This window comes from Neophocaena asiaeorientalis, unplaced genomic scaffold (assembly GCF_003031525.2).
Source record: "Neophocaena asiaeorientalis asiaeorientalis breed wild unplaced genomic scaffold, Neophocaena_asiaeorientalis_V1.1 scaffold1019, whole genome shotgun sequence".
Lineage (NCBI taxonomy): Eukaryota > Metazoa > Chordata > Mammalia > Artiodactyla > Phocoenidae > Neophocaena > Neophocaena asiaeorientalis.
Window position 1 is genome coordinate 452686 of NW_020173382.1, and position 72089 is coordinate 524774.

At 36.4% G+C, this 72089-nt stretch overlaps 1 protein-coding gene and 1 non-coding gene across 3 annotated transcripts; both read right to left on the bottom strand.

Annotated features, from left to right (window-relative positions):
* Positions 1 to 4594: 4594 nt before the first annotated feature.
* PHF6 (PHD finger protein 6) lies at positions 4595 to 52663 on the bottom strand. Of its 2 annotated transcripts, XM_024746579.1 has the most exons (11): positions 52506 to 52663; positions 48389 to 48572; positions 48051 to 48152; positions 34605 to 34738; positions 34295 to 34338; positions 20499 to 20665; positions 20186 to 20329; positions 18718 to 18822; positions 16100 to 16233; positions 8070 to 8199; positions 6849 to 7741 (listed from the first exon to the last, which is right to left on the bottom strand). In XM_024746579.1, exons 2-10 carry the CDS (start codon positions 48524 to 48526, stop codon positions 8070 to 8072), a joined length of 1098 nt encoding a protein of 365 aa, XP_024602347.1. In that variant the 5' UTR covers positions 48527 to 48572; positions 52506 to 52663; the 3' UTR covers positions 6849 to 7741. The 2 variants fall into 2 exon arrangements, with proteins under 2 accessions (XP_024602348.1, XP_024602347.1); XM_024746580.1 differs by lacking the exon at positions 48051 to 48152 and having other exon boundaries at positions 4595 to 8199; positions 52506 to 52650.
* LOC112400700 (U6 spliceosomal RNA) lies at positions 34057 to 34163 on the bottom strand. The gene has a single exon (XR_003003453.1). It is a non-coding gene; the product is annotated as a U6 spliceosomal RNA (small nuclear RNA).
* Positions 52664 to 72089: the final 19426 nt, after the last annotated feature.

Below are 72089 nucleotides of genomic sequence, written 5' to 3' on the forward strand. Positions count from 1 at the left end.
ATCAAAGTAGATGAACTGTAGCACTATCAGGACAACTTGGTTTGAGACTCATGCTTGAGCAGCCAGCAGATTGAGTAAAAATGTCCAGGAGAATAGCACAGAGTCTCATTTGAGACTCAGCATGGAGCTTCAGCGGGTGGAGCAGACTGTGGGTAGGGACTGGAACTCATCAGCAGAACACACAGGTGACAGCTGGAGCAGTAGACTGTGGTGACAAGCGAGAACAGTACAAGAGGGCAAAGACCAGGACACCATGGAACACTTAGATCAGGGTAGGGAAAAGAGTCAGGAAAGGACTGGTCTCGAAGGGGTGGTATAGATCATGGAAATTAAGGTAAGAGAGTTTCCAGGAGGGCATCAAAGGAAAAAAAGAATAAAGATATGAATGTTCTAAATGTTTTGTGTCAATCTTTCTAGGAAGTGGCCTACAAATAGTTGGCTGCATTTCCAAGTTTCATGGAATGGAGTGACCTCAGTTATTAAATGCAGTAAAGGCTACCTAAATCTCCTATCTTGCCTCTTTCCCAGGGAGAAAGAAAACCTGTCAAGTCTTTTCCCTAAGCGACATACGTTTTCCTTAACCCCTCTTCCTGTACCCCCACCCCCAGCATACTGGATAGCTGCCCTAGGCTGTTTGGGCACATGGGATGAGCTGAAATGCTTAAGAACAGCTCTTCTAAGGGAGGTCCGGAAAGACTGTTGTATTTGAGGATAATGCCAAAATTCCAGCTCTCTGATCTGCAAACTTTCAGACACTGCTTATCTTTTGTGCTTGCTCTCTGACCAAGAACATATGAGACCAGGGTCCAAGAATTATTGCTTCCTGGTAATACTAAATCAATACTAAATATAGAACATAAGCCTATTGGGCTTAAGGGTCAGGAACATTTGAAAATAAGCCTTTGTGTTAAGTTGTATGGCTAACCTCTGAAGTGAAAGTAACACGAGTCTCCATGATTGCTGCAGTTCAAAGTTACAGAAAGAACTCTCTAGTGTAGTCATCCTGTTCTGTCACCCCTCCTTAAAGACTTAATTATTTTATAAGCATATAAAAAAAAGGGGGGGGAAGGAAACATGACCAAAGGTCAGGTTATTGGTAAAATACTTAAAAATTACTTTTGTAATATTATACATCTGACTTAAATCTTTTTAAGTAAAATAGTTGTTTGGCTAATGTCATAAATACCCAGTTAGCACAAAATGTGATTTTGAGAATTAGAAAAAAACTAACGGCATCATACGGCATCAATTCATCCTGACTACATTCAATTTATTCTTTATTTAGGAACTTTCTTGATAACCAAATATTCATGTTATTTTTACTCTTACTTCTTACTTTATCTTCAGACATGCAGGTAACTAACTGTTGCTTGAAATTCTTAAATGAAAAAAACAATTTTCTAGCAAATAAGCTAAAAGCATGATATGAATATCAAGTCAATTTTTCTAGTTAGTCTTAGATTTTATTCATACAAGGACAAAACAACTAGTTGAAAAGGTCAAGTGATTCTATCTTATTTTTACATAATTGACCAGTTGTTGGAGTCATGATTTGGGGAGTTAAGAACCATCACGACAGATAAAGGTCATAGGAATTCTTCAACAAAACAGTACACAACCCCTTCAAGTACACTAAACTGAGCCATATTCGACCCTGGACACAAAGAGAAGCAGATCCATCTGGCAACAATGAACAGCTATGAGCAAGCTGTTACTTTTCAGAAAGCAGAAGGAAGGAAAATGATTCACCAATTACTACTGTTAATAATACATACAAAACAAAACCTTTTGACTTAATCCTTTCACAAATGAAATATAGTGTCCAGTTTCCCGAAGATAATTCATATTCCACTTTGAGATATAGTCTATCTGGTCTTTACAGCAAAATCAAAACCCCGTAGAATTTTCTGTAGAGCATGTATGGTTTTATTTTATTTTTTAAAAAAGGTACCACACCTCTTTTCATTAAAAAGCACTTCTTTGGAGTAGCAGAGCAAGGAAGCTTAATCCCTACAGGTGGACTTTTAAATTGGTACCAATTTTCTGGATGACAATTTTTATCAAAACTCTAAATGTACATGCCCTTTACTTAGCAGTTCCACTTCTGGAAATTTAGCCTAAGAAATTACTTGCTTAAGGACATGAAGATGCACGTGAGACTGGACAGAACCATACCCTACAATGCCATGGAGCCGCTAAACGGCATGTGAGAAATCTAGTTGCGCTGACACCTTGTGATGTTGTTCAAGTGAAAAAGACAAGGTGCAGAACTGTAGGTACAGCATGAGCCTATTTATGCTAAAAAAAAAGCGCGTCTAAGTTATATCTGTACACAGGCATTTGGCAGAATACACATCAAATACTGGGGAGTAGGCTTGTGGAACGGGGGGGATTCTCACGTTTTGCTTGATATATCTTATATTTTAATTTTGTACAATGACTACATATATTTTTAATTGAGGTAAAGTTCACATAACATAAAATTCACCTTTTTTTTTTTGGCCGTGCCGTGTGGCACGCAGTGGAAGCGCAGAGCCTTAACCACTGGACCACCAGGCAATTCCCTAAAATTCACCCTTTTAAAGCATATAATCTGTGGTTTTTAGTATAGTCACAAAGTTATATAACCATCACCACTATCTAATTTTCATCACCCCCCAAAGAAATTCCATGCCAGTTACTCTCATCCTACCCTCCCCCCCAGCTCCTGGCACCCACTAAACTGCATTCTGTCTCTTATGAATCTGCCTCTTCTGGACATTTCATATAAATGGAATCCTACAATATGTGGCACTTTGTGCTGCCTTCTTAGCCCCTTCTTAGCTAGCTTCATCCAGGCTGTAGCATGTATCAGTACTTCATTTCTTTTTATGGGTATATATATGACTTTTATACATAAAAAAATCTGGTGGTGGGGTGGTGGTGGTGGGATGAATTGGGAAATTGGGATTGACATGTATACATTAATATGTATAAAATAGATAACTAATGAGAACCTGCTGTATAAAAAATAAAATAAAATTCAAAAAAATCTGTAAATAGCTGTGATTTTAAAGCTACTCAAACAGAAAAACCTTACCCTTTTGTACAAATGACTTTGTAGAAACTCAACAGTCTAAATCCAATGTCCACATTAAAGTACAGTTTATTCTATCTCCCTGCTCCTAACACTCCCTTGAATATCTACTCTCTCACGTTCCATTTAAAAGGTTGCCCTTCATTCACACAGCAGATCTAGTTAGCTCTTTGCCCAGCTGTACCTTCCCTATCTCCCCACTGCTACCCTCACCCCCAACATAAAAACACATTTATAGCCTATAGAGGTATAGGCAAAGGTAGAATTTGGATGTTTATGGATCTGCTATCTTTTGACGAAGACCCAGGTCTGGTTGACTAACTTCAGTACACTGACCACACGGAGAACACGTCTGCTACAGTTAACAAGGTAAAATACTGTCATTACCTTTCATCGTAACTGGTATTTTATAGCTTTCATCTTCTGAAGAAAAATCAAGAATGCACCTTTGCCTTGTCCTTAATGTCCCAGTTACCTCATTATCTGAACAAGGCAAAATTATGTAACACTGGTTGATACATAAAGCAGCACTGTCTCAGGGACTGGGATTTTCCCTTAAAAACATGGACTGGCCATTTGCTGGCCATAGAATTTTTGTAGGAAATTCTAGCATGTTTATGCTTTGGAATGATCATCAGCAATTGCTGATGACTGCAGCTGAAAAAAGAAAACAAACAAAAAACACACCAACCCCAAACCCCAGCTGTCAACAGTTTCAATTAGGTAAAGAAAACCACATAATTCTCTTTATAATTTTATGGGGCAATTAAAATGAAACTAAGTAATGGATTTTCAACACACACACACACACACACACACACACACACACACACACACACACTTGCCAAGCATGTGTGTAGCAGTTGCAATAAAGCACACTCTCCTATAGTTCCAGCATTAATCAGAACCTCTTACTTGATTTCTTTTTCCTTTTGAGTAGGAATGCAGGAACGCAGGTTAGGAATTGTATGTATGGAATGAGCAAATTCTACCAATTAAAACTTTGATTTCTGCCCTGGATAGGACCATCTCAATACATGAGCACTACTGCTAGAAGTAAGCTGTCCAGAGTAAAGGGAGTACATTTAAATCTTTAAGGTGGAATCCCTTTATGACAAGGATATTCATCCTGCACCCTTATTAGCAAGCAGATAAATTGTACTACGAGTTTTGGTTTATTTTTAAAATCACCTTCTAACTAGGTTCCAGAGGACCCGATTTGAGTTGTAGGTATCTTTATCATGGAATGATAGAAGAACCAAGATGGAATGCGGTTCTATCATACTTTTGAAAGATTGCTGATTCTCTCCCTGATAAAGCCTTATGTGTGAAACTTCGAACTAAACTCAAATTCACATTTTTCTCTCTCATACTTGTTTAACGACAAATTTATTAAACAAACTAGGTATTTCACCTTGAAATAAAAGCAAGACTAAAAGGAACACAGTACTATTGCTGTTACAAATAAGCTTCATCATACCCTTGCACAAAAAAGACATAAATACGAACATGAAAGTCATAACTCATTTATTGAATGAATAGTATATGCAAGAATACCAATAAAAGGAAACTAATACTACAAACTACAATTCTGAAAATAAAGCCAATATAACAGGAACAAAATATACATAACATGAGAGGAATGTTTGATTTTGACCCATAATGCATTCCTTATCTTTACAATTAACCTAAATGTCTGTTAGAACAAAACTGTATACCTTGGTCTAACTTTAGTGCTTTTTAAAAAAGCAACAACATTCTAGAACACTTTTCTTTTGCTTTGAGATATTTGAGTCACACATTTGTTCAAGTACATAGATTCTGATTCAACAGTAGATCTACATATCTTGTTATTCTCTTAATATCTTGAGTAGCATGTACTCCTGAGCAAGTACTATCTGAAATTCTAAAATGGATGATCCTTGAAATAAAATGTATTTCAGTTGTGGGTATTTAATAAACTGAGATGAAAGTAAAACTCACCCCTCCCATCCCCCCTCCCCCCAGGAACAAAGAGCTCTTATTAAAGTATAGAAACTCAAGTCTATCTTTCTACTCTAAAGAACATTTCTTACTAACATTTCTGGTAAGGCAATAAATGCTCCAGAATAATCTTCAATATACGCTTGCAAAGATTACACTGTTTAATATCGATAACGAAAACAAAACAAAAAAGGGAAAAAAAAAGGAGAAAAGAAAAGACGCTTCAAAATTTCAAGCTAAAATACGCATAAAAGACAGTCATGGCAGTATTTTTTGAAATGATGTAAATGTTATATACTTATCAAATAATTTCATGCTTATTAAAACTACAGTTAAGGACTTAGGAGATGAACGGTAAGTACACTGCTGAGGTCCATTTTTCTAAATAGTCATACCACGATGTAATTACTACCCAGAAGATGATGATGCTACTTGGGAACATAAGTACTGTACAATTTTTACATTGTAAGGCACTTTTACTCAGCATGTGACGAAAACATGGATAGAGAATCAAAATATTAGAGGTTTACAACCAAAGGTGATTTTTCATGTGACTTCAATTTACATTTCAATTTTTAATGAAAGACTATTTAGCCAATCACACCACAGTGAGAAAAATAGGTAGCCAGCCACTTATCTAGCCAACCAAATGGTAAAGTGCTATTCTGGTTGCTAGTGGCAGAGAAAGGGTTGAAGAAACCCATACAAAGTCATACAGTTTATTACATAACAAATCCATTAACTGACAGCTATTGTATTTGAAGTCCATTACATGATTATTGACTGGCCATTATTACCCCCGGCACCTTCCATTTTTCCTAAAAACATCATTACAGTAGTTGTCCAAAAATGAAGGTGCTCTATTATTCCATGGGTAAGTCTATGGCACACAATGTAAAAATGATCTAGACACAGTGATTCAAAGATTTAAAATAATGGGTTTCAAGCTGCTGTAGGGAAATAAAGTACAGATCCTTTGGGAAAAGTCACATAGCTTGGTAAACAAACATCTAGATCTGTCGTTGCACTTCAAGTCATGGTGAATTTTGAAAATTCATCACATACACACACAAAAAATCCAATGGTATATTTAGAGCAAAAGGAGAAAAACATATAGGGCAATCCACTACTAAAGCTAGTTTCCTTCTAAAAATAATAAAAGATGGTTAAAATAAAGCAATCATCGAGTCCCTTGATTTAAGTAAATGTGTGAATACACACTTGACAAATGTGACTTTAAGGGACTAGCAGTTAAAAAAAATCAGTCATTAAGCACAGTGTAATTTTCCACCTGTTACATTTTTAAAATGCTTTTCCATAAGCTGCAGAATATCTCAATGTACAGTCAAGTTAACATGTTATTTCTTGTTGGCTAATTTGCTTTAATGTGGTAGGTTAACTAATAATTCAGAAATCAGAATCCCTACCCTTGATATTGAGGTGCTATGGTAATATTCGGCAGAACACAACTAAAATTTTTTGGTTTTGCCATAAAGAAATATATAAATGTGCTTCAGCAGGTAAGTGGAAGAAAATATCACTAGCTAGAAATGCCAGTGTGAAAATCCTTTCTAAAAAGCTGGGTTCTTAGGCTTTGAGGAACAATTCAGATGATCAATAAAACAACACTGAACCCTACCAGGAGAAAAATAGGACACAGAATCCTATTTTATAGATAAGCAAAGCAATGAATGAAAACATTAAAAATATTAAATAAAGTTTCTAAAATAGTGGTCACAAAATTAAAAATAAATACTGCTTTATGCAAAGACTGTTTTTTTTTTTTTTTACTTCTACAGCACATGAGATCTCCTTACATACTTTGGGCCAATATATGAAGTGTTCCACAACAACACGGCACTTGAGAGGAACGGGTTTCAGACATGGTGGCTAAAGTCCTTAGTAAGTGGTAACCCTTTAAAGGTTAAAGAGGCTTAATTTGCTGTTGCCAAATGTTAGTTTAAACTTGAAAGGATCCAATCATTTTGCTAGAAGCTCTTTGTATGACATGAAAAGAGAAGAGGGTTACTGTCAAGAGAATTTTGCCGTAAGCACTGGAGCTCAGAGCTTATAATCAATCACCAGTTGCCTGAGTCCATGCTGGTCAGTGAGAACAACTTTAACAGGAACCAAATGAAAAGCTTTAGCACACTTCTTGGAAGAGATTTTTAGCATGTGCTGTCGAAGCCAAGAGAAAAAGAAGGTTCTCTTCATTTCTCGCCTCCATTACTTGAGTGCGGAAAAAAAAATCATAAATTCCCATGTGCTGCCACCAGAGGCGTGTTTGCACTGTAAAGTGAAATTTGCTTATGCTTTCCCTTGAGTATGAATCCACTAAACAAACTTAGACACTCTAAACAGTAGAACTTTGTTCAGTCCAGAAATATAGCTTACTTCATTTCAATGTCTGCTTTAACTGTTGACACTATACACAGGGTTAATAGTGTTTCAATTGCTTCCCAGAAACTGCAAACTACAGCTACGTAATATCAACATGTCAAACTCTGCCATCTAGTGAAGGCTCATAAAACAAACAAGATGTTTTTAGGCAGTTCAATGAAGGATCTAAGAGTTGGGCAGTAAAAAGTTACAAACCCTTTTTGATTTTAGAAAACAGTGAAAAAAGAATAGTAGTTATGGATGTCTTATTCATTCCCAGTTTTCTAACTCTGTCCCATGAACCTGTTTAAAAGATGATAAAAAAATGTAAAATATGATGCTTGAGGGGAACACAATAATATAATGTTATTGAGGAGCAAGAATATCTTATTGGTTTGACATTACAACTACATTTATTGATAAAGTGGATAGCTTGTGTTTATTATTACAAAATCAGCTAGTTAAAAGAAAAAAACTATGCAAGCCTACACATCCTCAGCATTCTAGTAACATGCTTAACTAAACATAATAGCATTAAAAAAAATCATACTGCACATTGTTACCTCAATACGTATTTATCAGTGTGTATACTGTATCCTGACAACAGAGCCAATATAATTAACTTTCATACCTAGTTTCCATTAAGTTGCTGCTGAGTTAGTTGTTGCTGATCAATTTCTACTTTTCCCCGGCTTTTACTCTCTCGTTCCTCATCTTCTTCATCTCTCTCATCATTTCCACTATGATTTTTACAATATAGTCTACAATGATGAAAGATAAAAATCTCAAAATGTTTTGTCATTGTTGATGAGAATATATTTATGTCATTAGTGGATGAGGTCCATGCCCATTTAAAATCTGAGTTTCCTCATCCACACTAAAAAAACACCCCACAATTAGCTATAGGTCCATTTCTGTCTAAAAGATAGAAAGGAAAGCACTCTATCAATGAAATAATAAAAGTTCGTCTGAAATAAAACCACATATGTCCAAATATAAGGCAATTCCTCACTTTGCCCAATGAGATTAAAAAAAGTTCTTGGCCAACATGAAAATATCAACTTTTAGGTATATATATGAAATAATGAAATTCTATAATGTTTCATATACATAATTTCAAAGCACATTTTAGGAAATAATATAAATTGTATATATGCTGCTGCTTTCTGCTCACATTTCATGAAACAATTTTACTCAAACTCCTCAAGTACCTTTTCATCATTAGTGTCCTGGCCTTTACTAGAACACCTTTATGAGTCACCTAACAGTTTTCCAGGTACTGCATTTAGCTCTGTTTCTCATGATGTAGACTGGCTCCTTTAATTTCTTTTTTTTCCCATGACACTGACCTTCTGGGAAGAGTCAGACCATATGCCTCGTCAACTACACCACATTTTGGATTTATCTAACTGTGGTAATGTTTTTGTTTTGGTTTGGTTTTTAAGAGTCTTTTTTACAGTTTTTTTTTTTCCATTTTTTGGCCGCTCTGCACAGCTTGTGGGATCTTAGTTCTCTGACCAGGGACTGAACCCAGGCCACGGCAGCGGAAGCACCGAGTCCTAACCACTGGACCGCCAGGGAAGTCCCTGTGGTAATGTTTTATTTGGTTTTCTCTCACCCTTTATTTCCTGTAAACTAGAAACAAGGTCTAAGGGCTTAGTTAAGTTTAGGTTCAACTTTCCTGTTAGTCCAGGATACTTTGTAGGTAATCCTGCATACCTCAGGATGCATGTAATTTCAGAATGTCCTGCTATGAGTGTGCTGTTTTCACTTGCTTAAGGTGGTAGAAACGGCCAGATTTCTCTATCGTAAGGGTAAGTATTCCCTCTTTGAAATTAACAAACCATCTCTGGAGGGATACTTTGACATTCCGACAACCTTTTACTTGGGTATATACACTATATACTTGAAATTCATTGTTTTTAATGAAAATGGCAATGCAGGTGATTTTGAACAAAGGTTTAGGCCACTTTACTGTATATACGTCAACATATTTTTTATAGTTAAATACGCCTACAATAATCAAAGAAGGGTGGGAGCTGATCTGAGCTCAGTTTTAGGTCAATTATACACAAGATGACAAGATGAAACAATGCTTAGAAAATGTTCAGTGGATGCCCTCTTGTGGTCAGCAATGGATAGAAGATGATCACAGGAATTCATCTGCCACAAATGGTGTAAGACTAGGTTTAACATGAAAAGTTTCTAACAAGTGAGTAGAATAAATGGCAGGGGTGGGGCTGGGGGGGCAGCAATAACAACTGACTTCTGACCTAGTTTTGCTCATCATTTTTTATTCTTAAAACATTTTCAAAGAACTATGGAGAATTTCTACTCTTCAAACGCTGCATGTTAGGAATCACTTTTTAAATCATGAGTTCAAATATCAAATATCACTTCTATATAGTGCACCTGTGAAGTAGCTTCCCCCAAATATAACCTGAATCTAATTAAGCCTTTGAGCCAACTTATAAATTACAGGATATACAGAGGGGTAGAGAAATGAGGTAAATGACATCAGGAAAACGCAAATTGATAAATCTAGAATATGGGACTTTTACAGGACAACTTATCAGGGTTCCTTAACAGGTAGAAGGAAAAGGCAAGGGTGGAGTGGGGACTGCTCTATATTGAGAGAGACTTAAGAGACATCCATTAAATGCAATGTAAGGACCTTGCATGTATTGAGGTTTGAACAAATCAAGTCTAAAAAGACATCTTCAAGACAATTGGGGAAATGCCAAAGTGAACCGGGTATAAGATGATACTAAGAATTTACTGTTAATTTTATAAGATGTGATGATAGCATAGTGATATTAAAGTATGTAAGGATAAAATGACAAGAGATCTGGGATTCTGCTTTAACATACCTCAGAAAGAAAAAAAATGTAGATGAAACAACCGTGGCAATAAGTTGGTACCTGCTGAGACTGGGGTTGTTATACTCTTCTATTTTTGTGGGCTTTTAGAAATTTTTATAACAGAGTTTTATCTAAAAGGATGAGCCCTTTCTTGTTAGAACAAATTTTAATCTTTTTATCGGATTATTTTTCACTCAAGGACTATTTCCCATAGGCCTATTACGTGTCTTTCACCAGTCTGGACACCAAGGCCGCAGGTGCTGACCAGTCAAACAAGACCTCTGCTGTCACAGAACTTACTGTTTTATGGTGGGAGGCTGACATTTTAGAAAAATACATATTTAAATAGCTTAGAAATACAATAAAGACAATAAAACAGGATAAACAGATCACTATATAATCTTCCCTCGCCTTTTTAATATGAATATATTCAGGATCCAGAAAGGGCTGGTAAAGAAAGAAAGCAAGTCACATGTAGGAGGGAAGGAAGCCACTTCATTCAGAAATATTCCTCCTTGCATTTCCTTTCATTTGTCCATTCTTCTCTCCCCAAACTGCCTGCTTACGGACTCATTTGAACTCCATGGTCTCTATGAAAAAATCTGGAATCCACTTCTAAGCAGATTTAAGAAACAAATTTCAATGTGAAAAAGTAAAAAGAGCATTTCAAATCATCATGGATCCCAGTTCAAATACTTTTGTTTAGAAATGATCACTGCAACATGGTTTTCTAACAGCTAAAAAATAAAAGCCATCTAAATGTCTAAAAAGAGAACTGATTAAACAAACTAATACACCCATACACTGGAATACTATGCAACCATTAAAATGGTGATGTACAACTGTTCAACGTCACAGAAAAAAAATGCCTCTACTAAAGATATAGTAAGTGGAAAACAGGTTATAAAAGAGTATATATAAGAAAGTTTTGTTTTTATAAATATACACATATACACAATCACACAAATGTCTAGAAGAAAATATTCCAAAAGATTTAAAGTTATTATCTCTGGTGGTAGAATTAAAGTTGACATTTAGTTTTATTTTTCTTATCTACATTTTCCATTTTTTCCTGAAATGAAAACGGATAACTATTGTGAAAATATCTAAATAAAGTTAAAATATAAACACAATAATTCTCCACATATCTAATTCTAAACATTTTAAATGGGCCTGTTATTTTAAAATATTATTGGCTACTTTTAAAAATAATGGATTGCTCATGAACCATATAAAGGAGAATATAAAATTGCCTCTTCTCCACCCCTGTGCAACGAATGAGAGATGACAACTATTAAGTTTGCTGACTACGCTCCCAGAAAATTTTCTATGTATAAAAAACATACACATATCTTGTACATGTGTGTACACATGTACTTTTTATATGCTAAAATAGACTTATGCAACTTTTCCCCCTGACTCAATCACTGAAATAACCTCTCCACAACTCTACACATGGGTCTACTTTATTCTTTAATTTCTGCATAGTATTCCACTAGATGCATGTATGTACTAAAATTTATTTACTAAATCTCCTGATAGAATTCTGATTTGATTTTCTTTCTTTCCTTCTTTCTTTCTCTCTCCCCTTCCTTCCTTCCTTCCTCCCTCCCTCCCTTCCTTCCTTTCTCTCTTTCTCCCTCCCTCCCTCCCTCCCTCCCTCTCTCTCTCTTTCTTTCTTTGCTATTGTAGGTGAAAAGTTAAAAATCTTTTCCCATTCCACATGAGAATTTCACCTTTGGTTAACTCTTTAGCTCTCTTCCTCTAGCAACTTAACAAAAATTAGTGTGTCAACTATTTTACTAAGCTATGTTACCCCCCCAGTTGGTAGACTGTACCTGGACTGGGAAAAATATGCATATTCTGATAAGAAGTCTTATCTTTGGTCCTCTTTCAGTGTGGTGTAACCTGAAAATTATCTATGCCTATATGACTGTATTGTTAAGAGGTGCTGACTCCAATGGGGTATGAGGCTTTTCCCCAATGTGGATCATATCTTATTGGACCTGAGCTGTACTGCTACAATGACTGCTGCAAGGACTCTCAGAGAAGACGAATATTTGATGCCACCCTGCTGGCAAGCTGCAGTTCTTGTCTATATTCTTCCTGAGTAGACTGATGCCATCTGGGGTAATCTTGTCAGTTTGAAGTATAGCTGAGTCTAAGAAGATGCCCTAGTGGGTGTTGCCATTATCACTAACGATAATGCAATGACACTTCTTGCACATACATCTCTACACTGTTGTCTGCTCAATCCCTACAAGCACACTAGTAGCAAAAGATATATATTATTTTAAGGTTTTCATCTCCAATAATAAATTGCTCTCCTAAAAAGTTGTACCAATTTATTATATTCAACCTTAACATGGAATAAGAATGCTTGTGTCTCAAAAACCTAGCTAACAGTAGATAGTCTAAATCCTATTCATCTTTGCCAAAATTGGTAAGATCTTGTTTTAATTTGCATTTGATTCATTACTAATAAGGTTGAACAGTTTTTCATGTGCTTATAACCCATGGCTATTTCTTCTATAAACTGCCTGTTCACGTCCTTTACCCATTTTTTAAACTGGGTTGTGTTTTTCGTAATGATTTGGAGGTCTCTTTAGGTAGTCTAATTTTAATGTAGTCAAATAAAAGTTCTGAGTTCCCTATCATGCTTAGAAAGGCCACCTATACTCAAGATTGTTTTCTTTTCTTTTTCTTTGTTTTTAAATTTTTATTGGAGTATAGTTAACTTACAATGTCGTGTTACTTTCAGGTGTACAGCAAAGTGAACCAGTGATTCTTTTCCCATATAGGTTATTAGAGAATATTGAGTATAGTTCCCTGGGTCAAGACTGTTTTCTAAATGGAGAGCCAACTGTATAGATATCAGGTACTGAATTAATCCATTCTGTCTCCACATATATAAAATGCTACCATAATTATTTATAAGATTCCAACAAAGACACGGATCTATCTTCTGTGATCTTCTGTGATCTATCTTCTGTGATACTGTTTTAATTGCTATATGATTGGCTTTGATATCTAACAGGGGATTTCTCCTCTCAATTGCATTAAAAATTTTCTTGGCTTCATGTGATATACTAGTTGGCTACCCCAATATCTATCCCCCACCACCCTCCATAGTACTAAACCACATTTTGTTTGGGTAGCAATGTGTCCACTAAGAGTATACTTCCCAGCCTCCTTTGGACATATGACTAAATTCTGGCAAATGAGATGCTGAGCAGAAGCATGTATGGAACTTCCAGGAAGGCTGATTAAAGCCTGACTCAGCTGGAGCAACAGCTACTTTGTCCTTCCATCTTCCTTTGCCCTTGCTTCCTCCTGCTTCCTATGGAAGGAAGCCCAAGGAGGAGACAGCAGAAAGGCGCTAATGGGGGCCGATGATAACACTGAGAAGCTGCCTACCACATCTGCACTGCTTTCCTCTGGACGTCTTTTAGGGGAGAAACAAACTTCTATCTTGTTTAAGCTTCTATTTCTTTTCCTGTTATATAAGGTAACAATCATTACTAATAGACAATAATACCACATTTACTTTTTTAGATAAAACTCAAAAAGTTGGATTTCATTAAAATTGTATTAAGTATATAGATTAATTTGGGGAGAATAGGTATCTTTCAAAGTTGAGTCTATCAAGGAACATAATATATTTCGTCATTCATTGGGGTCCTATGTAAAATGCTATTTTTTAAGAAAGGTTCACCATTGGTGTATGTGTATGCACACGTGTGTGTGTGTGTGTGTGTGTGTGTGTGGTGGGATAGACATTTTTCCTTTACATTTTCTAAGTAGTTATTACTGGAATTGTTTTTAAAAATTCATCTCATATTCAGCAGCCTTACTGAGCTCTTATAAGTTTTAATAAATTCAGAGTTGATTTCTTTGGATTTTCTTGGTAGACAGTAATGTCAATAATATTGACAATTTTATTTTTCTCCTTCACAACATTTACTATACATTTTTCTTCCTTTTCTCATTGCACAGGCTTAACCCTCAAGAAAAAGAGTGAAAGTAATGTTGGCAGTTGGCACCTTTGTCTTGTTCCTGATCTGAATGAAAGTGTATTGATATAGTGGCTCTCAATTAGAGATGAACCTGAGAATCACCTGCGGAGTCATCAAAATACACGGTTTGGGCCTCAACCCACTGAATTTAAATCTGAGGGTAGGACCTAGGCATGAACATTTCTAAAGAGGGCCATATCCACCTCCAGGCGATTCTGAGGCTCAGCTCTGGCTAAGAACCATGGTCCATTTACTTTAACACTAAATAAGCTGTTTGCCGTTTTTGTCTCTCCTAACACTCTATTAAGACTCCTAGCTTACCACCAAGAGCACTCTTGCTACCTTACTTTAAAATTCAGAAATGGATGTTGAATGGTATCAAATGTCTTTCCACTATCCACTAGGATTTTTCTTTATTAATTGTAACAGGTCACATTTATATATTTCCTAATTTTGAATAATCTTTAAATTGTTAGACTACAGCCCTGGATTTGATTTTCTAATATTTTATTTCAGATTTTGGTACATATATTTATAAAAGTTAAGACTTGTCTCTAGTTTTAAAATTTTTGTTGTTAAATGCTGTCTTTGTTAGGTTTGGTGTCACAGCTATGCACGTGTTACAGAATGAACCAAGAAGTTTTCCATTTTTTGCTATGTGCTGGACGTCTCTAAATAACATTGGAATTATCTGTTCCTTCAAGGCTTGATAGAACTCGCTTGAAAAACACGTGCCTTTATTATTAAGCGAAGTTTGGCCAATTTTATAATACAGCATTAGCACCTCACGCAATCACCCAAATGACTTGGTGACTGCTTACGCAAACTGCTTTGTCCATGGAATAGGAGACCCTGAGTCACTGGCTTATTGCACGCTGGGAATGTGAGAGCAAGGAAGTGCTTTACAACTTGCAAAGGCAAACCAAATAAATATTCAGGGATCTCTACCAACTTATTCTCCATTCGATTAAACAAAGGGAACCATTGTAGATTCACATTGATAACACTAGCCCAACGCAGCACTGGTAAGTGGAGGCCCATAAAAAAGAGGGTAACATGTAATCCCAAATCTCCAAACCTTATTCTTTCATCAGTCTTCCAAGTGTATCTTTTCAACTTCTGCCTTCACAACTATATCCTATTCTAAGTTACCCACAATTCTCACCTGGACCCTCAGCAGTAGCCTCCTACCACCCACACCCCCTCATTTGCTCCCTTGTTTCTCTCCCATCTTAGGGCCTTGCACACGCTGTTCTCTCTGCCTAGAACGCCTTCCCAATGCCCACATTCATTTCGCCCTTCATATCTCTGCTCAAGCACTATTTTCTTAAGGAAATTCCCAAACACTCCCCCACTACAGACTAGTAGGTTAGCTCCTCCTTGTTACATGCTGTCACAGCGCTTTGTAACATCTTTTACAGCACTTACGAAGTTTATGATTGTATATTTATGTGACCATTTAATTGATATATCTCTCTCCCACTAGACTGTAAGCTTTCATGAGGACACTGTCTCTGTCTGTTTTGATCACTATTGTATGCCCAGCTCCTAGCACAATGCCTGGCACACAGGAAGCATAAAAATACTGATTGAATGAATGCTAATCCAGGGATGTGTAGGCAGAGGAAAATGTCAACTGCAGTACTCATTTCTTATACAGAGTCCTTAGTATTCTACACTTGGCTAAACACCACCTAAGAAGAGTGAGCAAGTAAACTAATGTCATCTATTTAAGGGCAGTTACTTACTGACAAGTTTAGGAAAATGGACAATTGTTCTCTTACTTGTAAATTCCTCGTGACATATTTTCAATGTATTTAGCTTTGTCTTGTACTCCACAGTGGTAATGGTAAGTCTTAACACAGGCTTTTATTTCACATCCAATGGTAGCACCGGGCTGACTGCAAAGTGTACATTTCTGTTTAAGGGAAGAGAAAGAATAATCATAAGCAGTATTTCAAAGTTTATGCAATCTTATTTCTTCTATTTTAGCTATTTCAGCCAAACAGTCCACGTTACAAAGAAAACAGCCAGTTTTTCTATTGAAAAAGAGTGCACTGAACTTATTGTATAGCATATGTATTAAATAACACTGCAATTTAAATCAAACTTTGATAGACTTTCTAATATGTAGTCACCCCTGATGTTTCCATTATTTAACCACTAACCATCAGAGAGCTGACATCGAAACATAAAGGGAACACTCCTTAATACTGCCAAACACACACACAAAAATATATTCTATATTTTAGTGGTTGGCTTCTTTTTCTCCCTGAGATCAGTTCCTTTCCTATTATGACTGGGGGGAAGAATGAGAAGATTCTCAGAGAGGGATTGCTACCAAGTAGGCAAAAGGGCAGAAACAGACTAAAGGGGCTGACATCTTTTTAAGACTTAAGGTGATTGTTGGAAGAAGGGTTTCATAGTCAAAGAAGTTTGAGAAATGCTAGTTTTCAACAGATTACTTGATTGCAGAACTTCTGACAGCCTTCCTCCAGGAAGGAGGGTATAGTAAACAGTTCCCGAGTTTATTGAACTCCAGATGCCCTTTTAACTTTGGAGCAGTGGGAGAGCATCCCGATGGACTGACTTCCTTTGGAGCACACTTGGGGAAATGCTAGGTTAGTGTTGACACTAAGATTCAACAGTGCAGAGGTAAATAAGTTGATCAAGAGAATGTGAATTGTTATCCTAGTCACCTATTTGACTTTAGCTGTATGACACAACATTGTGCTACATACGATGAAGTGATTTTTTTCCTCTTTATTTTTTCTTTAGTACTCCACATTCTGTTTTAAAGGAGTTTCATTTTTAGAAGAGTAATCAAAGTATCAAAAAACTGAACTGGATTTAAATGGAACAACTGACATCAATAATCTTTATACCTTCAAAAATGCAGTTCCACAAAGAAAAAGTCATTTCTTATGGATTCAGACAAAGATCAACAATGCCTGAAACCGCCAGATGAAAGATCGAAGGGGAGCTTCACAACGGAGGGATCAACTCACCACCTGAATCCAAGGTCAGACATTATGACTTGTCTGATGTGATAAAATATGGATGATATAGTCCCACCTGTGAAGTGTTCTTACCCCCCAAAATGTTGAAAATGAATCTAATCAAGCTTTACATCTAACTTCCACTTTAAAAGAAAATCTGGCGGATAGAGGGACAAGTTAAATAGCATTGTGAAAAAGCAAACAGACAAATAAAACATGTGGGATATTCTACAGGACAATTAATTTGTTTTCTTCAACATGTCAATGGCATACAACAAAACAAAAACAGAAACAACAAAGACAGGGAGGAGGGAGTGCCCTAGATTACTTAAGGGAAATATAACAACCAAATGTAATATGTGAACCTCCTCTGATTCACACAAACCAACTTTAAAAAGATAGTTTTGATACAATTGGGGAAATACGAACTAGGTATTAAATAACACTGAAGACTCATTGTTAATTTATAAGGTGTAATGACATTGTGGTTAGGTAAGAAAATGTCCAACTTTTAAGAGATACATACTGAAATATGTAGAGGTGAAATGATATGAAGTCTCAGCTCTGCTTTAAAATACTTCAAGCAACAAGAATAAAAGGCATAGATGAAACGAGTGCCGCAAATTCTTGATAACTGATGAGTCAAGGTGATGGATAGACGTGTGTTACTAGTCTTTCTAATTTTGATGTTTGAAATTTTTCACAATAAAAAATTTTTTAAATAAAGTCATTTCTTGAGATAACTGCTGTCTTAAAGAAAAGATTCTGCATTCCAATGACATTTTATAATATTCACAGACTGTAAAGGAGTAAGTCATCAAATAAAGATGCCATTATTTCTTAAAGCTATTTATTAGTAATTCAGTATGTTTAAAAACATGAGACTTAGGCACATTTTATAAAGGAAATTTTAAAGCTACGATAAACATATTAAAAGACATAACTATGTATGTGAACTTTAACTGAACAGAAGGCTCTGAAAAAAAATCTCCTTTTATTTAAAAAAAAAAAGAATGAATAACAACATGGGGAGATTCTCAATGTTCTATTGGGGTCATGGAATTTTTCTTTAAGCGAACTTAAACAATTTAACATTTTAAACTTAAGAAGGTGTGTCATGTTCACATCTTCATTTATTTTACTAAAAGACTCTCAAATACCCTGAAGTATAAATCTCAGTATAATTGTCTTAGGTAATGAAGTTACATAGAAAGAAGAATAACTTTCAGTAACATCAGCATCCTTTATTATATTACAAATAAGTCAAATATATACTTCACTTTAACATATGAACTACTTTATATTAAATTTTTTGATGACTGGATAAATTTGAGATGTGTTCTAAATTTAAAGCACAAAGTCAGAAGAGTAATGTTGCATAGCATAAACATAAAAGCACAGACCATTCTTTTTCCTCGCTTAATCTCCTGAAGTACAGTTTTAATATCAAAATCTCCAAATTCTGCTCTTGATGTTGTTGTGAGCTGGACTGTGCCAGAAGAAAATAACTAGAAAAGAAAAATGCAGGAACATTTAATATTCAGAATCCTTGTGAGAAAAAGATTAAACAACTTAAGAACAAATATGTTACATTATTTTAATATCCTGAGAAAGATGACTTTTCCTTAATAATCAAGTACTGACTCAAATATTTTTTAATCTATTCACGTCTGATTAAAATATAACCCAAAATAAGGACAATGGAATAAAACTAAGGTTGCCAGTGTGGAGCCAAGATTAAATGCTTCATTTAACAAGGAGAGTTCAGCAGTGTCACCCTGTCATCTCAACTATTTTACATTTCCACAGTTTCAAAAATAGTTTAAAATGACAAATTTCCATCATAGATGCAGATGAGAATCACCTAGAGATTTTTTTTTCAAACTAGACATGTTTGGGATCTACTCCAAGGGTACATATTATGGAAAAAGCTCCCCAGGTAAATTTGATATGCATCTCTGGTTAAGAACCTCTGATATTAATAATATAATCTAAAAAAAATTTTTTTTGGCCATGCCATGTGGCTTGTGGGATCTTAGTTCCCCGACCAGGAATTGAACCCGGGCCCTTGGCAGTGAGAGCGTGGACTCCTAACCACTGGACCGCCAGGGGATTCCCTAAATAATATAATTTTTTAAAACCTAATCATAAATGGGATGAGTAATTCAATACAATCTAGTTCAAAAATGTTTACATATGCTATATGTCAGACCTGGATCTAAGGATGCAAAGATAAGATATAGTTCTTACCCTCAAGGAATTTAAGAGTCTATTAGCGGAAAGAGGCTCATAAATGAATAACTGCAATATAATATATGAAGTGCAATAAGAAAGACTTTTACGAGGTTATAGTGGAGGCCAAACATAGCTTCCAAGAAAAGTTTATAAAGCTGAAATTTTTAGTTATGAAATCATTAATTATGGATTATCTGGAACATAGTAACTATACTTAGGATTACTTTAAATCGCACTAAATCATAAAGGCTATATTTTTTTAAATCTAGAGTTTATGAAGATTTGGGATTACAGAACTTCCCGTTATAAAATAAATAAGTCATGGGGATATAATGTACAGCATAGGAAACAGAGTCAATAATATTGTAATAACTTTGTACGGTGACAGATGGTAAGTAGTCTTATCGTGGTGATCATTTTGTAATGTATAAAAATATCGAATCACTATGTTGTATACCTGAAACTAATATAATATTGTAAGTCAATTATACTTTTAAAAAAAGATTTGAGATTATAGGATACACTATTCATAATTCTAAAACACTAATGCTGGGGAGGAAAGTTCTATATTTGGTTACTAGCTAAATGCTTTTCCAAAACTTGGGTTTAAAGGCACATAAAAAGAACCATACTTACCATGCACTTATAATGTGCAGCTGCCTTCTTGGCATTAAATATATGCAGTTTTCCTCTTGCTTCATTTTCTTCCTCCCCTACATGACAAAATCCACATTTAGGCCTGGTGTCACTAGGGCTGCTTCTGTGTGGAGACCTATCTCTCTGCAAATGTAAAAGAAAATGAAAACCTTGAAAAAAAATCCATGAAAATATGCTATCAGTACCTCAAGCTTAGTTAACACTTCAAATGATTAACTTTACCTATCAACACAGTTCAGATGAAATATTCATGGTGCAACAAAAAGTAAGAATCCAACATTTTTCTACTTACATAGGAACTACTCTCCATTTCATCTGTTCCATGGGAGGATGTGGACCTGGTATCTTCCGACAGTCCTTTAAAATTAGTTTTTCGTGGCCTTCCTTTGCGACTTTTCTTTTTACTTTTAGGTGATGAGGGCTCCAGTTCATGTTCATTAAAACTTTCTTCTAGATCAGCTGCTTAAAAATGAACAAAAGCTTTACATGGACCAATCTTAAAATGAGCATTAGTTCATGGGTCCTTAGAACCTATGTTTCTCTTTAGAATAAAATCACCTCAAGATATGGGGAGAACTGATCTGTGGTATGTTTGATATAGTGGCCTAACATTTCATATAAATGCAACAAAAATGAAATACAAAGAAATAGTTTTACTATAATAACTGTAAACTTAATTATTTCCATCAAAGTTATAATTCTATGAAAATGAGTTTTGTGATCTTAACTGTGCACATAATTCAATAAACATTTCCAAACTCTAATAAGGGAATTTTTTAGAATTAGATCTTGTATAATTTTTTTTTTACCATAGGTTTCAAAGAGTTTTACCTCACACTGTTGGTGAAATCAGAACAATTACCCAGAAAATAAACTTGCTATAACTTGGAAAGCTAAATGAAAATAAAGTAGGTGTATCTGTGCTGTCCAATATAGTAGCCACTGGCAACATGTGGCTTTTAAAAATTTAAGTCATTTATAATTAAATGAAATTAGGGCTTCCCTGGTGGCACAGTGGTTGAGAGTCTGCCTGCCGATGCAGGGGACATGGGTTCGTGCCCTGGTCCGGGAAGATCCCATATGCCGCGGAGCGGCTGGGCCCGTGAGGCATGGCTGCTGAGCCTGCACGTCCAGAGCCTGTGCTCCGCAACGGGAGAGGCCACAACAGTGAGAGGCCCCCGTACCGCAAAAAAAAAAAAATTAAACCTTCAGTTTCTCAGTCACACTGACCACATTTCACGTGTTTATTAGTCACATGTGGCAAGCTGAGTCTCTACTGGACATCACAGATATATAATGTTTCTATCATAACAGACAAGTTCTATTGTACAGCACTGCTCTAGATAGCTCTTTAAACTATCATGAAAATCAAAAGATCAAATTCACCAAGGAAGATATCTACAAATGAACTAACCAATTGATCAAGTAATTAAACAAATATTAAGTATAAAAGGAATTTCTAACATAAGTGGTAGAAAAGCTATGGTGCAGGTTGTCTGTGTATACGTTAATGGATTAAACAAAATTTATGGAGAAGTTTTAGAACTGTGCTTCCCAGTAATTTGAAAAGTATTTCTACCATTAATAGAGGTGCTTCATTCAGTTATTCACTAAAAATATTTATTGAGGGCCTACTGTATATAAGACAATGTACTTAGTGTTCAAAAAGGTATAAAAATCAAATATTCACTTGTCTTAGTGTCAAACTATAGAAAGTTTTAGGCATAGTTCTAATACCTACATTGTTTTCTCTTTTACCATAAATTATCGACTATAATTCCACGGACTAATTTCTTCCATGAGAAAGCATATCAACTCCTCTTCTCAGATGCTGATCTTTCCTAATAAATACTTTAAAGGGTTTTTTCCTAAGCAATAAAAGCACATTCATTATGATAAGGAAAGGGTAATTTAATCAGTATATTTGAATATATAAACTCTAAGAACTGAGAGCATTAGACCATTTGCAAAACAGTTAATAAAAATTTATATCAATGTAACTTCACCTAACTATGGTAGGATTTAAGGGAAGAAAGGGGGGGGAAGGTAAAAGTGGATAGTGTTTTATAGGCAATAAGACAAATTCATGTGAATAACTCTCCCTGTGAAGACAGACAAGTCAATTAAAGATAATTCTGATCTTAACACTATAGCAAATTTCACATCAGAACACACCACCTACTTTAAACATTCAATCTGACAATTTTTAAGACACAGAATTTCATTAAAGCTATTAGAATTACTTGCATGTGCCAAAAATTAAAATGAAAAATCATAACCAAATGTTCCAATCATCCTGATATATATTACAGCATATATATGATATACATAATATTCTGTTATTTACAATGAAAACAAATAATCACTAGCACTATAATAACACTACATTGTTAAACACCTATAAAGAAATTACTTAACTGATTCCATTATCAGGCCAACATGGCTAGTTTTCCAGATGGCGTATTTGTCTGTCCTAAACATGGAATCGTTCAGTATAAAATTTTAGGGGACTTTACCAGCAATAGTAAAAAAAAAAAATAAAAAAAAAGTGATAAAATTAGAAGGCAAACAAACTGGAAGAATATCTGCTGTACTTATGACAAAAGATTAGTACCTTTATGATCTGATAAGCTCATAAAAGATTAAGACCCCAACAGAAAAATGGGTGAACCGTATGATCAAATAATTCGTAGAACATAAGTAGTTAAATATACTTTTAGGGACTTCCCTGGTGGCACAGTGGTTAAGAATCCCCCTGCCAATGCAGGGGACATGGGTTCAATCCCTGGTCCAGGAAGATCCCACATGCCGCGGAGCAACTAAGCCTGTGAGCCATAACTACTGAGCCTGCGCCCTAGAGCCTGTGAGCCACAACTACGGAGCCCACGTGCTGCAACTACTGAGGCCCACGTGTCTAGAGCCCATGCTCTGCAACAAGAGAAGCCACCGCAATGAGAAGCCTGCGCACCGCAACGAAGAGTAGCCCCCGCTCGCCGCAACTAGAGAAAGCCCGCGCACAGCAACAAAGACCCAACACAGCCAAAGTAAACTTTAAAATAAATAAATAAATACACTTTTAGAAAATTTGATGTCTCTAAGTCAAAGAAGTGTAAATTAAGTGATACACCATTTTCACCTATCAAAACAGCAGTCTTTAAGTAGTTGTAAAAAACTTCAATAAACCCAACAAAAAATGTGTTAGAAATACAAATATAAAAGAAGCCCCACAAAAATGTTGAGATAAGCCATGCTTCTGGATGAATAGGATCAACAGAATTGAAAGTTGATTCTACAGTTTTCTAGAAGAGTAAATATATAATACGCAAGACTATCTTTTTAAAAAAAAGATATCAAAATATACCATAAAGCAACAGTAGTTAAAACACTGGCATAGGAATAGACACATGTCAGCAGAAGAGAAAGCCAGGTTGAAAAGAGACCCACATGCATATGGGAAATCAGAGTATGATAATGGTAGCATTTCAAATGAGTGGGGGAGAGACATAATGGCACAACTGGGTACCCATTTTCTAAAAATTCAGATTCCTTTTCTCATACTATATGAAAAAATTAGAGATGGATCCAAAAAATCTAATAAAATAACAAACCAGAAATGTAACAGAAGAAAATGGAAGAGATTTTTTTTTTTATAATCTTGGGGTTAGGACACCTAAGAAGCCATTTAGTGGCAGGGAATTAATATCTATATTTTACAGACAGCACTTCAAATCAATTTTAAAAAGACAAACCTTGAAAGAAAAACGTGCAAAGGATAGGACTGACAATTCACAGAAGAAATATAAATGACTGAAAAAACATGGGCAGAAGTACAACCTTACTAATTACAAGAGAAATGGAAATTAAATGAGATAAACAGATTCGTAAAAATTATAAGACTGATAATATCCAGCACAGTTGTAGGGAACTGGACACTCTCATACACTGTTGGTACATGTGACAGTACTGATTCCCAAATGTTAAATGCACAGAGTCTCTCCTGGCATCCCCATTTCTAGGACTTTATCCTATAGAATCACTTGTATAAGTACATAAGCACATACGTATAAGGAAGATCAATGCAGTTTTATTCCTATTTCACATAAAAAATAAATATAACTGATTTTTATTAAGAGAAATCCTTAAATAAACTATGGTTCTATTTATTCTATGGGATGTAACACAACTGTTAAAAAGAATGAGGTTGATCTGTATGCACAGAGAAGGGTGTCTGATATATCACAGAATGAGAAAAACAAGTTGCGTAACATTATCTATGTATACTCTGATGCCATTGTATTACAAATAGTGAGCATATGCATATATATGTAAGATTGTACGTATGTAAGAAAGGTTCTAGGAAGATTTACAAACTGTTAGTAGTAGGAACTCTACTACTACTGAGAGTGTGATTTGGGGGGTGAAGAGAGGGCTTTCTGAATTACTTTTATAGTACTTTTGTACTATTTTAATTTTTTTTAACAATGGGCTATGTACTACGATTGTATTTAAAAGAATTTATAACATCCAGTGTGGTGAAAGGAGGGGGTAAAGTCAGCTACTGCTGACGGGAATATAACCTAGCACAATCTTTCTAGAAAGTAATATGGCAATGCATATTGAGAACCTTAAAAAGATTAAACCCTTTGACCCAGTGATTTTATTTTTGGGAATTTATCCTAGAAAATATTTGAAAATTACTTGCACATGAAAATGTGAGTATGAAGCTAGTCACAGCACCTTTGTTTAAATTTTTCATGGTTACTTATTATTTTTCCAATTCAAAACTGTGAAAATGTTTTAATATTCTTAAAAGTTATTTTTAATAATAATTATAAAAGAACTATCTGCATAAAAGTAGGGAAAATCTTCCTTTCCACCTTCCAATTCCATGTGCTCTGCACTCCCAGCTGGTACCCTAGCTTCCTTGCTTCCCTTTCTTCATACTCACTCTCTTCCTCTCAAGGTACCGTTAACTTAACGCTTCTTTTCTCAATCTCAAGGGTAGAGAGCCTGGTTTTGAATCCTGGATCTGTCACAGACTGTGTGTCCTTGGACCTAAGACCTACCTCAGAGGGTTCTTGAATTAAATGAGTTAGTTCCTGTAAAGTACTTAATCTAGAACAGGGCCTGGCACATAAGACACTCTCAATAAATGTCAGCTATTATTTTCTATGCATATGCAAATCCGTTTTAAAAGCATATACAAACAAATGGCATTCTAAGCATACTATTCTGCATCTTGCCGTTTTCCATTTAATATGTAAATGCAAATACCCAAAATAAGAGCTAACATTAGAGCTTTTTGAGTTTTGACTATACAGGATGTGCTATGCAGTTTACATGCATTATCTTATTCAACCTCAAAATAGCCCCATGAGGTTGTATCAGTCACCATTCTCATCCTCCGTTTTATAGATAAGTAAATTCAGAAAAGTTAAATAATTTTGCCTAAGATCATAAAGCTAGGGAGTAGCAGAGTTGGGACAAACACATGTCAGTGAGTCACTACTATATGCTTTGGAAGTAGTAATACCCACTATCATGGAAATAAACATCTTCATATGCTCCTGCAAGTTAGAAAAAGGATAGCTATACATATGCTTATGTATACATTGCTCTGGAAGGACACAAAAGAAACTGACAGTAGATGTTGCTTTTAGCAAAAAAATTTGGAAACTGAGATACAAGGACAAGGATGAGAGGAAAGCTTACTTACAGTCTACACTCTTTTGTATTGCTGATTTTTGTACAATGTTCATATACCTATTCAAACAAAAGAATATGGGAGAAAATAAAACCTTACCCTTGTATTCACAACTACAATTTCTAAAAATCCAGACTTGATAAGGTAGGTAGCAAAATAAGGTTGTCCTCCTTTCCTGTGCCACCAAGTGTTCCCCACCTTTATGAGTACAGATGTCCATGTCACCTTAGAACGGCCAGGCCCTTCTCTGTTACCCTTCTGATTGCCCCTATGCGACAGGGGGGTGACCAACTTACCAGGAAACCAACTCTCCCCTCCTCCTAGTATTGTATAAGCCCTACCTGTCCCTTTACCAATTCTCTTCTCCCTCCTAATCAATGTTTTCCTCATCTTATATCTTCCTGGTTTAAGCCCCATTTCCTTCCTTCTCCTAAATTCTCACATCACTTAACAGTATGAAGTAGAAAGGACCCCTGGACAGAAAGTCTGAAGTCTGCCACTTTCTAGGCCTTAACTTGGTGAAGTTACTTAACACTCGCAAGTCTCCTGGTATATCAAATAGGACTAATAAGAACACCTTCCTGAAAAGGCTGCTTTAAGAAAATGTTTGAGAAAAGCACTTTATAAACTATGAAATTCTATTCAATTGTTAATTATTACTTGTCATACCTTGTGTAGATTGTAAGCTCTTTGTCCACAAGAGGCTTCTTTTCTAAACTCCCAATGTGCCTACACCCAGCAGGCACTCAATAAACGTTTGTCGGAATGTTTCTTTTTTAAGAAAAAGGCCAAGTATTAAAGTTGGGGTAAGCATTACCACATCTGCTTTGAATCTTTAGGGCAGCTACAAAAGCAAGACTGGAGGTCATCTGCCCTGCCGTCTCCAATGGGAACGTGGTGAGCACTTGCTCTGCATGCCCCTGGTCACAAGCAAAACTCTGCTTTTCCAGTAAAGTTATCAGATAAATGATTTCTTTTAGGCATATGCATATACATATATAAATATGTAACATACATAAATATATTATTCTTAATTAAGTGTGCCAAAATGAAATATGATAGCTGGGATTGAATTTAAAATAATCCAGGTGGAGGAAGTGGGTAAGGGTATAGATGAAACAAGACTGGCCAGGAGCTGACGGTTACTAAAGCTGGGTGATGGGGCTTTTTTTTTTTTTTATGCTCTCATGTCCCTACATTTTTTTAAATTTCTTAATTTTATTTTTTTATACAGCAGGTCCTTATTAGTCATCAATTTTATACACATCAGTGTATATATGTCAATCCCAATCGCTCAGTTCATCACACCACCACCACCACCCCCCTGCCGCTTTCCCCCCTTGGTGTCCATACGTTTGTTCTCTACATCTGTGTCTATTTCTGCCCTGCAAACTGGTTCATCTGTACCATTTTTCTAGGTTCCACATATATGCGTTAATATACGATATTAGCTTTTCTCTTTCTGACTTATGACTCTATACATGCATCCATGTCTCAACAAATGACCCAATTTCGCTCCTTTTTATGGCTGAGTAATATTCCATTGTACATATGTACCACATCTTCTTTATCCGTTTGTCTGTCGATGGGCATTTAGGTTGTTTCCATGACCTGGCTATTGTAAATACAGCTGCAATGAACATTGTGGTACATGACTCTTTTTGAATTATGGTTTTCTCAGGGTATATGCCCAGCAGTGGGATTGCTTGGTCGTATGGTAGTTCTATTTTTAGTTCTCTAACGAACCTCCATACAGTTCTCCATAATGGCTGTATCAATTTACATTCCCACCAACAGTGAAAGAGGGTTCCCTTTTCTCCACACCCTCTCCAGCATTTGTTGTTTGTAGATTTTCTGATGAAGCCCATTCTAACTGGAGTGAGGTGATACCTCATTGTACTTTTGATTGGCATTTCTCTAATAATTAGTGATGTTGAACAGCCTTTCGTGCGCTTCTTGGCCATCTGTATGTCTTCTTTGGAGAAATGTCTATTTAGGTCTTCTGCCCATTTTTCGATTGGGTTGTTTTTTTAATATTGAGCTGCATGAGCTGTTTATGTATTTTGGAGATTAATCCTTTGTCCATTGATTCATTTGCAAATATTTTCCCCCATTCTGAGGGTTGTCTGTTCGTCTTGTTTGTAGTTTCCTTTGCTTTGCAAAAGAATCTACGTTTCATTAGGTCCCATTTGTTTATTTTTGTTTTTATTTCCATTATTCTAGGAGGTGGATCAAAAAAGACCTTGCTGTGAGAATTGGGGTTTTTTTCCAAACATACTTTTGCGTATGTTTCAAACTTCCTATAATGAAAGTTTATAAAGTGTGCTAAAACAAAGATGAGTGTAAATAATGCCTAGCACAGCACTTTGCACATGGGTAGTCAACAAATCTGGTGAATCAAAGAAAGAAAATGGAGTCAATTCTAGCAAAGAGCACGGTATGAATACACTACTAAAATTTTCCGAGTTAAATCACACAGTTTAAATTCTATTATCTTCCAAGGAAGAGCACATGAAAAGATGAGTGGTAAGAGAGGTAGGTAGAGTTTTCAAGGAATAATGGTTACAACCATAACGATACAGAATGTAGTATTTACTGAGCAACTTACTATGTGCCAGGCACATTGCTAAGAGCTTCACATGCATCATTTCATTTAATTCTTACAATAATCCTACAAGGTGGGTTTTTTTAATCCCCATTTTACAGATGCAGTATTAAGGTTCTAAGAGATACTAAATAACTTGCCCAAGATCACGTGACTAGTAAGTGGCAGAGCTAAGATTCAAATATACATCTGAATTCAAAGCCCATATTCAACCAGTGTACAAAACTGCCTTTCCAGTACCTAATAAATCTATTCAATGCACCTAAATTAAAAAGGTTTTTAAACACTTTGATACCATATTAAAATCTCCCTAAACTTCCACTTAATAAAAGTAATGAAGATTGGAAACTGCAGCATAATCTAGAGAAAAAGAACAAGGGAAAGAAAATATTAAGGGAGTATTAAACCAGGCAAAGGCTTGAATCTACATAAATGACAACACACTTTCAACATACTTCCAATATAACTATTTCCTGAAACATAAACTGAGTTATATGATTTGACAAACACCTCTAATAAAGCTCCCAAATTGTCGATTAGGGGCTCCACCAAGTCCCTGATTTGTTTACACTGTCTCAGAACACCTGGGATTTTATGGTCACTGTAATTGTGGCACTTATCACTAATTTCAGACTTATAAAAATCTGTAAAAAAAAATTCCTATATACCCTTCACCCAAATGTTAATATCTTACCATATATACTTTATCATTCATTCTCTCTATCCATATACCTTTTTCTGAAAGGTTAAAGAGTAAGATGCAAACATGATGCCCCTTTATCTCTAAGTACTTCCATGTATCACCACTGTATTTTAATCAGTTAGTCATATATCTGCTGCTAAATTCTGTAACTCCCCCCAGAGTGAAACCCTGTTTTATTAATTCATCTTTCTCTACTGACACCTGGCACAAGAGAAGCTACAGGACAAGAAGTGCCACCCCAAAACAAGTGACACGTTAAATACCATTCTTAGTTTCAAGCCAAAGAAAATGAATAAGTTACAAACATTTCTTGAGTACCCATCCCATGCAAAACATTCTATATTGGGTAATTTAAGAAGTATAATAAACCACAAGTTTGGCTCCTTACAATTAAGAATTTAAACTGAGCTGAGGTTATGTTTGTGATGATGACTTACATTCTACACATTCTTGCTGTGAATATCTAACACCCAGCATCTACTCTAGATACTGTTTTCTATCTCTTCACAGATTACTTTGCTCCATATAAATTATTTAATGCAAAAACCTTAATACCCTTAATGAAAATGATTTTAAAAGAACCACCATTCATTTGTAATCACAGTTCCTTATAAGTAGTCATATGTTTAGTGATGACAAATTATCATATTAAAGTACTTCTACAAAATACAGACTGGCATCTGTTACAAGCTAAAGCTATTTGCTATTGCCAACATTTGACAGTTTTGAAATATTGCTTTAAAAAAAGGTAAAAGGGCTTCCCTAGTGGCACAGTGGTTAAGAATCCACCTGCCAATGCAGGGGACATGGGTTCGAGCCCTGGTCCGGGAAGATCCCACATGCTGCAGAGCAACTAAGCCCGTGAGCCACAACTACTGAGCCTGCGCGCCACAACTACTGAAGCCCGTGCACCTAGAGCCCGTGCTCTGCAACAAGAGAAGCCACAGCCATGAGAAGCCGGCACACCACAATGAAGAGTAGCCCCGGCTCACCTCAACTAGAGAAAGCCCGCGCGCAGCAATGAAGACCCAATGCAGCCAAAAATAAATAAATAAAATAAATTAAGTTATTAAAAAAAAGGTTAAGGATATACCTATTATCTAAACACAGGCCAACGGGGGGGGGGGAACATAAGATGTAGGATTTAATTTTGGCTATTCCTGTCCATTTCTAACATATAGGAGGGCACTACACCATTTTAAGCACTCAATCACCACATGTGGCTAGTGGCTACCATATTGGACAGTGCAAATATAGAACATTTCCATCGTCACAGAAAATTCTGCTAGGCAGCATTGTTGAGCCATTAATTCTCCATTCCCTTGTAAAAAGCCCTGCACCTTTGAGGTCCATGTCATTCAACTAACCCACTGCTTCCCAAATTAATATGCATACAAACCACCTGGGATCTTGTTTAAATTCCTATTAAGTAGGTCGGGGTGGGGCTTCAGATCAGGCATTTCTAACAACTCCCAGATGACGTCCATTCTGCTGGTCCACAGACTATGCTACCTTCTTCCTCTCCTTCTTGCTAATAATTGCCAACTCCCAATCATTCCACTCACACATCACTTTCTTTAGCACACAGCTCACAGCCCTCTTCTCCATCCTGACCCCTGCCCATCATGCTGGGTGATTTCACAATCCACATGGACAATCCAAGCAACACCCAGCCATTCAGTTCCTTAGACTTCACTGATGTCCTCCATCAACCACCTAATCCCTATAATCATACCCAGATACCTCATAATCACCTAAAAGGATTCTACCTCTGAAATCACTATATCATACTTTGGAACCACAGATGATTGCTTTCCCAAGTACTTTCATTCCCATTGTTCTTCAATCTTACCAGGACCTCCAGTCTATTAATTCCTTTCAGTTTCTTTACGCTCGCAAATATTCTAAACTCCCTTATCCCTTTACTCTTATGTTGAACCCACTTGGAAAAATTCCGATTCTGAATGAACCAACTAGATACTTTCTCTATTCTACACCCAGGATCCTGTACTGCTGTAGGAAATGTCACACAACCTGACTGATGGCATCACTTTATAAATTCATGGTTACCAACCTCAACTGGTCCAATTCAGTCCAGAAACTTTACATTTCTCTAGGCAAACTTCCTCCCCCGGTCTTCACAACTATTCTTTCAAAACAACTTCTCTCTCCTTCAACTTCCAACCCTCACCCCTCCCCCTACATTCTCCCTCACAGAGAAAACAGACCTGATAGAAACCACTTGTCCTCTTCCTTCTCTCCTATTACAGTGGAAAGGACCTCCTTATCACAGGGCAATTGTTCCACTTGTGCACTGAATCCTCCTTCTTGTACCTTCAATCTCTTCTCGTTCATTGGATCCTTTCTTGTAAGCATTAACAACTAATCCCCCCCCCCCCACCAAAAAAAAGGCCAACGAAGTGAAAGAAACCAATCTGAAAAGGCTACATACTGTATGATTCCAACTATATGACATTCTGGAAAAGGCAAAAGTATGGAGATGGTAAAGAGATTCTCAAATTTAATATTTCAAAGCACAGTTCATGTTATATCAAGCTAACATGACAGACTGAATCACATAGTATTTATCGTTTTAAGTATTAGCAAAGTAGGCACTGAGCCACAAATGGCAAAAACGATCAAGAAATCGCCAAAGGTATCAATTCCTCTTTGCTGTATAGATTAGTGCCATACAATTCTCAAAGACAGTCCCTGAAATACAATCCTATAAACCCCCAACATAAATTACAATCATAAAGTAGAATATGTTTCCCATTAGAATAATGAAATAATTGGAAGCTCTGTTTCTGACAAAGCATTCAATATCTAATAAATTCAAGCTAGATGAATGTGATAAAAGTCAAAATTCAATAAACAGGAACTCTGTCATACTTTTAAACTGTAATATTATCCTTTCAAGTTCTACAAGATGAGTATAAACATACTACATGTGTCAATAATACAAGGAACCCAAATGTGCTGCCAAACTATACACTGAACCCAAAATTCAAATCAGTCGTATCACAAATTTGAATTGTAGTATTCCTGCCAGCTATATTGAAAGAAAAGTCCTCTTGGGACTTCCCTGGCAGGCCAGTGGTTAAGATTTCACCTTCCAATGCAGGGGATGCAGGTTTGATCCCTGGTCGGGGAACTAAGATCCCACATTCCTCAGGGCCAAAAAACCAAAAGAGAAAACAGAAGCAATATTGTAAAAAATTCAATAAAGACTTTAAAAATGGTCCACATGAAAAAATCTTTAAAAAAACGGAAAGCCCTCCTGAAAAGCATGAATTTAGATCTTCCTCATTAAAAAGTTTCTCAAAGCAAAAAGGTGGTCAAAATTATTTTTATGTAGTCTGCACTGACATATCTCTACCACTAGATGGTACTATCAGCCTCAGAAACTGAGGGAATAAAAGGGGAGATGACTATATTAATCATTGTTGCCACCCTCAAGTATCCTGCCCCAGTATGCTGACACACTTGTATTCGTCAGATTATTAAGTCTCAATCCTTGCCTTTTCATATATGCTCACTACAATTGTGAAGAGAATCAAATAAATCCGCTGTTAAAACCTGAAGCAATGAAAGGTGGGAAAGCTTACTCTTAACCTTTCACGAAAGGTTTTTCAATTCAATTACAGAATTAAGTGAGGAAAAAACTGAAGGAAAACACTATAAAGTTTATCAGTTGTACTTTATCACCTCAAAAACATTCTGTTCTTATTATTTGTCCAATATGTTTACCTTAATGACAAGTTTTTGCTAAACACTGAATTTTTAACCAGCACTTCTAAAGTATTTAGACTAATCTGGTCCTGAAGGGGAAACAATACTATTTTGAATTATAAAACCAAGATCTAAGAGATCAAAAAAGGGCCACAAATTTTAATATGCTAACACTGATAACTAGGTAAGTCTTTATAAAAGCAACAACTTCCTAAAACAACAGGCTCAAACCATTCTTAATTCTAAGCAACACGTTCTCAGAAGCTAACAAAAACTTTAAAGATCTCTAATCTAAATGGAGGGATAGAACAATCTCAGATTAAATCTAAGCCTTTTTATATTGCTAGTAAAAGTATCAAAACCGTCTGTTTGAAAAGGTTTGAAACAAGTCAGAATTCAATTTGAGAACTTTCCCATACCTTTTAAAGACCAACTACAGCTTGGCTAACTATACATGAACATGACTATCCCGGTTTTGTATAAATTTAAGTGGAAATAAACTATAAAACAATTTTAAAACTTTGTATTTTAAAAGTGATTACCTCTTATGAACATGTCTGTATTAAGAAAAAGAAGTACTACAATGGGAATAAAAATTTAACAGAAAGCCTGTCTATCACAAAATGCACTAGTATCCCCAGTTCACGTTTTCTTTATCTGACAGTAGCAAGGTTTCTAATTATTACCTTTACAATCTACTAACATCCTAACCTGAACACAGAAATCTGTAACCACTAGCATCATTTCCCCCTAAAGATAAATACATTCTCAACATACTCTTCGTAAGAATTCTGGGGTAAAAGTTTTCTTAAAAATTCAGATCTTTTTCACTATGTACATTAGTTTATCTGAATGCTTCTCTTTTTTCCCCCTCATAATGGTTCACTCATAACTTGAATAATTTTTATAGGGCTTAAACTTAAAAGCGAACAGAACGTGTTCTCTATACTTAAATATCTTAGTTATAAATCTTAATAATAGGAATAAAAAGGGAATTAATTTACAGATATAATAGAACTGCTCTCAAAAGGCTTTGAATCTCTGTAGGAACTGGGTTAAGCATTCTATTTTTTTTAATTGAAGTATAGATGATTTACAATGTTGTGAAAAATATGGAACGCTTCACGAATTTGCGTGTCATCCTCGCACAGGGGCCATGCTAACCTTCTCTGTATCGTTCCAATATTAGTATATGTGCTACTGAAGAAAGCACCCGAATGCTTTTAATTCTTCAAAATGTATTCAATATTGAGATATGTCTTGTGGTAAAAGTCAATATAGTATAATTCACTCATATTTTACTCAAATTTCCTCTTGAAATTGAAAAGTGGCTGAATAACGTACCTTCAGAGTTATGTGCAGTTTTCTTGTGTTTTCGGCAATAAACCCTACAAAAAATGAAGAAATTAAAAGTAAACAAACCAAATTCATTTTTCAAATTAAGAATGAGCAGTACACTTCACCCCATTCACAAGCTGGATTCCAAAAACCTTATCATTAAACTTTCTATGCCATTTCTCTAAGCATTAAATTCCCTACCAAAAACACCCTTTACGATGATGATGAAATGCTTTGAAATGGGAACAAATGTTTACAAAGGCCTAAAGAAAGTATGACTGTTTTAAAAAAACTAAAAGAGAAGTTAAATAATTACATGTAAATTCCTTGTGAAGGTTTCTCTCGTATCTGAGCTTTATCATGCAATGCACAGTGGTAGTGGTATGTCCTGTGACATGTTTTCACATCACAACCAATTGTAGCTCCAGGACAATGGCACAAAGAACACATCTACAGGAAAACAATAAAATAATATTATTAGTGTGTGATTTTGCTATGGCTATGAAATCAGGTTAGAGGCATATCAAATCTCTGTCAAGGAAAACAAATTGGTTATTGAAAAGTTCTGTAACTAATAATGCTACTTTTCTTGTTTTCTCACCTAGAAATAATTCAAATCAAATTCTACTGGGAGTATTTTTTCCCATGTTAAACTATGACAAAATTAATGGAATATTATTAATATCTATTGGTTCATTGTGGTTAAGAGAAAATCTGAAATGTTGCAAATCAGGAATGTAAGCTGTAGACCTTTTCACAATCCAGATCTTCCTGGAAATGAGTAACTGGAGAAAATGGCTCATTCCAGAAAAAATTTTCTTTCACATTTCCACTTATCAATGAGAATTTTTAGAAAAAAAACTCACATACTATTTGGGAACCTGGTAAAATCAATTTCAAGTGAGGGAAGGAGAGAAGATAAAAGCATTAGGTAGATTTTCAAATACCTCGAGCCCTAAAAATATTTTGTGATGTCAAACTGATTGTGAAAACATGCTCATCTATTTTAATTTAATCTGCTACTTACCTCTCACATTATGAATTCAAGGAAGTAGATAAAACAGATTCTTTCAAGATATTTTAATATACCTTACCTTCTGACTTTATTGGATAATTCATACTGTTTAACTAGCTCATGTCTAAATTTAGAAACAAATTCTTTAAGAAAAGTACATAACAATGACTGTTAGTGGTTTTGATTAACATATCATAGTATACTGTACTGAGTGGACTTTTAATCAGGCTGTCTCCTAAGCTATAAATGCCATGCAAAAATAAATTCACAGTAAGGTAAATCTTAAAATCTGTTCATTTGTTTCTTTGTTGCTAGATGCCTCATTTGGAACTGTTCTCCTTCCTCTTGATTAATTTTAACATAAAGAACATCCTAATTTTTGCATTACTTGGCTCCTAAGCAATTTTAGTGTACCAAGAGGCTAATGTAAATTCTAATAAATTGCCTTACATTTCTCTAAGCAAGTCAAACACTCAACCTCTCATTCAAGCTATCATTTAAAAAAGACTCCTATGTAAGTCAGAAACAAACATTCTCAATACAGGTACTTCCCAGAAAACATGATGGCCAGTGCCCATTATTAATGCGAAAGAAATACACCACTTCCTTAAATAAATATAGAAACTTCAAAGCAATACTGTAAAAAGAAACACTGCCAAATTATCAAGCAGTGAAAGCTGTTAAATGCTTTTGGGTGGCTTATAAATTCTTGAGGAGGTGGAGCATTTCTACTACAACTTATTTACGAGGTTCTATTATTTTAGTAAATTATACTTCTAATCAAAAAAATCATAGACTTACAGAAATTGTGGAAAAAACGAAGAGCACAACGAAAATTAAAAGATCACTCATACTCACCAAGTGTAGACACCATTACAGTGTTGCCATGCTTACGTGAAAGTATTTTTCTATGTAATTTTGTACATACTGTCACTGGTTTTTAATTTAATAAATTTAACATTACCATTACTTCATTAAGAACTGTACTGCAAGTAGCTCATTTTGAAATTACATCGAAAATGTGTTTGCATGGGTACATTCTGAAAAAAATTATTGAGTTCAATGAGCAAGCAAAAATAAAAGGAGAGGTACTGTTAAAAATCCTGTAGAGGCTCGGCACTGGCAAACACAGTGAGATGGGCACTCTCAGATACTGCTGGAAATTGGCATACTCTCTGGACAGCAACTTGCCTTATTTATCTTAGAACTTATTAAAAGTTTATACTCTCTGACCCAGTAATTTTCCTTGAATTAATCTAGTCTACAAAATAAATCATACTTAAACGATTTATATGCAATCATGTTCACTGCAGAGTTGGAATAGCCCAAAATGTAAAACCACCTGTGGAAAACAACCACTGAAAAATGTTTAAATAAATTACAGTACAACCATATGTAGGAATGTTCTTTACTCTTTTCAAAAACATTTTAATGGCATGGGAAAAGGTTTATGTATAACATTAAGTGAAAAAATAAAGCAGGATACAGAGTTAGGTATGCTAATTATGTTTACAACATATACTCTGAAAATAGGTGGAAGTAAACATAGCAAAATGCTGAGTGACTATCTGTGTGTGATTGGTTTTCTTCTTCATCATTTCATATATTTTCTGATTTTTCTACAAAGGGGAAATTACAAAAAATTATTTAAAAACCATTGGAAATACTCTAGCAAATGATTTCAATACCCATCTCTCAGTTTACTGAGAATAAGAAGGAAACCAAATGCCCAAAATATATCAAAATGTGTTTTGGCTGGTTATAAATTCAAATCTGCCCAAAGTAGAACCAGTTAACTACAGCAACTCAGAACAAATAAAAATTTTTTAAGTGAGAAAAAGCTTATTCTCACTTTTATTTTGTCAGTTTATCTCAAGGAAGAAAAGAAAGAGGAAGATATCCCAATAAAAATGTTTTCAGAGAGTGGAAGATTCTTCTCAAGGCTAGGAGTAGGAATTTTTCTTAATTAGAATTCACAGGATCTATTTTATGCAGCATTCATACACAAGCAGGTATTTCTGCTTGTATATGAAATTCTGGCAAAGTACTAAGAAAATACCAAAAAAGTGTCCATAATAAAACTAAATATAAAATGTATACCTGCTTGTGTACCTATGAATACAGAATGGGAACACTACTGTGTTCAAGACATCACTAGTATATTGCAACACCTGAAATAATTCTTTTTACTTGAACGCCTATGGGACTTAAGATAGAGTATTCATTTTGGCTCTTACCATTTTACTTCCTTGTATGACTAATTTATCTTTATAAATGTATAGACTTTATCCGTCAAGTGCTTCTAGAACGAGTTTTTTGGAAGACAAACACTGTGACTTACCATGTAGTACTCAATTATAGAGAATGAGAAGGAAACCAAATGTCCAAAATATATCAAAACGTGTTTTGGCTGGTTATAAATTCAAATCTGCCCAAAGTATAACCAGTTAACTACAGAAACTCAGGTTACTCTGTTATTGAAGATTTTAATATCATATGGCATATTTTTTTCTCATTCACGTTTCTAATACCTGCAGACTTGACATAATTATCTTAAAATACATCTAAAAATATTTTAAAAGTCTGATTTGGAAAGGTGGAATTGCGAACAATCCAATTGAAGGGACACAGAATGAGGAGAGAGAATCAAAAAGAGATAAAAAGAAAATTAAAGAAGTTGAGAAAATAGATAGGTGGCTAGTATACTTTTCTTTAAAAAAAAAGTATTATGGAAAATAAAACAAAGAGGACTTCTATCGAAAAAGAAGTAGAATAATAGGAAAACGGGCCCCCCTGACACAGCAAGGCACCAGTTGGTTGGGCCTGAGTGATGTTATCCTGTATTCCTCTTTACACAAAACATTTATTTGCCCTCCAATCTGTCACAGGCCCTACTGGGCCCTCAGCAGAACGAGTGTCATGCTTGCACTGTAGCCAGGTTGCTCTCCATGTGGGCAAATCAAAGTTAATCTGACAGGAACACATTTCTCAAGGACAATGGCGGACTTCCTCCTCCCTGAAAAAAGGTCTGTCCCACATATCAAATATTCTGTTGAAGGCCAACTTCCTTTCTTCAATATAGGTATAAACGTCAATTCTCAGCTTATCCTGCCTATACCCTGATTTCAAGTTCTTTAAATAGAGGTGAAATTTTCTTTGTTGTTAATGATTTTTCTTTTACTTTTATTCCTCTATTCGGTTTGCTACCTAGTAGACCTAATAAATTTCAAAAATCAATTACTTCTTCCAAAATGGGGAGATTAGAAAAAGAGACTCTTATAGATGTTTGCATATCATACTATCTTTTTAAAAAATGTTAATAAAATTATATATATTTAGGATGTACACCATGTTTTAATATACATATACATAGTGAAATGATTACTAGAGTTGAGCTAATTAACATATCCATCTCTTCATATAATTGCCATTTTTTTAGTGCATGTGGTACAAGCACCAGAAATCCACTCTCAACAAATTTCCAGGATACCATAGGGTATTATTAACTACGGTCATCATGCTGTACAGAAGATCTCTAGACTTATTTATCCTACATAACTGCAACTTTGTACCTTTTGACAAACATCTCCCATTTCCCCCACCCCTCCTGCCCCTGGTAACCAGGGTTCTACTGTCTGTGAAGCTTTACTATGTTAAGATTAAGTTGTGCCCCACAAGCAGAGTCTCAAGGAGCTGATCCACAGACGAAAGAGGAACTAAGTCACGCATGAGAGGAGACAAACGGAACTGAAAGGACTATGACTTAGCTAAAGTCCCACAGAAGACAGAGGCTGGGACATACCTGCTCCTCAGTCAACTGAAATAGGCCAGGACTGAAATTCACTTTGCAAAAGGAAGAAGTCTTAAGTAATAAAAGGAAAAATACTGCTTTCTTAGTTGCTATGGGGGAAGCTCAGGGAAAACTCAACTAAGACCACAGACAGAGACAAGGCAAAACAAATGAGATTGCCAACTTCTAGGACAGGCAGAAAAGAGAAGGCTCTTGGGGAAAAGCTCTAAGTCTTAGCTTGCTCAGCTTAACTGCTGTATATCTACTATGCATGTCAGTAACTGACCACCAGTGTATAAATATAAATTCTCACAGCCAAGTACTTACTACTCTCAAGATACCTGCTGCAAGAAAACTGCTACACAGTTTTCTGCACAGAGAATGAAAGAGGTTTCAAAAAAAAAAAGTCTGTAGGAAAAAAAAACAAAAGCAAAACAAAGAAAAATCAGAGGGACTTCCCTGGTGGTCCAGTGGTTAAGACTTCGCCTTCCAATGCAGGGGGTGCGGATTCCATCCCCGGTTGGGGAGCTAAGATCCCACATGCCTCAGGGCCAAAAACATAAAACAGAAGCAATATTGTAGCAAATTCAATAGACTTTAAAAATGGTCCAGGTCAAAAAATCTTTTTAAAAAAAGCACCTGGGAGTTGGGAATAGGGTACCTAGGATATTTTCACAGGAGAAACGAGACAGAAGTAACGTGAGAGTAGTTCACCTTACACTGGCGTTTGTTATTCTGTGTTATTTTTAATAACAGAAAACACTACCTCCGGTTAAAACTAGAATGGAGGACAGTGCGGTTGGGGCAAGTTTTCAGAGCTGCCTAAAAAATGCTCCTAACTCCAGGTTCATTACTTTATATAGAGTAATACCTCACATATCCAACACAGTCAGAAAACAGAGTAACCTCTGAATTATCTGGTTAGCAGATGCTGTCCACTTGATTTGTTAAAAACCCCTAAAAAAAAATTACCACTGCCCGGAAAGGTGGAACATGAACTCATAACTGTTTCTGGTTTATCCTACAGCTACAATTAAAAAATATATATATACAGCATTTTGAAGAAGGTCTCAAAAAATACAAACTTAATAAAATATTCTTAATAAGGGTTATATAATAAAATAATTAGGTCTAAGTAGAAAGCTAGAAAGCAAAAATGAAATCTGAAAGCTGTCAAAGTCACTGAAAAGTGACTTGATAGATTAGGACCTTAAATTCCAAGTGCTTCTAAAAAACAGGGCTACTGAAAAGCACTTCTTTTTTACTAAAGTAATAGATAATTCTAAGCAGTTACTGAATAAATAATTTCAGAAGTCTTTTGGAAATCAGAGGGCAAGTAAGCCCGTCAAGCTCTTACTTAACCTAGTCTCCTGACCTAGCTCTCAATATCACATACTCCAACTCCATCCAACTTTATGAATCATCATTATGAGGAATATAAAATTATCTTATCGGAGCTTTTGAAGTTTGTTTTATTCATCTGAAAGATTCAGGGTTTTTCTGAGCTCAGATCTTTTTGTTTAAGCTCTTCTAAGATGTAGGTCTTTCAGGCTGAGGGTACTCTAAAGTGCCACGCTGCTTACTATACTTAATCTGTGAAGAACACCAACTACAATCCATGCTCAAATAAGTACCAAGACATCCCCCCAAAACCAGACATAGATTATTTTATACTACTGGTTTGGGTTCTCTTCCATTAGCACAAATAAGCGAGAAGTGATTATATAATGACATAAATTTACAGTATTCTCAATTACAAAGAAGTACCAATATTCAATGAAGGCAAAGGAAAAAAATTTGTGAATTTTTAAAAAATTAATTTATTCAGTAATAGTCAAAGACCTGATTTTTCTCCATCATTAGATCTGAAGTTTCTCTTTGGCCTCACATTCATTCTCCTTAATCACCTCCAAAGTAAAACAAAGTTCATTTTATATAAACGACAGGTAAAGTATCTGCGCACATTTAAATTAATCTGCATGCCATAATGAGCTTTCAAAAAATTCACACTTATACGAATACATTCATGATGCATGTACACTTAGTTACACAGATGACAACGAAGCCAGTGAACAAATCTTCAGGAAAAAATGTACCTGTTTTCCCCCCAAAATACTGTAAGGCAAGGATCCTGCAAGCCCAATTCGGCCCATCACCTGTTTTCATAAATAAAGTTTTACTGACACACAGACATGTTCACTTCTTTGTGTATAGTCTGTGACCGCAACTGAAACAATATGGCTAGCAAAGCCTTAAATATTTATTATCTGATCCTTTACACAAAGTGTCCCAACCCCTGTCCTAAGGCAATGGTCCGTAACGGAGAATGTTCATCAAAAATCACTTGGGAATATTTTTCAGAAAATACCTATCTGCAACACACCCACACCCCTTTCTGGTTTAATAGTTGGTTAAGTACCAGTGCTCTAAGGATTTGGTAGCACCATTAATTACCTGGCATCTTCTGCTTCTTTGTATGTAGTAAGCAGTGGTTGCGTTCTATACACTTTGGGTGCTCCATTTTACCCTTACTGAATGCCAAATAAGCCACACACACTCTACTTTAAATAGCACTGGCATTTAATATTCATTTAATACTTGTCAAAAGTACTTCCTCCTCCTTGAAACTCTTCCCCCTTTGAGTTCTACAGCATCATTTTCCCAGTGGAACACACTTCAAATGTCACTTTCTATGAAGTCTTTTGACTTCTCAGGTAAAATTAATTATGGTCTTCTCTCCCAGCTCCCCTGGTGGCATTCTTTACATACTTCTAAGGCTAAAGTACATTTATTCATGATTGCATACAAAGTGTCTAGCATTGTGCTTGGTACAAAGTAGGCACCCAATTAAGTGTCTGATAAATGGACAGACAGATGATTTCTAGAATCTAGATGGAGGCCTTGACGAATACAATGCCTGATGAAAACAACAAAAATTTAACACCCTACTGGTAGAGTGAAGGTTGAAGAAACATGAAAACACCCTTGTTTGAGGCATACACCGCTCTCCACCATCATGAACAAATAACCAACCTGATTTTTCCCTCTAGATTTCTCTCCTTCCTCTTCAAACTGCTAGAGGTGCAAACAACACTAAAACACTGATTAACCAAAACACAGGAATTTTATGCTTATACTATTACTTCCGCGGTCAGTTTACACCTAGCCCATTATTTAAGCTTCACACTATCATCCAATTGAAGCCCTTCCCTCCTTCAAATTCAGCCAACAGTTAATGAGTGCCCACTTACTAGAGTATAACTGAGCACAAATGATACGCCAAGCATCATGCTAAGTGTTTTCCATGCATTTCCCCCACTTAATCCTATGCTGGGCAAAGAAAATACAGTCTGCTCTCCCAGAGTTCACAACACAGTGGAGAAGAATGGCTTGCGCACGTGTAACAAATACAATGCATATTGTTCAACTCTATGACAGAGGTGAAGGTTGAGTTAGACTCAAAAACAGAAGTTCTGAGAGGCAGCTAGGAGATGAATAACATCTGTACATGCACAGATATGGGCACAAGCAGAGGATACTTGGGAAACCGAGAGGAGAGGGGATGACATTAGGAATGGAAAAAGTGGGTTAAGGTACGGCTTCTGAAGGGCAGATATTATTTTGTAGGCAGTAAGGAATCAGTAAAGGTTTGGAGTCAGGAAGTGAGTGACACTAGGTTATAAAAGTAGAGATCAAGTAAATACCAGCAGTATGTTGGAAGGATGGGAAGAGAAACACTGGATACAGGGTCGCAGTAAGAAAGACAAGAGGGCTGAGACATCCCAGAAGTAGAATCGATGTGACTGATGTGGAAGAAGGAAGAACTGAAGGTAAATGATTCAGAAAGAGAATCTGGTTTCAGGGTAGGGAGATGATAAATACTGGTCGAGTTTAAGATACCTGCAGGACATCTATGTACAGCAGACAAATATGCTGCCATTATTATACTTCATCCTCCACAATGACTACTGTGTATCACCTGTCTCCTGAAAAATCCTGCTTTACCCCTCCTATCTAAGTTGAAATTCCTGTCTAATGTTTGAAGACCCTGTAATCATCCCACCTTTCTCAATTCTAATCCATTACTGCCAGTCTCAATGACCCATTCTGTTATAGTTAACCTATTTCATGGACTCATCCTTTTTTTTTTTTTAAACTTACCATCTCTAGGAAGTAGTCTTAACCACCTAAATTGGCAAGACCCCTCCCGCACAGAATAAAAAGGTGTATCTGTAAATTGTCATGTATGCAGATTCATGGCATGCCCAATATCTAGATCATGAACTCTCAAAATGAGACACCCTGTTTGGGGTGCCAAGCACTCTACTGGTACTGAGTAAATAAACTAAACACTATGTAAAATTTGTCTTTTTATTTTCAGAGGCTACAAAAAGTATCTTGAGGGCAACAGAGACTTGGCATATTCTTACACAGTATGTATGTAGGATTTTTGTCCCCAAAACAATGATATTAACAGAATATATTAATAGGAGTCTGATTATGTCCTAAATTCAGTACTATTTCCATCTTTATTTGAAAACTTCTAAGCTCTAATCATTACATTTTTTAAGATGTGATTTTTGGTTAGGTAGCTTAAAAGGCAGTCTAGTATAACCTAGAGAGTAAGAGTTCTGGCTTTGGAGTTAACTGGCCCTGGATTCAAATTCCAGCTCTGCCACTTACTAGCTATATGACCACAGTCAGGTTACTTCTCTGAGCCTCAGTTTCCTAATCTGTAAAGTGAGAATGAATACCTTCCTATCTCACAATATGACTGTAAGGATTAAAAAGGTTCATGTATTTAAAGTACTTAGCCCAGCTCCTAGCACATATTAAGTGTTCAATAAATGTTAGCTATTTCTGCTACTGAAAAAAGCAGGAAAAATGTTCAAAGGATTTCTTAAGACATGTGAGTAAAATTTAGTTTGAAAAAGGGAAAGTTAAGGAATGACCTGAGGATAGTCATCAAGTTTATGAAGGACTTTTCATTTTTAATATAGAAAAAACCAAATATTTCCTTTAATGGAAAGAGGCAGACCTAGAATAAATGACTCTAACTTAAGTGAGATACTTGAGTTATACAGGAGGATGAATTTCACAACTGTGAAGAGTGTTATATAATACTGGTCCTGTTTCAGGTTGCTTGGGTAGACTCACAATTTCTTGATATATTTAAAATAAAATAGACAAAAAAAATCTATGTTACATGGCTTTTAGGTAATCTTGCCTAAGGGGAAGGAAAGTGAACTAAATGGCCTCTCAACTCCTTCTGTTCCTAGAGTCTGTGATATATGTGACATAGGTACCAATTTTAACAGTAACTATCTGATGTGGATACTCTTTTTCTTTTCTTTTCCTTTTTTTTTTTTTTTGGTGGGATCTTAGTTCCCTGACCAGGGATCGAACCCTGGTCCCAGCAGTGAAAGTGCCGAGTCCTAACCACTGGACTGCCAGGGAATTCCCCCGATGTAGATACTCTTAATGGTCTCACCACCTAGTTTCATCCAGCAAGAGAGTATGTTCTTCAAATATACTCAAGTGTCTCCTTAAACAAAATGAAAACAGCAACGATAACTCATAATCTTACTTGGAAATTTGCATTTCTTGGCTAGATGGCTGGAGAATAAGCGTAGATGGTACAGATGTGGTGTCTCCACATATGAATTCAAGAGGAACTAGAAACCATTCTGGAAAAAAAAAATCTGTCTTAATTGCAAAAACAGAGTCTCAAATTATAAAAACCTTAGTAGGCTGGCAAATGTCTCCTGGTCCCTCTTGGTGCTTAAAGGTGATGTAAAAGAGATGAATATGTTCGTGCGGAATGGCTTTCCTCCCTGATCCTTGTGGCTGACATGAAAATCTTGGAAAATGGCCTATGGCAGCAAGAACACACTTGCCACCCATACATACCTCCTGCTCTACTGTGAATTCCCATCCTCTCAAGACTCTGACCCATCTGGCCGCCTGTACACTTTCACCTCAAACCCCAGACTCTTCTCTTTATACTTTTCTTTGGGGCAAGTGAGAACCTCTGGAGCCAGCACGAGATACAGACTGGAACCTGCCTTAAAAGCACCCATGGACCAGCACTCCTGTTTTTCATTATTTTCAACGGGAATTCATGACCCACTTTTCACCTAAAATCTAGATGAACAGGAGCCAGGGCAGACTCACAGGATAAAATGCCTTAAAAAGTCAATTATGGAAACTGATTATCTAGTTTACACGTAGCTTACCTACTTACATGAAACTCTTCACTTTTTTTCTCCCTTTCTATTTGATTTATGGCCCTTTTATTGCTTAGACAAATCTACAAAGGGAAAAGTAAATAAGAAAACCAAAATCTGGAATTTTGGTTACTTGATAGCACTTCACATAAAAATGATGTAATGGAAGGGACAAAACTAAAGGTTAAAAGGCGACTTAAAAATTATTTCAAAATTAAACATACAAATGCTACTCCAGTCCTAGCCCCTATGTAAATTATTTAAATTCTGACATTTTAAGAGAAGGAAAGGGAGCAAAATTATATACCTGGCTCAAAAGTTCTCTCCTTCTGCCACTATTCCTCAATGCTGGATGCCCACAGCCTCAAAATGGCTACAAAACACCTTTCCTAAGGGAATTCCCTGGTGGTCCACTAGCTAAAACTCCATGCTTTCACTGCCAAGGGCGCAGGTTCAATCCCTGGTCGGGGAACTAAGATCCCACGAGTCATGCGGCACAGCCAAAAAAGAAAAGAAAAAAGAAAAAACCCACACCTTTCCTAAGGTAACTCTTTATATCTCTTATAGCACTCTTTAGTTATGCAACATCACTGTTTAGTAAGCAGTGATACAGCATTATCCGTTTACTGTTGGTGACTTGTCCTAAGTTATATAATGTGTCAATGGCAGTTATTTAAAAACAGGCCTCATGAATTCCCAGCCCAGCATCCTTTTCATTAGCCTACAACAATATTAGCAGGATCTTATTATTACTTACGAACAATAACTACAACAGGGGCTACCATTTATCAAGTCTTAACCATGTACCAGGTACCATGCTAAATCCTGTATCGTCTCTTTTTTGATTCTCACAATATCCCTGGAAGGCAAGTACTACCGTTATCTCCTTTTGGCAGGCGAAGAAAACATGGTGTAGAGAAGTAAATCAACTTGCCCAGGGTCACCCAGCTAGTTAGTTACTAAAGCTTGTGGTCTTAACCTCCAATACTGTCCTACTCCCTAGATCAAGGAACAAGCTTAGTTATTTATAACTCACTACACTTGGGCAAAAAAATTAACTCCCTACACCATACCATTAAAAATTAATCAAAACCATTTATAATAGTGAAATCTGTACAAAGTTCTGATGCTTTCTGCACAAACAGGTACAAATATATTAAATCTCCATTGAATTCAGCAATACTGCCAGATGTATGCTGCTGCTTCACATAAAACTAGGCACTGCATTTGTTAATAACAGTAACATCAGGGACCAAAACTGCTCCTGTTCTGACGAGAGCAGCCATGTCAAATAACAAAAATGCTAACAAGTCAGGATGTAGATGCATTTTCCAGGAATATTCATAATGCCAAGGAATAAATAATGGGGTGATAAGGGTTACAGTACAACTAGCTTCAAGTAAATAGTATTCTTTCTTTGTACCCAAAGTTGTTTTTAAGGACTAGGAAATAAAAACATAACTGCTCTGGTTCTCAAAACTCAGCAAGCCACAGTAACATGAAGAAATCTAAAACCACCAAATTAAAAAAAAAACCCATTTTTAAAAAAATGCAGCATTCTATTGCTATCTACAGTTTTGAGGGTGGGGAATATAAACATTTTCACAGTTAAGGTCTCACTACAACAAAAACTGTCTGACCTCTGAATTCCCATTTGTGCCAATACTGATTCTAGGGTTTGAGACTATTTATATCCTTAAAACAAATCTCAAATGTTATCTTTGAACTTCTTCATATTGCTTTTCTTTTTCTTTTTTTAACTAATACTAGAAAACTGACTACTTTTCAAAATAGATTATTCCTGACATCAAAATGATAGCCCCCGGGCTTCCCTGGTGGCGCAGTGGTTGAGAGTCCGCCTGCCGATGCAGGGGACACGGGTTCGTGCCCCGGTCCGGATTAGATTCTTTACAAAATATGAGATTACTTAGTGCCTAAGAACATAGATATATGTTCTGCCAAACCCATCTTTAAAATAATGAAACACTTGATAGTGTAGCTACTGAAGGTACATTTACAGATGTAATTTCAATAAAGAGCTCAGAGGAGAAAAATAACCAAATGAGAAGACACTGTCTCAATGTAAAGCATAATGTATTAAATAGCAACAGAGACGACACTACCTCTCCAACAGAGCAATACAGTATCTTGCCAAACTGGTTACTTGGTAGTGAAGACAACTGTAGGAACATTACACTTAGCACAGCTTCAGAAAAACTGTAAGATTCACCAAAAGTTATCCAAAGTCAGAAATGCTGTGTTGTATAGCTGAACCATGGTAAAATACGTTGTGCAGCAACTACTAACATTTTCCTGTTGAAAGGGTTCTGTCATCTTCATTTGTAATGATCACAATTACTTTATTAAGGGGAAATGAAAACATTTCAGAATTTTAATTATCAAAATATACGTGAATGAAGACTTTAACACATGAAACATTCAAATTAAGCAAACTGCTTGTTTTGTAAGTCAACATGGCCTCCAAGAAGATTTTAATTCTTTTTGAAAAGAAAAAAAATGGATAATATACATATTGATTCACCCCTTTTTCACTGATTAACAAATAAGTTAAACCTAGCCTTGCAATTTGCTGATTTGGGGGAAAAAAATAAGACTGCAATTTAAAAAATTACACTCAGTTAATAACACGATACACTCTAAAATAAGCAATTTCCTCCTTAATGAGCTTAAAGTAAGTTTTATTCTCAAGAGGCAGAAATACCAACTTACCAGCTTCGTGCCTCTTTTAATTTCCTTTTGGACATCTTCAATAGAAAATCCACCAAGACTTTCGTTATCAGAGTGTGATGATACCAAAGCAGATGAAAAGAGCTATAAATTACATTTAAAAAAAATTAAGGTTCATATATAAAGAAATTACAGTGAAACAGTGAATAAGATGCTAAATTTAAAAGGAAATATTCAAGTAAAAATGGCATAGCATTAGGGAGAAACCATTTCTTAGAAGTTTAACTGGTTTTGCTGTTTTGTTTTGTTTAGTAATCAGGAATATTCATTATTAAGATTCTCATGGTTTCACGTCTCTTGGTTGCTGCGGGCATACTTACCATGCACTTATGGTGTGCTGCCACCTTCTGGTTTTCAGATATTAGTAACTGTCCACATTCCTTGTCTCTATTTGACTTACAAAAGCCACATTTGCGCTGTCTTGTAGGCCCTTTTTTCTGTTCAACTGAGCTTGACATGATTTTTAAATTGCCTTTAGAATGCCACTTTATGTCTCAAGAAATGCTACAGAGAATAAGAAGGGCAACAAAATGGTTAATTTTGTTTTAAAAATCAGTTTACACAATAATATAAATTGCTTAATATTTGACCTAGGTCTTAATATATGCATTTAAAAATAGCTATTTAGTATAGACAAATTAATATTCAAACCTCTGTAATTTTAAAAAATGTACAGCATATGCACAAAGATGTTAATGAAGTACTGAGAAAAATCAAACTGCTCTCAAATTAAGGGACATGTGAAATAATTAGAACTATTTCTGCATGGATAAATAAAACACGAACAGTGTATGATATTAAAATAGTCATCTGCTGACATAATTAATGAAAAACATTTTTCATGTATAGCTAGCTAGGTGCCCCTTCAAGGAGACAAAGAATTATACATCTAAGAGCAGAGCAAAAACTAGTAAGAGAACTACACAATATCCAGGGTGAACAGAATTCTATAACTGCACAACTCCTTAAAGCTCACATATTGATAATCCAACAAATGAGAAATGAATTTACATAACTATGACTTTGGAACACTTATTTTTAAAAGTTGAATTATTTTCAAGTTTAAAAAAAATCATGTATACATCTTTATTAGTTTTTGCTATTGTATTCCTTTTGCAAGTAAGGAAAACATTCAGCTTTACACCAGTCTATTCAAAAACGTAGACTTTAGGAACCAATCATTTATAAAAACAACTGTATTATCTGACTCTGAGATTTACTCCAAAAATATGCTTATTAAAGTTACAAACTGACAGTCGTGTTCTAAATGTAGTAACTTTCATACTTTAATTAGTAATACTGTATAAAGAAAGGGAAATTTTTCTGAATGAGCCTTAAATTTAGTCAAATTATAACTATAGGTAGTATAGTCAAACAAAAAAAGGGAAGAAAAGCTCTAACATGGAAGGTTTCAGATTTAGATCATCAATCTCAACATGGATTCTTCAGAAGACTATAAACAAATGTAAAATCAGTTATTTGAATTGTGTAGGTTTCCCAAATCAACATAACTAAGCAGTTCAGGACCCAGGTTACCACAACACACATTACAGTCAATAAAATCTCAAATTTTTGTGTTAACATTTACTAAATTCTTTCCATTCCTCCATACATTTGAACATTTTCAAAATATGTTGAAAAAATGGACTAACACTACACTGTTTCTTTCTGAGAAGCACTTGCTCACCAACAAGAACAGGAGCAGTTGGAAGCCAGCAAGGTGGTAGCTGCAAACCATTCAGTGCTTTACAATGTAACAATGCAAATACTTAAAACTGAACACGAAGTCACAAAGAAACAGGTCTTCTCAGCAATTTACATCTAGGTTTTTCTCTTTAATGAAACTTCAAAGGCCCTGACAGTCTCTGCATTGATGGGTTTAACAAACTCTTAAGGCTATTTACAATTTTAAATACTTCACTCTTCCAAATGGCATCGGATACTTTACAACAGTACTGTATTCATAGCACTGGCTATAAACCGTGAAACTGATTGAAAACAGGCAGCAAATACTTTTAGGATTAAAGAAAAAAAAAAAAAAGAACATAACAGAGAAACAAAAGAAACAAAAGGGGAAGTGTGTTTGCATTTGCTCAGGCAAATATGTGTTCAGTTGCTTTATCAAGAATGTAGCTGCCAACATCTTTAGAATTAAATATGCAAAACATCAAAATTCATAAATAGCTCCAGAATTTGCTACTTGAGTTCTAAATTAGCTTTCTTTACTACTGTGCAATGAACAGTAAGCACTCTGAAAGCACTGTAATGTATTCAGCATTTCTCCTGGTCATCCTTGGCCAGCTGAAAGGGTGGCACATTATGAATCCAATCTATACAGACGTCTTAATGTGTAATTTCTGTACAACCTTAGCATAAGCTATAAAAACAGCTTAAGACAAAGTAAATTCCTAGATTAGAACATCACTTTTTATTCTTAAAATTAATTCTGAAAATGGTGTCCCCAAAATTCTACCCATATTGAATCCTGCCTCTTTCCATTTATAAACAGGTAAATTTCTCATCCTAATTTTGAGAACCTACTTTTCTAGGTATCAAAGACCCCAAAATCTATAAGAGAAAAAAAGGTACACTTTATTTTGCATTCAAAAATACTCTAGTGTATTTTTCCTGTAATCAGTTTAAATATAATTTGTAAAGTGAACAGAAACGCACATAAAAGTGCACCAAACCAATTAAAAACTTTCCCCAACGTGCAATGAGTAAATGGATTTTTCCACTAAAATTCAAATAATGCATCTGTGCATATCTTGCTAATTTTTTTTACAGCCTCCTTGTAAAACATGAAGTGGAGAACATCATGGAAACAATGACTCCTAGTAAAAATGTCTTTATCATAAAAATGCAGATTTTTATCTAATGCTGTCACATTTGTGGTCTCTACTTGAGGAGAATAAGGGCATTCCAAGGACCAATATTAAGGGGTTCATAATAATCCATACAGTATATGGCATTTTAATTTTAGTCTAAAAGGTTTTTCAGGGCATGCGGAGATCAAACTTTGATGCTTCCACCCAACAATGAAACCTTTTCCTTAAAAGAAACATAGCATTATGGATAATGTTATAAAGCAGAAATAAAGAGGCAAAGATAACAGCGTGAGAAACATAATTTAAATGTCCGAAAAAATATAAAAACCCGGTTAGGCTGGAGCAATCAGTGCATTTCAGATTTTCCAAGATGCTTTAAAGCACCAAGGTGGAAATAACCTGAAACATCAAGGAGAGCATTCAAGAACCAACTCGAGAGCTCATTCAGTGTCTGATATCTGAAAGACCATTTTCACGGAAAAACAAAACAAAACAAAACAAAAACTGCAGTTCCGGAAGATCAAACAATTCCACACGCAAGGAAGTTGAAATATACAGATCAAAATATATAAACATGATCCAAGAAGCAGTATTTCTGTCAGGAAAGTTACACTGGAGAGAAATAAACGAATAAGAGATGAACCGGAAGGGCACCTGAATTTGGTTGCACGATATTATTACATGCTTCGCACTGCTTTTTGCGGTTATTCAAAAGGAAACTAAAGGAATTTTCCAGTTGTTTCAAACCCAAGGGTAGAGAATTTGAACTGTATGAATAAGACCTGATATTACGTAGTAAGCCGATAAAAAGAAAAGGTTTTTCGAAATTAAAGGATTTTTCAACTTCCACGCAGAATATCGAAACGAAGAAATTTCAAAAGAATGCCGTGCTGCTCGTCCATATAATAAAGGATGGTACACATAACGTACCGGAGCCTCTCCGTTATTTATTCCTCAATACACACTAGACTCCAAGATCTCCCTCTAATCAAGCGCTAGATAAACTCGCAAAACTATCTTCCAATAAAGCACTTTAGCAGGTTCCTTTCGGTCGTAAAGTCAGGGTCCCCTAATTGTCCTTTTCCAATCCTCCTGGATCCAGGAAAATATCACCCTACCACTTTCTTTAACCCTCCTCCCGCCAGGAGTTCGCCCTCTAATAGTCTTCGTTTCCTATCTCAGTTTCACCCCTAATTCCCCCCACCCCGGAGTTTTTCCTCATTCCGTAAGGTTACCCTTCTTGCCATCCTAACAATTCTTCCTCTCACTCTTCCCAAACTGGGAGTCTCCCTCCTTCCCAAATATGTCCTAAGCGATGGCAAAGGCTAAAAATTCCCGGTATTTTGTCCTCCTTAAATGTTGCGCCCCCTCCCCCGAAGTCTAGGCTTAAGCCTAACCTCTCCCTTGGCTCCTCCGAAGCACTTTTCTCAGCAGCCTCTCTGCCAAGCGCCTTCAATGAGCGGCGCTTCTGGGGTCCCTGACAATAAAGCGAGACCACCAAGAGTCCCCCTTAACAACGGGCAGGGGCGGCGGCCTGGCCACCGCCATCCTCCTTGTCTTCTCCCGCCGGGCAGAGAATGGGGGGCCCCAAGGTACCGTGGGGACTCACCGGCGGGGCCCAGAGGCGAACGGCAGGGGAGAAGCGCCAATGAGGGGAAAGAGAAAGAACTCGGTCTTGGTTCTCCGGCAGCGCCTGGGAGCGGGGTTCTGTCGCCGGAGGTTGTTTCCTTTCATTCGAGAACAGACGGGCTCGCGGAGCGCCCTTACGTCGCCCCCCTCGCACGCAACGACTCACATAGCGTTAATACGTCTCGAGCGCGCCGCGGGCCCTGATTGGCTGCAGCGAGGAGGCAGCTGAAGCCGTAGAGCCACAACGCATGTGCAGAAGCCACCCCCGGTACGGATCGGGGCGGCAGGCCCCGCCTCCTGCTCGCGCGCGTACCTTCTATTCTCCGGTCCGCCGCTCAGCCAAGTGTTTGGGGGCAGGATCCGAGGAGATAGAGAAAGAGATTCAAAGATAACGCTGTGGGTTGGGCGGAGAAGGGGCTGGGTTGGGACTAGAAACCGTTGGCCAGAGGCCCCGGGTAACCAGTTTTCAACAGTGATTCAAGTGGGTAGGCCTTATCCCTTGCACTTGTTCACCGAGGCCTTTTCATATCCATTATTTCATTGTACTCTCGTGGCATCCCTTTGAGGTCCCCCGTTCTCTCGTTTTACTGCCAGGAAAGACTGAGAAGCTCGTAGTGGAGTCAGTCTGCCTGGATTTCAATCTTTGGGCGAATAATTTTTCATCTCCGTGCCTTAAATTTGTGTCTTTAAAATGGGGATAAAAATAGTATCTCACGGGTTTATTTTGAGGAAGAAATGAGATAATGCCAGTAAACCGTGTATTAGCGTCCCTGGCGTATAACAGGCCCTGTATAAATTCTGAGATTTTTCATAATCAGAAAAGATAAGTGATTTTCTTCATATTTCACACAGGTAAACCTGACACCTAAACTGAGTGCTTTCCTCTGATGTATGAAGCCAGATTGTGTGGGTTTGAATCTCAGCTCCCCCACTTCTAGCTCTATGACCTTGAGCACGTTGCATTACCTCTGTCCCTCAGTTTCAGCACATCCAAAATGGAGATCACAGTGGTGTCCATCTCATAGGATTGTTAAGAGAAATGAGTTAATATATGTAAATCACATAGAATAACGCTTGGGCACATAGTATGCCCTATGTAAGGGTCAGCTTTTGTTATTTTCTACTGGGCTCACAGACTGCTAGCCAGTGGTTTAAAAGAAAAGAAAAGAAGTTCCTACCAAACCAATGAAATTTTAAAGATGCCCTTCAAGTAGCTATTTTTCCTGTAAAAATAAAAGGGGGCGGGGGAAAGCAGTGGATTTTCATTGTTTTGATCCACTGCTGTTTCTATGCTACTTCATCATTCTTTTTATTTTTCACTGCAATGACAACATTAAATTGTAATCCTCAAGGGAACAGTAACCATGTTTGATGTAACCTTGTATCCCATACGAACAGGTACCTAATAAGGGTGGATAAAGCAGCACCCTTAGCCCTTTCACCCAGGCCCTGTACCCTTGAAAGGGAGTGGCTGGAAATTTACACAAGAAGATCCAGAATGTGTATTCCAAATATTCACAGTGTGTTTGAAAACAGGTCCTCCCCCGAGGCCCAGCATCATTTTCCACCAACTTTACACACTTACTGATGTCAGGATGAGACTGAAGATTGTGTAATTGACAAAATTTAGTGCCTGTGCAGTATGTCATCTTTTTAGATTTCTTCACAAATCCCCATATTTTACTCTCTTTTATTCATTCTCTCATCCATGCATTCCTTCTAACAAAATTTGATTGAATAAACATCTGCACAGCTGCTAAGTTCCAAACACAAGAGAGACATAGATCAACTCAATCCCTGACCTTGAGCTCATGGTCTATAAAGGGAGACAGACAAGCAAACAAACACAGTATGATGTGATAAATGCTATATTAGGTGTGTGCCTGGTACAGACATCCTCTATTATGTACAAAGCACTATGCTAAGGTACAATGCAACAGTGAATAAGACACAGCCTTTGCCCTCAACTATTTACAGTCTAACAAGGAAAAGACAAATAGCTACTATAGAGGATGGACTGCAGCACGTGCATTTGCGGTGGAAAGGAAGTGCAGGGAGAGTTCAGGAGAGGAAGAGATCAGTGACTCCAGTTAGTTTCAGGTCCCAGGTCTGGTAGCCAGTTCCAGTTAGCATGACTGATAGATGCAGCCTGTTATTTCAAGGGCTACAGAAAGGAGTCAGATTGTGATAACGTGCTCTTAACAATGCCTGAGGATAGAGCATTGGATCTCTTCATCTCTTATTGATTCACCAGCACACTTCCACCAACACTCTTCCTTTTCCTTTCACTTTTTGCTTCAGGCCCTAGATCCTGCTTTTTTTTGTACCTCACTCTCAGCAAAGTCTTTAACTTCCTGACTTATTTAGAGTAGGGCCATCTGAGCTAAGCTACTTTATCTTGTACACCCATCCTCTCTGGCTTCCTTCAAGATTCAGAGAGAGAATTGTCCTTTCTGCTTTTTAAATCTAAAGCTGTGGCTTTAATCACATCTTTTCTGTACTCTGGAGGAACTGATTCCCTACTTATTTTCTGCTCTAGCAGCATCAATTGCCCTGCTCTCATTTACCTTCAGTGCTAGACTCTACCTTCACTGCCAGACTGTGTTCTTTCCCTCCCGTTGCTCTCCCATCACTCATTCGGCAGACATTTGCAGATATTTTCTGTATGCCAGGTATTATGCCAGACATTGGACATTTGAAAAGGAGTAAGACACAGCTCCTGCCTTCAAGGAATTCTCAGTCTAATGAGAAGGAAAAACAGGTATTTCTAATGAGAAAGAAAAACAGAATTTCAGTGCAATAGGTGAAATGCTATAATAGAATTACATACGGCAAAGTTTGGTGGACTCTGTCCAGTGGAGCAGGAAATACATCCCTGGGGAGGAAATGTTTTGAGTTGGGTCTTAAAAAGACAGGTCCAGATCCAGAAAAATCGGGATCCCATCTTCACAACTTTTCTCCGTCTTCATTCTTGATGTCTCTGTTACATTTGACACTTTAGGCCATTTACTTGTTCTGAAACTTTCGCCTTCCTTGTCTTGTAACATGGACTCTGACTCTGGCTCCCTGGCTGCTATTTCAGTCTCTTTTGTAGGTTTCCCTTCTTCTCTTTTTAAATGCAGGCTTCTCCCTAGACAGAGTCCTAGACCCCCACCCCCTTCCAGTCCAGCCAGTCTTAAACTTTGGAAGTTTGTTAAAAATGCAGATTCTTTGGCACCACCCCGGAGGATTCTGAAGGTTTGGGTCCAGGAATCTGCCTTCTTAAACTGCCCAGATAGTCTGATGCCAATCTGTTGAGGACCACACATTAAGAAACTTCCCTCATTCTTTTTTTGTAGAATTGATACAGTCTCTTGACTTTCACTACCCTGTAAACAACCATTTAGCAACTGCATCTGCTCTGGTTAGATTAGCCCTGTCCTTGAGCTTAAATCACTATGTCTAGTACAAGCAAGTTCATCCTATCCAGCAACTAAAAAGTAATTTTTCCCCATCTTCAGTGTTTTTGTGTAAGATACCGCTAGCATTTCTGCTCCTGCCTAAACCAAAGGCTAAATTCACGTAGCGCCTAAATTCACTCCCTTCTAGCTGTAATCAACACCAGTGGATTATGCATTCATTCATTAAGTACCTATTGATCACCTATTTATCTACTGTGTGTTAGATAAATATGGACATGGTCCATTTGGGTGTAGTGGGGGAGAAAGACCTTAATCAATTAATCACATAAACCACTGTAAAATTATGACAACTTTTGCACGATTGGTTCAGAAGGAAGCAAATGTCACTTACATGGAACTGAAGTCTACTTGTGTTTTGTATGTTGGATACATTTTATATTTTTTATTCTTTATTTTTAAAGTTGATGGATTAAGTATATTAAATGTTTCTGTGAAAAACGATAGAATGCTATATATTTGTGTGAGATGCTGCATAAGAGTCAGAAGACCTGGGTTTGAATTGCTGGCCTGTCACTAACTAGCAGAGTTATCTCGGGTTATTCATTTGACTTCTCTGAGCCTTTGTTTATACATAAGTCAAATGAGATTACTGTTACTTGCAAAGCTGTTATGGGGCACAAGGACAGATAATGACGTACATTAAAGTTCTTGCTCCAATAAATACGAAGGACAATTATTATTATTCTTTGTATCCCTTAACTGCCATATCATCTGTTTGGTCTACCTGCTAATGTAGGCTACCAGCATTTGGTGCCTATGCTCTTCTACTTAGGTTGTTTTTTCTAAGTTTTTTTAAAAATTAATTTATTTTATTTTAGGCTGCATTGGGTCTTGGTTGCTGCGCGCAGGTTTTCTCTAGTTGCAGCGAGCAGGGGCTACTCTTCAATGCAGTGCGCAGGCTTCTCATTACGGTGGCTTCTCTTGTTGTGAAAGCACGGGCTGTAGGCGTGCGGGCTTCAATAGTCGCGGCACAGGGGCTCAGTAGCTGTGGCTCGCGGGGTCTAGAGCACAGGCTCAGTAGTTGTGGCGCATGGGATTAGTTGCTCTGCGGCATGTGGGATCTTGCCGGACCAGGGCTTGAACCCGTGTCCCCTGCATTGGCAGGCAGATTCTTAACTACTGCGCCACCAGGGAAGTCCCTTTACTTAGTTTTTGTTGTTGTTGGCCACCCTATGGAGCTACCCTAGTACCTAAGTGAGGAGATGGGGGCCTCGGGAGACTTTGTGTTGATGTCTTTCCCTAGTTTAGCAATTTGAAGCTGGGTGTGGAGAATGGACAATGGAAAAGAGAGTAGAAAATGGACAATGGGAAAGAGACTGTAATGAAGAACAGGGAGAAGTGGAATTGGAATGGAATGACACCATCTCAAGAGTTTGTTAATAATACAGCAGCCCAAGCCCCCCACCCCAGTAATTCTGGCATAGATATGAAATGGGGCCCAGCAACTATATTTTTAGCAAGCTCCCCAGGTAAGACTGTGATAGACACGAAAGTTTGAGAACCACTGACCTATAGCCATCAAGCTGAAAACAAGAAAAAACAAACTTATCACTTGGGCATGTCATCAGTTTCATCTGAGTGTCCAAGAGACTTCATTCTGATAAATATCATTCTTAGACATAGATGTTAGTGAGGACATGTGAGGTCACGTCCTTATAATTGGCTTTGCCATTGGGTCCCAGGTAATCTTGAGCATCTTTGTTCCTTGGCCCTATTTTTGCTGTTGGTTAAATAACATGATCAGACAAGTCTACACTAATCTCACATATTATAATAATAAGTCTAAAAACTAGAGGAATTATATATGAGTAAGATTTGTGGGGAGCTAATATTCACAATGAGATATAGTCTGTGCCAGGAGACAAAAACCAAATGGCCTGGACAAAAATCCGAGTTTCAGGTTAACTTGTCAGTTACTTTAGCCTTAGTTTCCTCATCTGTAAACTGAGGAGGCTGGAAGTACCTGTCTCAAGGATTTTTTTTTTTGAGGATTGCTTGAGATAATCCACATCCAGCATCTGGCACAGTTCCTGGCCCACAGAGCTCAATAAACATTAGCTACAAGAGCTAGCTTTATGGGCAGCAATATGGAGTGTTCTACTTAAGAGTAGCTATAGCTGTCTCCAGGTTTTCTGATAAATGGAATAGGGAGACAAAAGGCCTTTGTTTCTTTATTTCTGCTGTTCTTGCTTCCTACAACTCCTCTGACAGCTTTCTTCGACTAGCTAGGACCTAGCAGCCTTCAAAACCTGGTTCAGGTGTCAGCCCTTCACTTCCTGGAAGCTTTAATTACCCTTTGATTGGGTGAAGCTCCCCTCCTCTGCTTCCATAGCATCCTGGCCAGACCTCGATCTCATCATTTACCACATTATATTGAAATTATATGTACTTCTGTCTTTCCCACTAGACAGTGAGCTCTTTAGGAGGAGAGACCATGTCCTAATCCTTTTTCTACCCTTTCGCACCTAGCATAGTGCTTGTCCCATAAGTGTTGGCTGAACTTTCTCAGAGGAACATGCCAGGGAGCCAGTGGTTACTGCTGTTGGAAGACGTTTTCCTGTCTGAGACTGCTGTCTTGTATTCTGGGCCTTGGCTCCTACAACTCTCTGTTGCACTTAGAATCATTTAATGCAATTTAGCAATTAATTACACACTGTATACACTATGTTATTCTCTAATTGCTTCATATGTTAATGTACCACTTACTTCCTCTTCCCTCGGGCATTAAGAGAAGAAATTGCTGTAGATGGAAAGTGGATGATCTAGCTGTAAGCCACACCCAGTTGTCCATCAAGTCTGCTTATTGAATGCCCAGGGTATCATGGATGCTACTATTAATCACCAGACGTGAATGCTAATGAAAAAGTAGCATAGGGCTTCCCTGGTGGCGCAGTGGTTGAGAGTCCGCCTGCCGATGCATGGGACACGGGTTCGTGCCCCGGTCCGGGAAGATCCCACATGCCGCGGAGCGGCTGGGCCCGTGAGCCATGGCCGTTGGGCCTGCGCGTCTGGAGCCTGTGCTCCACAGCGGGAGAAAAAAGAAAAAGTAGCATAATTTACCACAAGTGCCTAGAACACTTAGACACTCAGTGTTTGTTAAATGAATGAGTGATTTAGTGAAAAACAGCAGTGAACTTGATTAGACAGAAATCAGGAGCCTTGGCTTCTAATCAGATCTCTATCACTTCATGTTGAACTTGAAAAGTCACTTCATCTTTCTGGGACACACTTTCAGGTTCTAAAAAACATGATGAAATCAGACTAGATTATCTTTAAGATCTCTTCCAATTTTAATATGCAATTCTTCCTACCAATAGTTAGAAGACTCCTCAAGAGTCAACAAGGTAGGTATCTCTTATATTCTCCATAGCACCTAGCACAGTACTGAGCATGCAAGAGGACATGAGAAATACTTAAAGTCACAACCTTCACCAAAATTTAAAAAAAGCACAACCAATGGATACCAAGTATGCCATGAAACATGCCTCGTCTCTAAAAATGGGACCTAAAAGAAAAGTAGGAGAAAACCTGGAAACTTCTTCTAATTGTTGCATTGCAAAATCATTAAAACGTTTATGATTTGAAATCCTAACTTAGGCTCCAGTTGACAATCAAGTGATTTCCTTTCTTTAATCCAAGGAAAAACTTAAGCACATGCAGAGTACAATTGCAGCTTGATCTTAGACCCTGTTCTCTCTCTTCCTTGGTAATCATTCACACCCACCACTTTATTTACCACCCACTGGGACTGACAAAACACTCATTTAGCTCTCTAGTCAACATTTCTCCTCTGAATTCTAGGGCCATATATCCAACCGCCTATTTGAAATTGCTTAGCCACCTCAAGAGCATCTCAAACTCAGTATGTCTGAAACAGAACTGGTGATCTTCTCCCTATAAACCTGGTCCACTGTTTGCTAACTCACTGACTGGCACCTCTATCCACCCAGTTCTTTAGGCCATAGATCAAGGAGTCATCCTTGACACCACCCTCTCTTTCACTCCCCCCACTCATCTGTACTCTATCAGTAATCGTGGCAATTTTGACTCCTAATTATCTCTAAAATCAGCCTACTATTCATTATCTCCACTGTCTCTACCATCTCCTACCTGGACCACTCTACCAGTTTACTGACTTGGCTATCTGATTTAATTTTCCCTCTTCCAATTGAATCTCCAGCACTCCTGCAGGTGTCATTAATTCATTTATTCATCAAAAAATATTTATTGAAAAAAAGAAAATAAATTTATTGAGTGCCTACGAATGACGTGCGAAGCACCAGAGATACAGCAGTGGTCAAAACAAGCAAAAATCCCCATTGTTATGGAGTTTACAGTTTAGTAAAAGAGAGGCACACTAAAAATGATATGTAGTATACATAGTATGAGAGATTTATTTCCAGCATGATAAATTAAGAAAGTTAACACATCTTCTCCCCCCAAAAGCAACTATGAAGCTGGACAGGGGCTTCCCTGGTGGCGCAGTGGTTGAGCGTCCGCCTGCCGATGCAGGGGACACGGGTTCGTGCCCCGGTCCGGGAAAATCCCACTTGCCGCGGAGCGGCTGGGCCCGTGAGCCATGGCCGCTGAGCCTGCGCGTCCGGAGCCTGTGCTCCGCAACGGGAGAGGCCACAGCAGTGAGAGGCCCGCGTACCGCAAAAAAAAAAAAGCTGGACAAAACTGACAGAAACAGCCCTTCCAGTGTTCTGGAAGGCTACCAAAGACATAATAGGGTGACCATTTATCCTGATTTCCTTGGTACTGTCCCAGTTTTAGCACTGAAAGTCCTGCATCCCAGGAAACTCTTTCCCAGTATGCAAAAAATCAATTTTCAGCAATGGTTGCTCATGTTTGAGGGAAAGATACCAAACCCATACTGGGGCTCCAAAAGCAGGGGCTGAAAGCAATGCTATTTTCAGTGTCCAATGGCGTCGATTATCTATCCGTAGTCACTGTTGCTGTCTTTAACCCTGACCACTGATGTTGGCAACCATGATCCGCTGTTCACAATAGCCCATCATTCATTGTTGTATCACTCAGAGGAATGCAACTTTGTTTGTAATTTACATGTATTTCAGTCATGATTTGTAACATTCTGTCTTTGACTTTGCCTGTGGGTTAACTGTTGCAATTTGTACGGAGATAGTGGTACTTTAATTTTTAACATTATGAACATTGTGCTCTGAGTGGTCAGATAAAGAAAATGAATACAATCACAATACCAACTCCAGCTTGACCCAGAAATCACCCAAAAAGAAAACTAAATAAATGACTATGTTATTTTGATGACAGATAGAAGGGCACATACAACTGGCTTAGGGAGGTAAACAACCAAAACAGAACATAACTGCGCAATAAACTGAAAAGAATTTGGGACTGGGCGTGGCAGAGAACAGGATGTGTAAGCATATATGGAGATTGAATACCACAAGTGAAGTATAAGACAGATAAGTGCTTATAAATCAATTAGATGCTTTGGGTCTTCCAGAAAGACACTAATGTTCAGCTGAAATTTGTGGCCACTGATTTACCCTAGAGACACCATACCAACAAACATGCATTATTCTATCTTTCTCTTCATTGCTCTTTGAATAAAGTTACGTTTCCTCATTCCAAGATAGCAACTAAAATGTCCTGTGGGTGAACAAAAGGGGAAATTTTGGTACAAGATGGGTTGGCCCCTAGCAGTGTGGAGTTGATTTTGTCAGATCTTACCAAGGGTCATGCTTTCTACAGTAAATCAAATGATGTGTCAAATCATGGCAACTGAAAAATGTTCCTCCTAGCTTTTAGATACTTTGATTTAAAAAGGAGAATTTCAAATCATCTTCTTGATTTCTTTTAAGATCATAGTGAAGCTGCAAAAAATATAAAACTAAAGGTTGTTGATATCTTATCAACTTTGCTCATCGTTCTGCATATTCAGTAGACAGTGCCAATGTAAATTTTGGAAATCAGATGGCTTTAGAACTCAAAATAAAATGTCACCCAGTAAAGGGCAGTCAAATTAAACAGTGCTTCCTCAATTTCTTATGAAAACTCTAACTTATTTGGAATCCAATTTTGATTTCAAGTCACCTCTGTACTTTTTTCCCCCGAGAACACTTCTCCTGAGAAAAAAAGGGTTAAGTTTTGATGACATCCAGGATCCTTTATGATGAGTAAAAATTATGGGCATTTTAAGCATGGATAAGCCTATACAATGAATTCATAGGTGCAAAGGACCTGATTGCAAACAGCTAGTCTAACAAAGGTATCTTGAAGATAACAAAGTGAATGAAATGTACATTTTTGGAGAGCTGGAAACTAATTCCTGCAAGTCTAGAAACCTGATGTTTCTACTTAGTAAAATCTACATATTCTGTGCTCAACACTTTTGTTGAGAAGATATTTTAGCTCTTACATTTAAGTCTTTGATCAATTTTTAGTTAATTTTTGCATATGGTGGGAGGTAGGGTTTCAACTTTATCCTTTTGCACATGGATATCCAGTTGTCCCAGCACCGTTTGTTGAAAACATCATTCTTTCCTGATTGAATGGTCTTGGCACCCTCGTTGACAATCAGTTGACCATAAATGTAAGAGTTTATTTCTGGACTTTCAGTGCTCTTCCATTGATCACACTGTCTTGATTATTATAGCTTTGCAGAAAGTTTTGAAATTAGGAAATGTGAATCCTCCAAATTTGTTCTTCCTTTGCAAGGTCGTTTTGGCTATTCTGGGTCCTTTGAAGTTACAGATGAATTTTAGGATCAGCTTATCAAATTCTGCAACAAAACCAGCTGGGTTCTTGATAAAGGATTGAGTTGAATCTGTAGATCAGTTTGGAAAGTATTGCCATCTTTGCAATATTAAGTCTTCCAATCATGAATGTGGGATGATTTTTTTGAAAGTGTTCAAATTTATTTAAATATTTCATTAAGCAGATTTTTAGGGATGATTTTTAATATTTTAGGTTTTTAATTTCTTTCATCAGTATTTTGTAGTTTTCAGTGTACAAGTCTGCACATCTTTTGTTAAATTTATTCCTAAGTAAATTTATTCCTATTTCTCCTTGATACCATTGTAAATGGAATCATTTTTTTAAATTGAAGTATAGTTGTTTTACAATGTTGTGTTAATTTCTGCTGTACAGCAAAGTGATTCGGTCATACGTATATATACATTCTTCTTTATATTTTTTTATTATGGTTTATCACAGGATATTGAATATATTTCCCTGTGCTATACAGTAGGACCTTGTTGTTTATCCATTCTATATATGATAGTTTGCATCTGCTGGAATCATTTTCTAAACTTCATTTTCAATATGTTCATTGCTAGAATATAGAAATACAAGTGATTTTTGTATTTTGGTCCTGTGTCCATGACCTTGCTGAACTCATTTATTATATCTAGTAGGTTTTTAGTGTATTCCTTAGGATTTGCTACATACAGGATCAAGTTATCTGCAAATAGAGATAATAGTATTTACTTTTTCATTTCCAATCTGGATGCCTTTTTTTTTTCTTGCCAAAGCCCTAGTTAGAACCACCAGTACAATGTTGAGTAGAAGAGACGTTGTTTAGGGATAAAAACTTGCAACTAGTAGGTAAATAAATCCTGGAAATCTAATACACAGTGTAGTGAATATAGACAACAATATTGTATTATGATTATCAAACTTGCAAACAGACTAGATCTTAATTATTCCCACCACAAAAAAAGAAATGATAATTATATGATGTGATGGAGGTGCTAACTATCCCTACAATGAGAATCATATTACAATATATAAATGTATCAAAACAAAATGTTATACACCTTAAATTCACACAATGTTATATGTCAAAAATATTTCAATAAAAAATGTTGAATACAAGTGACTAGAGCAGACATCCATGTTTCACTCTTGATCTTAGGGAAAAACTTTCACCATTAAATATAATGTTGGTTGTGGGTTTTTTCAAAGATGCCCTTCATCAGGTTGAGAAAGTTTCCTTCAATTCTTAGTTTATGGAGCATTTTTATCATTAAGGGATGGTGAATTTCGTCAAATACTTTTTCTGCATCTATTGAGATGATCATGTGAGCTTTGTCCTTTATTCTATTTATATGGTGCATTACATTAATTGATTTTTGGTTGTTAAAACATCCTTGGAATCTTGGGATGAATCCCACTTGGTCATGGTGTATAATTATTTTTATATGTTGCTGGATTCAGTTTGCCAGTATTTGGTTGAGGATTTTTGTTTCTGTTTTCATAAGATATATTGGTCTTTAGCTTTCTTTACTTGCTATGTTTTTGTCTGATTTTGGTGGCAAAGTAATACTGGCCTCATAAAATGAGTTAGGAAGTGTTCCCTTTTCTTCTAGTTTTTAGAAGAGTTTATGAAAAAGTGCTATTAATTCTTCTTTAAATATTTGGTAGAATTCACCAGTAAAGTCTTTAAATCCTTAGTTTTGTTTTGTTTTGTTTTTTTCCTTGTGGGTAGTTTTAAAATTACTAATTCAGCCTCTCTGCTTATTATAGTTCTATTCATAATTTTCTATTTCCTTTTCTGTCAGGTATGGTAGTTTGTGTCTTTCTAGCAGTTTGTTCATTTTGTCTGTTATCTAATTTGTTATATAGTTGTTCATAGTATACATTTATAATCCTTTTTATTTCTGCAAGGTTGGTAGTAATGTCCTCTATTTCATTCCTGTTTTTAGTAAATTGAGTCTTCTCTATTTTTTCCTGGTTAATCTAGTTAAATGTTTTTCAATTTTCTTGAACTTTTCAAAGAACCAACTTTTTGTTTCATTAATTTTCTCTATTATTTTCCTATTCTCTACTTTATTAATTTCTACTCTAATCTTTATTATTTCCTTCTAATTGGTTTGGGTTTAGTTCTTTTGTTTGTTTGTCTTAAGTTTCTTAAGGTGGAAAGGTAGGTTATTGATTTGAATCTTTCTTCTTTTTTAATGTAGGTGTTTACAGCTATACATTTCCCTGTAAACACTACTTTGTTGGATCCCATAAATTTTGTTTGCTGTGCCTACAGTCTCATTTATCTCAAAATATTCTGTAATCACTCCTGTGATTTCTTTGGCTCATTGTTTATTTAGGAATATGTTGTTTAATTTCCACATGTTTGTGAATTTCCCAGTATTTTTATGTTATTAATTTCTAATTTTACTCCACTGTCATCAGATAACATTGTATGGTTCCAATTCTTTTAAATGTATTGAGGCTTATGATATTGCCTAATATATAGTCTATCCTGAAAAATGTCCCATGTGCACTTGAGAAGAATGTATATTCTGCTTTTATTTTGTGGAGATAGATAGATAGATTGATAGATAGATAGATATACATATATATCTGTATATAGCAATACATATATATCTATTAGTTCTAGTTGGTTTATAGTGTTATTTAACACTTCTATTTCCTATATGCACTCCTATGTTTACTGCAGCATTATTTATGATAGCCAAGATATAGAAGCAACCTAAGTGCCCATCAATAGATGAATGGATAAAGAAGATATATACAATGGAATATTACTCAGCCATAAAAAAGAATGACATCTTGCCATTTGTGACAACATGAAGGGACTTAGAAGGTATTATGCTAAATCAAATAAGTCAGAGAAAGACAAATACTGTATGATTTCACTTATATGTGGAATCTAAAAAACAAAACCAATGAACAAACATAACAAAATAGAAATAGAGATATGGATGCGGAGGACAAACAGGTGGTTTCCCGAGGAGATGGGGGTGGGGGGAGGAGAGAAATAGGTGAGGGAGATTGAGAGGTACAAACTTCCAGTTGCAAAATAAATGAGTCACAGGGATGAAATGTACAGTGTGGGGAATATAGTCAATAGATATGTAATATCTTTGTATGGTGACAGATGGTAACTAGACTTATCGTGGTGTCCATTATGAAATATACAGAAATATCAAATCACTGTGTTGTATAATGGGAACTAACATAGTGTTGTAGGTCAATTATACTTCAAAAACAAACAAACTCATAGAAAAAGATCAGATTTGTGGTTACCCGAGACAAGGGGTAGGGGGAAGAGGAATTGGATGAAGGTGGTCAAAAGGTACAAACTTCCAGTTATAAGATAAACAAGTACTAGTGATGTAATGTACAACATGATCAATAGAATTAACATTGTTATATGTTATATATGAAAGCTGTTGAGAGAGTAAATCCTAAGAGTTCTGATCACAAGGAAAAAGCATTGTTTTTCTATTTCCTTAATTCTTGTATCTCTATGAGACGATGGATGTTCACTAAACTTACTGTGGTCATCATTTCATGACGTATGTTAAGTCAAATCATTATGCTGTACCCTTTAAACTTATACAGTGAGAAATGTCAATTATATCTCGATAAAACTGGAAGAAAAAAAGGCTATTTCCTTTTCATCTTCTGCATAGTTTTTCTATCCATTATCAGAAATGAAGTATTGAAATCTTCAATTATTATTGTTGAATTGTCTAATTTCTTGTTTCACTTATGGCAGTTTTTGCTTCATGTATTTTGGGACTCTGTAGTAGGTGTATATGTTTATACTTCATATATTATTTTTTTTTAATTTTATTTATCTTTGGCTTCGTTGGGTCTTTGTTGCTGCACACGGACTTTCTCTAGTTGCGGCGAGCAGGGGCTACTCTTAATTGCAGTGCGCGGGCATCTCATTGTGGTGGCTTCTCCTGTTGCGGAGCACGGGCTCTAGGCATGCGGGCTTCAGTAGTTGTGGCTCACGGCCTCTAGAGCGCAGGCTCAGTAGTTGTGGAGCACAGGCTTAGTTGTTCCGCAGCATGTGGGATCTTCCAGGACCAGGGCTTGAACCCGTGTCCCCTGCATTGGCAGGCGGATTCTTAACCACTGTGCCACCAGGGAAACCCTTCATATATGATCTTGATGGAGTGACTCTTTTATCAATACAAAATGTCCTTCTTTGTGTCTAGTGATGATTTTGTCTTGGTGTCTACTTTGTCTGATATTAGTATAGCCACTCCAGCTTTCTTATGGTTGCTACTTGCATGATGTATCTTTTTCCATCCTTTGACTTTTATCGTATTTGCATCGTTAAATCCAAATTGTGACTCCTCTAGTAGACAGCATATAGTAGGGTCTTGTTTTCTTTTCTCAAGACTGACATTCTCTGCCTTTTGATTGGCTTGTTTAATCCATTCACTTTTGATTTTATTATTGATATAGTTGGACTTTCATTGATATTTGCAGTTTTGTTTACTATATACGTTTGACCTTTGAACAACATGGGTTTGAACTGTGTGGGTCCATTTATACATGGATTTTTTTTCAATAAATGCATATACTACAGTACGACACAATCCCTGGTTGGTTGAATCCGCTGATGCAGAACTGTGGATACAGAGGAACTGCACATATAGAGGGTTGACTATAAATTATACTCGGATTTTCCACCGCAGAGGTGGGGGAGTTGACGCCCCCTGTTGTTCAAGGGTCAACTGTAACCTCATGCCTTTCATACTCCTCTATTCTTCCTTACTACTTTCTTTTGCATTAAGTATTTCCTAGTGTAACAATTTCATACTTTTAATGATTTTTTTATTCTGCTTTTAAAGTTGCTTTCTTAGTGGTTGCTCTAGGGCTTCTCATATACATCTGAACTTACCAGAATCTACTTTACATTTATACTAACTTAACTCCAGCAACATATAGAAGTATTATACTCCTATATGGCTCCGTTCCTTCTTCCCCATTTTGTGCTATTATTGTTATACATATCACATCTATATATGTTACAAACCCAAACATGCAATGTTACAATTATCACTTTATATAATTTTATGTGTAGTATAGAAGCTGAGAAAAGAAAAGAGACAGGGACTACCCTGGTGGTCCAGTGGTTAAGACTCTGCGCTCCCAATGCAGGGGGCCCGGGTTTGATCCCTGGTCAGGGAACTAGATCCCACATGCCGCAACTAAGAGCCTGCATGCTGCAACTAAAAAAAGATCCTAAAAGAAGATCCAACATGTGGCAACTAAGACCAGGCACAGCCAAATTAATTAATTAATTAATTAATTAATATTTTAAAAAGAAAAGAGACAAAGTATATATTTATAGAATTTGTTACATTTACCTTCTTATTTGCTGTTTCTAGTCCTCTTCATCTGTTCTGTGGATTTGAGTAACCACCTGGTATCATTTCCTAACCCCAATACAACTTGCCCCCGCCCACCTCCTTTGTGCTGTTTTTGTCAAATGTATTACGTTTTTACATGCTACAGGCACAACAATACAATCATACACATATTGCTTAATACAGTTGCTCTTTAAATTAATGAAGAGAAGAAAGGAGATGAAATATGGATTTGTACTGTCTTTTGTAGTTACTTAATTACCTTTACTAGGGCTCTTTTTTTTTTTTCATGTAGATTCAGATTACCTTCTGGGGTCACTTGCTTTCAGTCCGAAGAACTTCCTTTAGTATTTCTTGTAAGGTGAGCCTGCTAGACTATATCCTAGGTGATAAAACAAAACAAATTTGATAGAATTGAAAATTTCTCTGACCATAACGGAATAAAACTAGAAACCGAGATAACAACAACAAAAGAAAAACTTCCAAGCTCTTAGAAATTCAGCAACAGATTTCTCTATAATCCATGAGTCAGAGAAAATCTGAAGGTAAATTAGAAGATATTTTAAATGAATTACAATGAAAAATACAATGTATCAAAATCTGTGGGATGTAGCTAAAGCAGTGCTAAAAGAGAAACACCTCTTCAAGTCTTTTCTCCATTTTTCTGCCGCCTTCATAATTATTTGTATGAATTCTTTATATATTTTGGATGAAAGCAAGCCCTTTGTCAGTTATATAATACACAAATATCATTTTCCACTTTGTGCTTTGCTTTTTACTCTCTTAATCAACAGAATCTCTTAAATTTAATGTAGTCCAGTTTATGAACTTTTTCCTTTTTAAAAAATATTTTGTAAAACTTTACTTGGTAAACATTTTTGTGAAATTTATTTTATAAAATAATTTGTAAATTTAATTTTATACATTAATAATGATTTCTAAAGAATAACATGAAAGTCAAAGTTCAGTGTCTGTAAAGTTTTATGGGAACAGAGGCACACCTATTCCTTTCCACATTGTTTATTTTATGGTTAATGCCTTTGGTCTTCTTCAAGAAATCACTAATTTTGCCAAGGTCATAAAAATATTCTTCTTTACTGTCTTGTAGAAGTTTTGTTGATGTATCATTCTCATTTAGATCCACAATATGTCTGGACTATTCCTGACCTTTTGCTTTTCCATATAAATATTATAATCAACGTGTCAATTTCTTAGTGGAATAAAAGCAACCTGTTGGGATTTTGATTACATTGAGTTTATGGATCAATTTGGGGAGAACTGACATCTTTACCATATTGAGTTGTGTAATCCATAAACAAGGTGTATCACTCTATTTTTTGTCTTTTTAAAAATTTTTCTCAATATTATTTAGTTTTCAGTTTGAAGCTCTTGGGCATCTTTTGTTAGATTTATTCCTAGTTGTTTGATGTTGTTGATACTACTGTAAACGGTATCTTTAAAAATTTCATTTCATATTTACTTGATGCTATTATATAGAAATACTCTTGATTTTTTATATTTTTTAGATATAAACTATCAAGTAGCTTTACTAAATTTGCTTATTAATTCTAATAGATTTTCTGCAGATTCTTTTGGAGTTTTTTTTTTTTTTTTAGTGCAACTCATGTTGTTGTAAATAATGACAGTTTTCTTTCTTCCTTTCCTACCATATACTCTTTATTACTTTTTCCTGTGTTATTGCCACTGGACTCCAAGCTTTGTTGAATAGAAGTTGTGATAATAGACTTCCTTGTCTCAGTCCTGATCTCAGGGAGGAAATTTTCAATAATTCATCATTAAGCATGATGTTTGATCTGGGGTGGTTTTTTTTGTAGATACACTTTATATGATTAAAAGAGTTCCTTTCTATTACTAATGTTCTAAGAGTGGTTTTTTCCTAGTCATGAATGAATGTTGTATTTTTAAAGATTTGCTCTCCATCTATCAGATTGTTCTTACTGTGGCTGTGGATTTGTCTATTTTACCTTTCAGCTCGAACAGTTTTTGCTTTTTATCTATTATGGGTGCATATGGCTTTAGAATTTGTAATATTCTCCTAGTCATTTGATTCTTTTATTTTTACAAAATATTCTTCTCTATCTGTGATCATGCTTTGTCTGGTATTAGTACAGCTCCATCAGCTTTCTAGTGGTTAGCGATTGCAGGATATATCTTTTTTCATTCTTTAACTTTCAACTTATATTTAAGGTGTATCTTTTGTAAGCTGTATGTAGTTGAGTTTTATTTTTATCCAGTCTGACAATTTTGACCTTTTGATTGGTATATTTGGTCCATTCACTTTTTAAAAATTATTGAGATATAATTCACATACTACACAATTCACCCATTTAAACTGTGCAGTTCAATGGCTTTTAGTATATTCATAGAGTTGTGCAACCATCACCACAGTCAATTTTTGAACATTTTCATCACTGGTCCACTCAATTTTAATGAAATTAGAAATATGTTTGGATTTTTACCTCCCACTGTTTTTCTTCTGTTTGATTCAGCTGTTTTATGTTCCCTTCTCTTTCCTTTAATGCTTTCTTTTACGTTAATCTTTGTGGTTGTTATTCAGATTTTCTCTTCTATTAGCTTGTTGCTTGTACATTCTTTTTTTTTTTTTTTTTTTTTTTGGCTGCGTTGGGTCAAAGGAATTGAAATCAGTCTCCAAGAGATAGCTACAACCCCATGTTCATTGAAGCATTACTCACAATAGCCAAGATAAGGAAACAACCTGAATGTCCTTCATCAGGTGAATGGATAAACAAAATGTCACATTTTCCTTATCCATTCATTGGATATTCATTGAAATGGAATATCATTTAGCCATAAAAAGAAGGAAATCCTGCCATTTTCAACAACATGGATGAATCTGGAGGGCATTATGCTAAGTGAAATAAGCCAGACAGAGAAAGACAAATATTACAGGGTATCACTTGCATATGGATCTTTTTTTTAAATAGATCTTTATTGGAGTATAATTGCTTCACAATACTATGTTAGTTTCTGTTGTACAACAAAGTGAATCAGCCACATGCATACACATGTCCCCATATCCCTTCCCTCATGAGCCTCCCTCCCATCCTTCCTATCCCACCCCTCTAGGTCAGCGCAAAGCACTGAGCCGATCTCCCTGTGCTATGCTGCTGGTTTCCACCAGCCAACTATTTTACATTCGGTAGTGTATATATGTCAGAATCTTTTTTAAAAATCTGATTTCAAAGAAACAGAAAACAGAATGGTGGTTGCCAAAGCTTTGCAGGAGGGGAAAATGAGGTGATACAAGTCAAAGAGTACATATTTTCAGTTATAAGAAGAATATGTTCTGGGGATCTAATATAGAGCATGGTTACTATAGTTAATAATACAGTATTGTACACTTGAAAGACGCTGAGAGCATTCTCACCACACACACACAAAAAGGTAACTGTGATAACTATGTAAAGTGAAGGGATGTGTTAATTATCTTGATCTTGGTATCATTCTACAATGATATATATATATATATATGATCATCACATTCTACACTTTATTTTTTTATAAATTTGTTCATTTATTTATTTATTTTTGGCTGCATTGGGTCTTCGTTGCTTGTGCACGGGCTTTCTCTAGTTGTGGCGAGTGAGGGGCTACTCCTCGTTGCGGTGCGTGGGCTTCTCATTGCAGTGGCTTCTCGTTGCAGAACACGGGCTCTAGGCATACGGAGTTCAGTAGTTGTGGCACGCGGACTCAGTAGTTGTGGCTCGCGGGCTTAGTTGCTCTGCAGCATGTGGGATCTTACTGGACCAGGGCTCGAACCCTTGTCCCCTGCATTAGCAGGTGGATTCTTAACCACTGGAGCACCAGGGAAGTCCCCACTTGTACATTCTTTTGTCATTCTTTTAGTGGTTGCCTTAGAGGTTACACGTGCATCCTTGACTTATTGCAGCCTAATACAAATTATTTCTTTTCTACTTTACCAGTAATATTATAATCTGAAGGTTCTTT

Coding starts and splice junctions, on each gene's coding strand:
- PHF6 (XM_024746579.1), bottom strand. CDS start 48,526: ATGTCAAGCTCAGTTGAACAGAAAAAAGGGCCTACAAGACAGCGCAAA. Junction 20,666..34,294: donor AACTGCACATAACTCTGAAG/GTACGTTATTCA, acceptor ATTTTTAAGCAG/CTGATCTAGAAGAAAGTTTT. Junction 18,823..20,185: donor CTGCACATTATAAGTGCATG/GTAAGTATGGTT, acceptor TTTCTTTTCTAG/TTATTTTCTTCTGGCACAGT.